Genomic DNA, 52,968 nt, shown 5'->3' on the forward strand with positions numbered 1-52,968 from the left:
CAGGTCGCCGCCCACAAATCCTCACGCCACCACCGATCCCACCGTCTACAAAATCTCACGCCACCGTCCACAAATCCTCATGCCACCACCGGTCCCCCCAACCATCGAACCCACCAACCACCGCATCATCAGCCCCAAATTGCACCGCATCATCCACCACCACACCGCAAATCCTCACGCCACCACCGAACCCAACAACCACCGTCACAACTCACAACATCCACCATTCTCATCGCACCGCCAATCGAACCCCTTGTCTTTCCTCGCTCAAGCCGATGTCGCGCCCAGCCACCACCACCTCTACCATAAGCCTAAATCGCACCACACCACACCACATCTACCTTAAGCTGACGTCACCGCTACGCCATTAGCACCCCCAATTGTAATTTTTTTTTTCCGATTTACAGGGTAGGTGATTATTTCCGATGTCGTTGCCGCATGAACTATTGGGTGCGGCAAGCCGCACCCAATAGTTTGTGAAAAAGTAATGTATGCTTTATTGATATGTATATTACCCTCAGTAAATGATTAGTAGAATCAAATTTCAATGAGTTAAAGTAAATATATCACCCTTATAAAACCTATTCCATTGTATATCTACTTGTAAATCATATATACCAGGCTTAAAGTTACCCCAAAGACAGTTAAAAGTTGTCCCAAATAGTTGAAAATTACCCTAATTTAAAATTGTTCGATGTACACTGATTTTATTGTAAATCGAGTGTATATAGTTTTTGAAAAATCAATTATGAAACTATGTGCCAAAAAATGAAATAATAATCCGAGATAAAAAAAGTACTTTGAACTAGAGGTGTCAACTCGGGTACTTGGGTCAACTTCGTTGAGGTTAGGTTGGGTCGAGTCTATTTCAAAGTTAATTGTGTCATACTGTATTGTTAAATTATTGTGCTCATGAGTCAAATCAGATCAGATTAGTCGGGACAGTTTTTGACACCTCTACTTACCAGTAACTTGAAACTTGTTACTCCGATCCAAAAAGTTGGAATAATAGATGAAGTAAGGCAAAAAAAAATCAATTTTCCAGCACTTGACAGCCTATATATACGCTTGTAACATATTTCGAAATAAAAACTTACATCAAATGGCTATAGAATTACACTTTATAATTTACAGATTGGCAAATTTTATTTGCGTGGCAAAGATTAATTGGTTTATACTTTATATTATACTTTATCCTAAAGAAAAAAAAGGACAAGAAAAACTACAAGTCTACGAAGAAGAATACCACAAGAAGTTCACATGGGTTGCATTAATTGATATTTCATGTAGATTCTCAGTAAATTCTTATGATCAATTTCAACAGCTTTTGACATTAATAATAAAACAATAGTAATGGTATCATGATAAAGATAACCAAAGACAACCCTCTTTAATTTTGTTACCAAACTTATCGTGTGATTCACTTTGTTTTGTTGCATTACTTTTACTCTGTGAACTTCACCTATTTTTGAGCGCCCCTTCTAAGAAAATAAAAGGTATGTTTGAATTATTATGTAGATAAATACTTTTAATAAAGTTAGATAATTGCTAAAGAGTATGTAAGTCAACGGCAACAAAGTACTTATCATGCAATATTTCAACCGGTGTACTTGACATCCAGATATATACTTCTTTCTTTCTTTTTTTTTTTTTTCTACTCGTAACATATTTATTTGCATGCTATGTAATCGAAGAATGAAAAAAAGCTAATAGATACGTCGTATGTATTTATTAAAAATTACTTACTAATTGCCAAGGAGGAGAGTTCAATTCACTTATAAGCCCAATGGATTTGAGGTTTCATATTATAATTAATATAATTAATGATAGTAGGAGTAACTTATTTAAGGGTCTGTTCACTGCAGCTTAATTTCTAGTCAGTTCAGTTCAGTTCAGCTCCAATCAGTTCAGTTCAGCTCAGTTCAGCTCCAATCAGTTCAGTTCACTTCAGCTCCAATTAGTTCAATTTAGTTCAGTTCAGCTCCTAATTTCCTTCTCTCATAAAATATTCATTTAAGCTCTATTCAATTCAGTGCATCTCCAATCAGTTCAATTCAGTTCAGTTCAGCTCCAATCAATTCAGTTTACAATTCAGCTCATTTCAGTAAATATGAACAGACCCTAACTTATAAGATGATATTTTTTTATTTTTTTCTCCAATGTAAAACAGTTCACCTGTGGATCGGACAACAAAGAAATTTCGTCAAAAATCAATGGCTTAGAATGTTTACTGTATAAGATTTGAAGAGTGGACTTTTGGTACACTCTCATGAGTCATGACTAGTAACTTTTAAGCTATCATATTTGCACCTTTTTTTTTTTTTTTTGTTTGAACAAATCATACTTACACTTGAATTTAAATATAAAGACATTTAAATGTAGAAAAGAAAAAAGAAAAAAGAAAAAAAAATTCCTTATGTTGTGATTATAGTTTTTGCCCTTTGCACGTGTATAACTAAGCTTGTGCACGAAAAAAGACATTCTTTCTTATTTCTTCCTACTTTTAGTCTGCAAGCATGCATGAGAGACAATACCATTGCTTTGTTAAGCTAAGGGATAAAAGAAGTGCACGAGAATTCCACTTATTTGTCAATGAGTGCCCATGATATTGGGAATTTTACCATCCAATCATTTTAGAACGAACCAATTTGTGTAAATGATTGCATAGTCTTACAAACTAACATGATCTAAGATATTGCATATATGGTTTTTGAACGTGCTTTGCTCTAAGTTTATTTTGTGAACTTGGTGATTTTCCCATGAATGATGAATGTGGTTAATTAATTATTAGTTGGTATTTTGTTTGAGGTGTTACATGCTCAATTGATGATTTGAATATTTGATGGTGCTACATACGTAATCAATACCCCGACAAATCATTAGCAATAGCCTTCTAAAACTATATAATAGTTGCCTTCTCGTTGTATTAGTAGCATTCTCATTGGTTGTTTCAATAAAAGTAGCATTCTCATTGGTTATCAATAATAACCTCATTTATGTATGATCAAGTCCACCGGTAAACCCTAATTACTGGTAATTCCGGACCATCATTTATGCATGGTTAATTAGTAACTCATATATATATGTGCTACGTCGATAGCTTCATAAAAAACGAGCACATGCATTTATTTATATATCCTCATATGATATGTCGATATATAACAAGTTAAGGAAGTTTGCATGTTATGATGTCACATGTCTTCTTTATATTCTCCTCCTCTCCATCGGGCTATTCGTCTCCTTCAATTGATTAACATCTTTCTATTCTACATGTAAATGAATTGGTTACGTTAATTATATCAGTTTTACAATTTAATTTTCTATTTTCATAATAACATACAATTTTTCCTTCAAACTTCCAAAAAATTAATAACATACAATTTTTCCTTCAAACTTCCATAAAATTAATAATATTTCAAAACAAACATATAAATATGTACAAAAGAATTACTCCATAATTATGAACAAATTAATACATTACATGATTTACATCACGTGTATTTGAAATTTAGCCAATGCATAGTACAACTAAAAATTAGTCTATCCTTAATTTGATGGTATGGCCATTTGTTTCAATGACTATATTGGCCCATGGCCCTTGATTAGAGAGGAATTTGTATTCTAAAACTTTATGAATAGTTGAGATAAGTTGAGATCTAAAGATTAAGCACGGATCGGAGTGATATAACAACACGTTAGAACAACAAACGACAATATACCTATATGAATTGAGACTAAGGGTCTGTTCACATTTACTGAACTGATTGGAACTGAACTGATTGGAGTTGAACTGAACTGAATGGAGATGAACTGATTGAATTGAACTGAATAGAGGTGAACTGAATATTTTATGAGAGAAGGAAATTATGAGCTAAACCGAACTGGACTGAATAGAGCGAAAATGAATATTTTATGAGAGAAGGAAATTAGAAGCTGAACTGAACTGGACTGATTGGAGCTGAATTGAATTGATTGGAGCTGAAATGAACTAAAATTAAGCTGGAGTGAACAAGCCCTAATTGTCCAAACTGTAGAATTGGAGAGAGAATGACCAACAATAAAAAAAATAAAATAAATAAAAAAGTTGGGTTAAACATACAATTACTCCATATCTTCTTTTTGTATTAACCTATAATTAATCAAACGAAGCACACTCTCTTCCTTAAGATATTCACCTCTCATCGAACTTCAAATTTTCCTTGTTACCTTATCAACCAAAGCCCGCTATCTTACACAATACTTCGCTTGTATTTTGTCTAAACCAGTTTCTCTATAAACGCGTGTGTGCATTGAACAAATGCTACTTTTATCTATCTAGAGTGATTGAGTGAAACTGAGAAATAACCTTGGTAACATGAAATAGCAGTAGCAGTTATTATGAACTACGTTGACTTACAGAAGTTAGTAATTGCCCCAAAGTTTTTGGTCAATTAGTACAGCATCATACAGATTTGAATTTCTACATAAACACATGTAAATTGTAAGCTTTTTTATTTTTATGTCTGCCAAGAACTAAATGTGAGCACCAATAGAAATTAATTACTACTCCATCAAAATAATACAACTTCTTCAATAGTGTTTGACTGACACACACAAATTAATTATATCAACAGGCGTCAATGCGTTGGATAATGTAGCATGCCCTTAAAATCTAAGACATCCATTATTTTTTACGTATTTAATTATATATTATTATTTTATATAGCTAGGTATGACCACTATATCATATGCACTTATTGCTATTAACCCAATTCTTAGATATATCTCCTACGAAAAAAAAAATGATAATGATAATTATTGAGATCATATCATATCTTTAGAATATTTAGTATATTTTCCATATATTTATCTATTCTATTTATGTTAACTACCTAAGATCCTAAGTTATCTTTTGATACGAGGACTAGGAAATTGTAACAATTATATATTCCCGATTATGATTAATGAAAGGCAAGCAATTATCTCTCTAATTCTTCATGGTATCCAGAGCAGGATATTTTTCTTGATTTTTTCTTTCTTTCTCTCTAAATCACCATGCCTGGTGATGATGATGTACCACCGCCACCGCCACCACCTCCGACCAAAATTGAACCAAATTCCCCTTATTATCTAGGTCCTCAAGACAGACCTGGAGATTACATTACTCCTACTCGACTCAAAGGCGACAATTTCGATGAATGGGCGGCCGATATTCAGACAGCCTTGGAAGCCCGACGCAAATTCGAGTTTCTTGATGGAACAATTACGACGCCACAACCCCCGTGCACAAAATCAGATTGGACAGCCTTGAATGCTATGCTAATTTCTTGGCTATCAAACACCATTGCTCCTGATATTAAGTCATCTCTGTCGAAATTTAGAGAAGTAAAACCGTTTTGGGATCACCTTCAACAACGCTTTGCACATAACAATGGCCCCCGAATTCAACAGCTCCGATCATCTCTTGCGAAGTGTGAACAGAGCAAAACGGTGGCTGTTTCGATTTACTATGGGAAATTGCACGCCCTTTGGCTCGAATTAGATCATCATGAGCCTATAATTTCCTGCTCGTGTTGCTCTGCTTGTACAACAGGTCGTCTCCATGAGCAGCGCCGAGATCAGTCTCGTTTACACGACTTTCTCATGGGCTTGTATCCGGATTATTACTCTTCTCTTCGTTCTTATATTTTATCACAAGACCCCTTACCTAGTCTTGACAAAGCGTATCAACTTGCTGTTCAAGAAGAACGAGTTCGAAACACTCGGAAGGAGGCTGACGCACCACCGACCGAGGCTGTTGGCTTCGCTTTACGGGCTGCTTCAGGTGGGGGTCGTGGTTCTGCCTGTTCCCATTGCAAGAAACCGGGCCATGACTTCTCCAATTGTTGGTTCAAATCCCCCTGTCCACATTGCAAAAAGAAGGGGCACGACCCAACTCGTTGTTTTGAAATTATTGGGTATCCTGCGGGTTGGACAGCAGGACCAAAGGCTAGTTCGGCTGGTCAAAGTAAGGGGGGGGGGGGGGGGGGGGGGGGCATGCCAATGTAGCAGCAGCAGACCCTCAATCCAACGCATCTCCTTCCTCGTCTCAAGTTTTCACTGCCGAACAATGGAAGGCTCTTTCCGGGTTTATTGGTAATACAAATATTCCTGAAAATCGTCTACATGGTAAGTTTGATGACTCTTGTTGGATTATTGATACAGAGCGACTCATCATGTTACCGGTAATAAATCTTGGTTATTTGACACTCGGTATATTGAATTCCCCGTTGGATTGCCGAATGGTGAATGCGTACTTGCTACTTTGGAAGGATCGGTTACATTATCCGATCAAATTACTATCACTGGAGTTCTTTATGTGCCTAATCTTAATTGCAATTTGCTTTCTGTTACTCAACTCAGTGATTAATTAAATGTTGTTGTCCAATTTAACTCATATATGTGTGCTATACAGGACCGACTGAAGCAGCTGATTGGAACGGGAATTAGGCGAGACGGACTATATTATTTATTTGGAAAACCGGATGTGGTGCAACGAGTTTCTGTGGTTGAGGCAACGTCAAATTTGGAGCTTTGGCATAGAAGAATGGGTCATCCTTCCGAAAAAGTGGTTAAGTTACTTCCGCATATTAGCAATAATAAGAGTAGTTTAGATAAAGGTTGTGAAGTATGTTTTCGTGCTAAGCATCCTAGAGAAAAATTTCCCTTGAGTGACAATAAATCTTCTAGAATTTTTGAGAAAATACAGTGTGATTTATGGGGTCCATATAGACATGTTTCGTCATGTGGGGCTCGTTATTTTTTAACTATTGTTGATGACTATTCAAGAGCTGTTTGGATTTATTTATTGATTGACAAAACCGAAGTTTTTCAGATGTTTATGGCTTTTGTTGCTATGGTTGAAAGGCAATTTAATCAAACAATTAAAATTGTTCAAAGTGATAATGGAACCGAATTTAATTGCTTGATTGATTTTTTTATTGCTACTGGCATAATTTTCCAAACCTCTTGTGTGGGAACCCCTCAACAAAATGGAAGAGTAGAACGAAAACACAAACATATTCTTAATGTTGGGAGAGCCTTGAGATTTCAAGCTAAATTGCCTATTTATTTTTGGGGTGAATGTGTTTTGGCCGCTGCACACTTAATAAACCGAACTCCAACACCTCTCCTTCAAAACAAAACCCCATTCGAAATACTCTTCCATAAACCCCCTTCTTTTGATGCTATTCGTACCTTTGGATGTTTGTGTTTTGCTCATAATCAAAAGACTAAGGGGGATAAGTTTGCTAGCCGGAGTCGAAAGTGTGTATTCTTGGGGTATCCGTTTGGGAAGAAGGGGTGGAGGTTATATGACCTTGAAACTAAAGAATTTTTTGTGTCTCGTGATGTTAAATTTGTGGAAGAAATTTTTCCGTTTGGTTGTCCGAGTGACATTAATATCGATGTGAGTATGCATGATATGTCGAAGGAAGTTCATAGCGATTTTTTGGATTTTTTTGAGGGTGACGAAGCCGATGTAGGCCACGAGGCAGCCCACTCCGCAACCCCCTTTCGGCAAAATGATGCTGGCCACAGGGGGGCTGCGGAGTCCCCTGCCCAGCACGTTGAACAGCAGCAGCGTGCCACTGCCAAGGCTGCTGCTTAGCAGCAGCAAGCTACTGCCGAGGCCACTGCCCAGCAGCAAGCTGCTACTGCCGAGGCTGCCCAGCAGCAGCATCGTGCTGTGCCACAGCAGCAGCAGCTAGCTGGGTCACCGCAGCCCACTCCAGCCACAGAGCAGCCGCACAGTGAACCACAGCAGCCCCTCACTAGTACCATACCTCCCGTAGCCCAGCGGTCTGATATGGGGCGCGGATATCGAGAAAAATATCGGTCTGTTTTGCTTCGTGATTTTGTTACTCACTCGGTTTTTGCCAATAGTCCGTCTCCATCTCCTTCTCCACCTTCCAATCAGTCTTCAGGTACTCCCTATCCTTTAGCACACTATATACATTGTGACAAATTTTCTGTAAAATATCGGAAGTTTATTTCAGCTGTTGTTCAAACTAAAGATCCGACAATTTCAAAGAAGCTATGCAACATGAAGGATGGCGTAAGTCCATGAATGAAGAAATTCAGGCTTTAGAGAACAATGGTACTTGGAGTTTGGAGCCTCTTCCCCCGGGTAAAAAGGCTCTAGGAAGTCAATGGGTCTATAAGACCAAGTTTCTTGCTAAGTTGAGCGCCTAAAATCTCGTTTGGTGGTATATGGGAACCATCAGAAAGAAGGCGTCGATTATGATGAGACATTTGCTCCAGTCGTTAAGATGACAACGGTTCGTACTGTTCTTGCTATTGCGGCCGCCAAGAATTGGGATATTCATCAAATGGATGTTCACAATGCCTTTCTTCATGGTGACTTAGATGAAGAAGTCTACATGAAATTACCACCCGGTTTCCAGAGTTCGGATCCTTCTTTGGTTTGCAGATTGAAAAAGTCACTCTATGGTTTGAAGCAAGCACCTCGATGTTGGTTTGCTAAACTTACCACGGCCTTAAAACAGTATGGTTTCAAACAATCTTACTCTGATTATTCTTTATTCACTCATACTACTTGTGATACTCAGATTACAATTTTAGTGTATGTTGATGATTTGATCATTTATGGGAACGATTCCGGTGCATTGAATGTTTTAAGGCCTATTTGTGTGACTGTTTTAAGATGAAAGATCTAGGTCCTTTGAAATATTTTTTGGGGATTGAAGTGGCTCGTAGCTCTGCAGGTTTATTCTTATGTCAGCGAAAATATACTCTGGATATTATTTCTGAGACAGGTTTATTAGGCGCGAAGCCTAGTGGTTTTCCCATGGAGCAAAATCACAAGTTGGGATTGGCAACAGGCGATTTTCTTTCTGATCCAGAGTCTTATAGACGGCTTGTTGGTCGTCTGATTTATCTTACTGTCACACGCCCTGACTTGGCGTATTCGGTTCATATTTTGTCTCAGTTTATGCAGTAACCTCGTAGTGAACATTGGGATGCCGCAATGAGGGTGGTTCGGTACTTGAAAGGAACTCCAGGACAAGGAATTTTGTTGAGCTTTGATTGTGATTTAACTCTGCAGGGTTGGTGTGATTCAGATTGAGCTGCTTGTCCTTTGACTCGTCGTTCTTTATCTGGTTGGCTTGTTTTCCTTGGAAAATCTCCTATTTCATGGAAAACTAAGAAGCAACCTACTGTTTCTTTTTCTTCTTCGGAGGCCGAGTATAGGTCCATGTCTTCGTGCTCTAAAGAGTTAAAATGGGTGAAGGCTTTGTTGTTGAGTCTTGGAGTACAACATTCAAAGGCAATTAAGTTATTCTGTGATAATGAAGCAGCTCTGCACATTGCAAAGAATCCGGTTTTTCATGAACGGACAAAGCACATTGAGATTGATTGTCACTTTGTTCGCGATGCAATTACAGAGGGGTGGATTTCTACATCGCATGTTCCGACATCTTCACAGCTTGCGGATATTTTTACAAAAGCACAGTTTGATTACCTTCTTTCCAAGTTGGGCACTTACGATCCGAGCGCTCCAATTTAAGGGGGGTATTGAGATCATATCATATCTTTAGAATATTTAGTATATTTTCCATATATTTATCTATTCTATTTATGTTAACTACCTAAGATCCTAAGTTATCTTTTGATACGAGGACTAGGAAATTGTAACAATTATATATTCCCGATTACGATTAATGAAAGGCAAGCAATTATCTCTCTAATTCTTCAATAATAATACGGAGTAGTAATAAATAAAAAAATCGTAGTCAAAATTTAATACTATAAGGACGTACGATTTATTATTTCAACGTGTTGCAAATTGATGATCCAATTGGTGAACAATAAAAGTTGACTTTAGTTAGTCATCCAATACTACGTGAACAAATCAAATTTGACGAAATTAATAATGCTTGTACGAAGAAAGAAAATAGCTTTTCAACTTAATCAATTTCGCCAAGCATATCAACTACAGAGTATTTTTTTTTTAACTTCATTTTAAAGGTTTTCAATTAATTTTGTTAAACACGCGTTAAATACAAAATAATGATGACATACAGTGCAAGCGTTTTTTTTTAAATATTTTTTTTTGATAAAGTCCTACTAAAGCTACGTCTCTCACAAATTAGCTAGTCAGAATACCTATATAGGTCAACACAAAGCATATAGCGCAATACAAATCACACTAATAATACTCGAAAAAACTAGACTCACAGTTAACGTTTTCTCGATCTGAAATAGATTTAACTATCGGACAATTAAGTTAAAGCTCCTACAATAATATGTACCAAATCTTTGCTAATGCCCCAGCCAACTTGGATATGATGGATCTTATCAACTTGTGCGTGGAAGGAGGTACTTTTATTATTATTATTATTATTATTATCTCAAAAACAAAAAGTCATACAACCTACAATAAATTAGTGGGAAGCCGAGATACAATCTGGGCCCCCACTCCTCTAGCTATAGCAAAGCCTACCCTAGTAAAAATATGAGCTGCAGCACGTGCTCCAATGTCTTGCGTCGTCGAGAACCTCTGAATTCGCTTAAGCAACGCAATAGCCTCCTTCTCTAATTCACCAAACGAAGAAAAGGAGAAGGGAATGAACCCATATCCAATCGCCTGACAACGAGCCTCATACTTATCCCGCTTCCGCTGAGCTGCATCAGCCACAACCCGTCCAGGAATAAAATCAGATAACCTTGACTGTGTCAAAGGAGAAGATCCTGTCAAATCAACACAGACATCGCGACCACGATCCCAAGAATAAAGTAACACATCAGCAGGTCTGAGGGCATCACCGTTCCCTCCAGACAACCCAATATCAACCTCTTTCCTTGCTGAAATCCCAGAACGATAGCAAACATCAACTAGGGTATCCCGAACAACATTATGTCTATGTTTAATACCCACGATACCAGCACACGACACCGCGTGATCGCCAAAAATATCCCCTGGAAAAACCCTTGAACAAGCAGAGCACGGTGTCGAGGCAGAGAACAACAGAACACCCAATCGGTAGCATAATACACATCGATAAGTCTTTGCATTCATAATCTGACCCAATCCTGAAATAGGAACGGCCCGAAGCCAAGCAGACGTGTGATCTCCCTGCTGAGATTTCCACAATGCTGATAGACGAGGGGATAATGAAAAGGTGGATTCTGCAGATTCGGTAACCTTCGTGAAATATATATCTGCCAATTTCTTCATAAGTTTTGGGGCAGCGACCTCACTAGGATTACTTAAAAAATCAGACTCCACCACGCCATTAAACAAACCCAAGGCGTCTTCAAAAGCTCGACCATGACCAACAATGTCAGCATGTCGAAGAAGCTTTGTTTGCAACCCAGTAGACTGCAACCGAGAAGCAAGAAAAGCATAATGCCGAACATCACCTGCAGAATAAACACCAAGCCCTCCAAACGCAAATGGTAAAGTGGCAAGCCGCCACTGCCAATCGCCAAACCCAGGTCCTGAAGCAGTAACAATACGCTCCAAAGAAGATCGAAGAGCCTCGTCAAAAGTGCGCTGAGCCGCCTCAAAAGTACTAGGGGGACAAGTACGCAACGCAAAGTAGAGTTTAGAAACTCCGGTACAAGCCCTAAGTAACAATAGCTCACACTGAGGATCATCCAGCGTAGCAACCTTATCCATAAGCGCAATGGTCTTGGTCACCCTATGCATCACAAGCTCACTACTAAAACCAGAATCAGAACTAGCAGGACCACCAAGCAACTTAACACCACGCGAAGGTCGAGCAATGTTAGGTGGAAAGACACCCTATTATTATTATTATTATTATTATTATTATTATTATTATTATTATTATTAATTTTTTTGTGTACCTATAAAATTCTATGAGCTTCACAATCTTTGATGGAATTAAGAAGACAGATCGAAAATGCATAACGGATTTGTCACATCCTCAATAATCAACATAATCTACCAATAAGTAAATCAAATACATCCATTCTCTGTTACATACTTCGTACTTAATAAGTTAATATAACAAGACGAGGAGGTAACATTTTCGAGAGATTGTTAAATACGCCCGGGTATACCGTACAACTATAGGTATTTTGTACTCATTTTGATGATTTGTATCATTTAATTATCAAATAAAAAGCAAAAGCTAACCTTGGATTAGTTGGGTACTTGGGTGTACAGTACAACCAGGTGTATATAACAAATTCTAAACATTTTCCAAATCACAATTTAAGAGAGAGAGAGAGAGAGAGAGAGAGAGAGAGAGAACCAGATTGTACATAACTTAGGGACTGTTCTCATACGTTGAAATTCAGTTCAATTGAATTCAGTTCTGTTCAGTTTATTTCAGCTCCTAATTTCCTTCTTTTATAAAATATTCAGTTCAGTTCAGTCAATGAGAACAGGCCCTTAGTTTTTTTCTCTTATTTCGTAGATAAATTACAATAGATGGTTATAACGGAATGTGTAAATTGTATAAAATCTAAGTAAGACAATAATTAAACAATGATGAAAATATGATCCATCAAATAAAATTCTAAATTCTAATTTAGTAGATTAGTTAAGTACAATTTGCTACGAGTATAACTCAATTCTTCTTATTATTTAATAAAAATAACTATAATCACGATTATGTTTTGAGAGAAGGTCACCCTAAATTTCTCGTATATGTATCCTTATATACTCCGTATTATATATCTCGATCACTAAGGGTTCGTTTGGCATTATTGTGATTTTCAGTTTTTTTGGTTTTTTGTATTTTAAAATTATATGATATATGTCATATAATGAATCAAAAATTAGTCAAACTTATTAAAATCATGATAATTTTGAAAACTGACAACAGATTAGTGGAAACACCTTTTTCTTGTTTCCTGTTTTTGGTTTTTTGTTTTCAAAAAAACTGAAAACTGAAAACAAAAAACAATGCCAAACAAACCCTAACTTAATGAGAAATTGATTAATTAAAGATACTCCATAACATAATAACTCTTTAGTAATAAATTTAAATGTATGGTGAATTAATAATGCCGCCATAATAATATGATGTTAAATAAAAACAATGAAAATAATAAAATGCCTAAATTAACAAATGAATCAGGAGTCTTATTATTCGCATGCACTACGATAAATAATTATCCCACAAATAACAAATGATCTGCCCTAGTTACAACAAGCTAACATTATTATGCTTGTTGATTTAGTCCTAATAATAATTAAAATCTATGTTTTAATCTAAGAAAAATTCCAAGGAATATGAAAATGAGGATACCCTTTTTAATTTTCATTGTCCTTAGAATTTTTCCAAGAATAAAAACTTTCAATAATAATAATAATAATAACAATAAAAATAATAAATTCCTCATTCAAAATCAGCTGTTTCTTGCAAGGGCATATCAATAAGGTCATGAACTTGGCTTTGTGGTCCACAATGTTGAATTGAACAATCGTCAAACAACCATTTCTCTAGCACGGACAACGTGCCTCGTCCACCATCACTCAACGGCTTGCTTTCGTGCTCGAAAAAGCTAGCCTCCGGTGACACTGTCTGAGAGAAATCGGAGTAAGGAGACTCACTCGATTCAATTGTACCAAACAAAGACTGAAAAGCCTCATTTTTCGAAAAATGATGATCATTTGTAACTTTAGGTTTTTGTTCATGACCATACTCAACCTCCATTGTGCTACTAAGAGAGTGATGATCCGTTGACACCGAGCTCGATTGCTCTTTCTTAGGGGACTTCATGTTCCACCCTTGTAGCAATCGCGCTATGTTCTCAGTACTCGAAGCATAGATAGATGATGCCGTTTGCCCTTGCTTACCACTATTATTATTATTATTATTATGGCTTGAGTTTAAGCTAATCTTTTGTGATGAGTTTATCATTGAGTCGGGCATATTCGAGGATGGTTTTTGATCCATTGTTGAAAGAGCATCACATAAGGCTTGTTTCGCCATGTGAATATCTGTTTGCAGCCTTCTTTCCCATTGACCTCGACTATTCGAATTCTGATTTTCAGGAGATGAAGGTGATGAAGTAAATCCATCTGATCTCGAGTTTTGATGATGATTATTATCTGATTGTTTCTTCCTTAGCTTCTTTTTGAGATGGGTGTTCCAATAATTTTTTATGTCGTTGTCCGTTCGTTGTGGAAGGTAGGATGCTATCGCAGCCCATCTGTAACACAAAATTCATGGTTAACATACATAAATCCATTGACCGTCTATAATTAACAGTACATATAATCACGTTGATAATGTAATTTAGATAAGAAGTTCCGTAATTTAAATAACTTGGTACTCAGTATGTGACAATTCATATTTGATGGAGTAATGTAGGAAAGGGACACTTTGTGTATAATAGTGAGAATCTTGATACTATATGAATGATCATTATTGCACAATTATATTTAAGGCTACCATATTTAATATTCACATGTGTGGTCATAAAAAAAAAATTATAATAAATAAATAAAAGAATAAAAAAAAAAAAAAAAATTTTGATGCAATTGAAAGAAACAGTACAATCATACTTGTAGTTTCATTAATTATATTGTGCCTTGGGTAAAAAGTAAAAACACTAAGCAAGTATGCTTGTTTTACTCAGGATTACTTAAAAATTTATACTCGTAAATACAGATTAACTTATATCCCATCATTTCTGTATATAATAAAAACTAATTAAACACGGAACATATAATTATACTCCGTATAAGAAAGGACAAATTCGATAAAATATTGCTTGATAGGTTTCAATGTGTAATTTAAAAACATGTAGTAACTTAAAAATTTTAAAACATTATGTTAAATGTGTTCATTAATACGTACTTAAACATATTTATGTTTAAACGTGTTCATTAAAAACTGTGTATGGGATGTAACATTGAAAATATAAAAAATTTAGAAAGATTATTAAACTAAATTATCCAAGCTGTCATGCATGTCATAATTTACCGTAATTGTGGATGGCGTGGGTGGGGCCAAATCATTTAATAGTTTGCTCTTAGGGGACCTCTACCCTAATGTATGCAAACATGCCAAGTCAAGTGCACACAGTCTTACCCTAACAAGCAAACTTTTTTTTTATTTCTTTTTTCCAATTCTACATTTAATAATATCCTTAGATCTATTAAGGAAATATTATCATAATTATTGTACTTAGATAACTGCTTAGTGATTTTTTTAAAATTTAACTTTCGACTACTTTATCCGTCACTAAAAGACTTTCTGATGAGACAATCACCGTCAAAATACAAACTTTTGGAGATACGGGAGGTAATATAATCCGAACCAACTAAAATTAAGCCCTATTAAATGTGTTATGGACTTGTAATTAACAAATTGGACAGAAGATTACATTAAGATAATTGGGAATTGGAGAATTAATGTTTACCTATTTCCAAGAAGTGCTTGAAGATGAATGATCATCTTTTCCTCTTGATCTGTAAAATTGCCTCTTTTGATTCCTGGTCTTAGATAATTTGTCCATCTCAGCCTACAACTCTTGCTACACCTAAGTAACCCTAAACATAACAAAATAAAACACACTTAATTAGTCAATAATTTATAATATATCAAACAAAAAACTAATTTTATGGTCAATGTGTTCCAGATTAATTTATTGATATTTGAACAAATCAAGCTGTATGAAAGAAATGAGATCTATTGCCCTACATCAAAAATCTAATGTATCGATACAATTAAGACATAGGAAATTAAAACTTATTTTACTCAAAATCTAATCTCCGATCTTCATTTTACTTCAAATACTCATTTCAAATTCTTGACACTATGGATAATGACACTCAAAATCTAACACATGTATACTTACAAAATAGTCAAATTTAACACTTATGTACATATACCGAGTGTCAAACACAAGTACTCACGTTTAAGTAACATAAAAGGAAAAAAGGGTTTAGGCAACAATTGATTAGATCCTAAACCCTAACCTGTAAATTAGGCTTTATCTAGATAATTAGAAGTGAAATTCATGGTTTAGCAACATCTTAGTGTACAATATACTTCTCCATACTCTATAACTTTATTTTTATCAGGACGATAACTATCTCACAAAAAAAAAAACTTTAAAATAGGAAAAACATTTAGAGACGGAGGGAGTACGATTTAAAGAAATCAAAGAAAAATGTATACCTGTATTAGTAGGAACAGCCCTCCAATTACCAGGACCATGTTCTTGAATATAAGAAACTAACAAGATATCTTCTTCAGGAGTCCAAGGTCCTTTCTTAACACCTTCTTTATCACAACATGGAGGTCTTCCCATTTCACAATTCACTCTTTAAGCTTAGCTTTATATTATGTATGTGAATATTATATATTCTAAGTTTATGATATAAGCTCTTATTTGAGTTTTATCTTGAAGTGGTGAAGCAAAGGTGTAAGTACTTTGGTTAAGCTTAAACTACATAAATAGAAAGAAGAGAAATTAGAACTTATTTTGTTTAAGTGAGGAAATGAAATAATGGTGATCCAAGAGAGAGAGAAAGAGTGAGGTATTAATATAGGAAGCAAAAGCTTTGTGGGGGGGTCCAAGAAAGAAATGTGATGAGAGTGGAGAGAGTCAAAAGATGGCAGCAAATTGCATTTACTAGTCGGCTGGATTTCAAAATAAAGCTTGAGTAGTGATAACAATAAGGGTAAAGTTATTATTGAACAACTAGGCTAATCAATAAATCAATTGTCACCTATGACCTTGTCAAATACTCCCTATAGTAGGATAAGATTGTATGTTTAGGGTTAGTTGCAAATAAGCCGATACGTTTGATTTGTGAACAACTTAGAAACAAAATTTGGTTAAAGCTTAATTAATTGTCATTTAAATTGGACAAATAAAAGACTCGTTTACTAAACAAGATTTACTTAAAATTACTCGTAACATCTAGTTTGACACATTAGGGTTTACAAAGGTCTCTTAATCATCTTCTAAGAACTCATTTATCAATTGTACGGATTGTATTATATTTTTGCCTTAACCAAAATGTGTTTGCTAATTTGAGCTTATTTAAAGCTCATCCGAGCTCATGATACACATGCGCGAGCAAGCACAAGCCAAGGATGAGAATGTATTTTAATTACCAAACGTCACGAAGCTTATATAAAATAAAATTAAAAGCAAGCTCAAGCTTGAGCATAATCAAGCGCCAATATTTCTTATCAAGCTTAGGTCAAACATGTTTAATTTGCAACCCGACCTACTCATATGTATATAAAAGCAACCTAGATGTTAAAATCTCATGTGATTTATTATGTGCTTATATATACTTGATTTTTTTTTAATAAATAAAAATATAGATATTGGTTGATTTGTTAAAGAAGGCCAGCTAGGGTAAATTAATTAGGCAACAAGGGTCAGCAATTAGCCTCCATTTCTCTTTTACCTTTCTTTTCGGCTAGACTAAAATTGAGTGATAACTAGGGCAAACTAAAGGTATTAAACAAGGAGGCTAATTAATGGTCACCTTGTGACCTCGTCAAATTCTCTCAATGTTACCATCTATTTCAACTATCTACTTGTATATACAAGTCGAATAGTTTTGGTCTCATGCAATACGCAAGTCAACTAGTTTTTTCTCGTGCAATACTTAATGTGTTTATTCTTTTTTTTATATATATATAAGAAAATATATATAATAATAGATACTTTGTTGAAAAGGGTTGTTACAGTAATTAAACCTACTTTGCACCAAAAAAAAAAAAAAAAAAAAAAAAAAAAAAAAAAAAAACAGTAATTAAACCTACAAGAGTACAAGCTTCAATTATCAACCTTTATTTTTCTAGCAAGTAGCAATAAACCAGACAAATAAAAATAAACTTTGAAATAACAAATAACCCTAATTATTTCTGCTGTTAGTTTGTTACACATATTTTATTATTATAAAGAATTCTGTTGCAAATCTTTAATAACAATGAAAGAAATCACCAATCAATTGAAAGACATACCCTTAAATATTCTATTAAATGTTGTAAGAGAAAAAATAAAGAAGAGGATTTATTTTAATTTAAAAGCTTATAAATGCTGCATTATTTTTCCAGCAAAACAATTTATATAATTGAAACAAATATAAAATGTTGTAATTTAATCCCTTCAAAAAAAAAAAAAAAAAAAAATGTTGTAATTTAATGAAATGAAGGAATCATATATTACAATTAAATCTCTATTATTACTATTTGTGTGTGCCTCAGAAAACCGCGTGGCATTCAATATGGTTTGCATTAAATAGCCCCAATGGCTGTGCTGGACTGATGATGTATTGCTGTTGCATGTTCTCATAAGAAGTATACTCCCTTCTTCACTTTTTAATCTTTACGCTTTGATCTTTTTTCTCACAAAAAGATTTCAAATGTACAAATTAAAAACAATGAAGGAAGTACTTTTAAAAATTTATGCATTGACATTTTTCTTCCACAAAGAGATTCCAAATATAAAGATTAAAAAGTTACGAGGGGTACATTTTTATTTTCTTTTCACTCTTTTTCAATTATGATATCTTTGTACTCCCTCCGTCCCAAAAAGAACGATCAATTTGGCCAAAACTTTGTCCCAAAAAGAATGACCCATTTGCATTAAAACACCCACCAATTTGCTACAATATTTGTTCAAAATTAGCTTCCCCATATAAAAATTTGATTTTCCATGTTATTTTATTACTTTATCTCTCTATTTTTTTACAAATTCCATCTAAATTTATCTTTCCAATATACTTTTACTTCTTTTTACTTAACTTCCTTAATACCCGCGTAATCAACCCAAATGGGTCGTTCTTTTTGGGACGGAGGGAGTATATTTTACATTTGCATATAAACAATAAATAAATTTTATACCATACATTTCATCATAGGAAAATCATGCTTCAACAATTGATGTTATTTTAATGTTTAATTTTATATTGTATTGTATATAAGAAGTACTAGTATACCATAAGCAAAGAAAGTTGAAAGGTACTCGTATTATACATGACAAAATCATGCATCTATCCATGTTATTAATGTTTACTCGTATTTATTTATTAAAAAAGTATGTTATTACTGTTTAATATTCTTAATATATCTATTTATTTATTTAATCTTAATGCAACCCTAAGAGTACTGTATTTATCGTTTTCCTTTCTTCACCCTTTTTATTCGATCATGAAAAATTACCTAAGTTCGCTAGAATCACTAGTTCACTATAAGTATAAATATATGATTTTCTAAAATCTATGACAAAATTAAGTATCGCATGATGCTATTAAGCGTACTGTATAATACGGAGTAATTCTTAATCTTTTCTTTTAATCTTCTTAATATGCATCCCTAGCTAAGATCGAACTAAATTGCATATACCATTTATTTTTCACCGTACCCTTTTAATTCATCAATTATGAAATTAAATAAGAATACCTAAGCTAGGTACTTTAATTAGTGTACTAGATAAGTATATACTAGTATGATGAATGTGTGTAGTAAAAAAAGAGAACAGATAATGATGTGGTACCAACTACGAAGTAGTAAGCTAGCATTGAAAGCTTGTTGTGTTTTGCCGTGATTAACAAGTCCAAAACATTTCATCAATTGTTGATGGGTGTACACTGCATTTAGGGAGATTGCCAGTACTGTACGAAATTGTAATGGTGCTCAATGTCAACCCTGAAACATGGCATTCATTTTAACAAAAGTAAACTTATAATTAAGTTCCCGGTTTACCTACCCAATCCAAGGCTTGAGATTTTACATCCATGCATGCATATCCCGACTTTATTAGACTTTGACTAATCTAAACTCAAACTAGTCTAGTATCTCCAAGGGACAAAAATCCTAGCTACCTATCTAATTTTTTTATTTTATTTTTTGGTGTTTAAAGAGCTACAAGGGCAGGTGAGAGAATCGATCCCAAGATCTCTTAAATTAGGAGAAGAGCTAGCTCTAACCACTTGAGTTATCCCTCACTCTCAATTACCAATCTATGTCTCTTATTAAGTTGTAACGACTCCCTTATCAGATTACTCGTTCGTTTGCTCCAATATATTAGTTGACGTGTTGTAATTGAACAGTGCCACACTTTGAATTTCATTAAGAAAAACTTCATTTTGGTAGGGGTCTTGTACTCTTGTGAAGTAATTCTGTCAGCACTCAGCAATACTAATCAATGTTATCCATAATGGTAGAGGAGCTCTAATAGTAAATTGACTTTCACTAGTCACTACTATAGATAAAAAAAAAAAAAAAAAAAATGTTCAAATTTTGTGGAAGTGCTTACCGACAGTGTATAGAACCTTACTGTTTTTTTTAAATATTTTTCCAATAAATTTACCTTGTATTTAGTGCATCTCTAAATAAATTATTCAGAAAGCAACCCATCACATAATACTCGTACTCCCTTATTTTTCTTAGAGATTGTTATATGCACCCCGAATGTACTGTGCACCTAACTAATTTAATGTTAGTTTTACTCTTCAATTGATGATTAAATGAAAAACAATAAATCATCAAAATGAGAACAAAATACTTATGGAGTTATGGGTAGGTGCATCATGCACCATGGTGTGTATAACAATATCTCCTCTTTTTTCTTTTATTATTCCTTTATTTGTTACGGAGTATATTTAGACTTTTACAGTTTCTGATGCACATTTTTACGAATATGTATAATTATATATGAGTAATTAATACTTCCTCCGTTTTCTTTTACTTGCAACACACCTTTTAAGCACGCAGTTTTAGGAGATGATTAGTGAGGGTAAACGAGAGATTTTATCAATATAATTTTTACACGAAAATTAGAATAGGGTTAAGTATCATTTGTAAAACTTGTAATGAAAAATTTGTCCGTTTATATTACATAAATCCGACCTCAAAACACGTGCCACAAGGCTGTGTTGGCGTGTTGCAAGTAAAAGAAAACGGAGGAATTATAAAATTTGATATTTTAGAAGCAGATTTCAAGTCAAATCTAAAAGGTAATTGCATGACATGTTTTGATGTTTATAAAAATAATAATTAAAAAAAATTATAGTCAAAGTTGATCATAAAAGGCAATATGTTATATGTAACAACCAAAAAAAAAAAAAAAAAAAAACAAAAAACAATGGGAGTAGTTTTTTTTACTGAAATAATCCCGAAAAAAATACAAAAAGTTGAGAATGAAAAAGAATTAAGCCCCGTTCACTTCACCTTATTTTTGCTGAACAGAAATTATTTTTACTCAACAGAAATTATCTTTGCTGAACTTAAATTATCTTTACTGTATTGAAATTAATTTTACTGAACTTAAATTATTTTTGCTAAACTGAAATTATTTTTACTAACTTTATGTTATATTTCTTCTTTAAAGTTACTGATTTTTACCGAATTGAAATTTTTTTTATTGAACTAAACTTATTTTTGCTGAATAAAAATTATTTTTACTAAACTAAAATTATTTTACTAAATATTTTTTTTAAGGTGAAGTGAACAGGGCCTTAAGGATGAATTAGACATGCTAAGGAAACACCCCTAATATCATCACCTACAATCTCGTTTTACTAGAACTAGTTCTAAAACCTAAAGTATATTTGACTGATCTAGAAAAGCTCATATTCGCAAGCCAATTCTTCGCTCAATTGTCTTCATTACAGACATGTATGATTATTCAAAAGTAGCTATATGAGAATATTTTGTGTATATTCTCCACCATCGGTAAAATCTTGATATAGATCCATACCTAAAGTTATTACACTAATTTAATTTTGGACTATTTGGAAATCCAGTATGATAGCAATCAAGAGCTTTCAAGTCTTGAAGATATCTAACGAATGCCATTGTAGAATGCATCTCTTTAGACTTCCCAAAAGCTGGTTCTTCACCAGTCACCACCTATCCAAGCAATGTATTGTGGTCACCCCTCGATAATTCTATAGTTATTGCAAGAACAGTTATTCTAGTACATAAAACTATCCTTGTAGCATATTCAAGTTCATAAACTAACCTTATATATATAAGAAGTTATAATTGTGATATTATTAGAATTGTTTCAAAATGAAGTATGTTGGAGAAAAGTATTGGAACAACATTAGCACTTAACACTAGGCTACTTGACACGAGCACGAGAAATTAGGCCTAATAACAGTAATGATAACTATTCCTTCTTATCTTTTCAAATGAATTTTCTGCTTCATTGAAAATGCAAAGTTTTCTGCTTCCTATTTTTTCCTTTTTATTGTTATCTGAAATATATCTCCATAAAACCAGTGACTTTAAATCGTTAGTGCTTTGTTTCAAAAAAACAAAAAAAAGGTCGTTAGTGCTAAACGCTTTTAAAGATAAGATCCTTTGTATCCCAAAAACGTATTCAAAACCTTGATAGCACAGAGGGGCAAATAACGTTTTTAGAAAAGTGTTCTTCTTACACGCCTAGATCTATCCAAATAATAATAGTAATTTATACAGTTTATAATTATTATTGTTATGCAGCTAATAGTGTGGTTGAAAAGATGGCAACAACTTTTGAGGAAACCACACCACTCAGGCCCCGTTCTTTAGAGTTGTTATGCTCTGTTGTGCTTAAAAATAATACTTATAAAAAATAATACTAAATAATAATAATTAATTTTAATAATAATAATAATGAATAATGATTATTTAAAAATAATATTATTAAAAGTTAATATTTAATAATAATAATTAAAAATGGTTTCAAAAAAATAATTAAAAATTAATATTTAAAAATAATAATAGTAAATAAAAGTAATTATAATAATGATAATAACAGTAATAATAATACTTATAATAATAATAACAATAATAATAATAATAATAATTTATTTTTTTTAATAAAAATTATTATTTGAAGATAAGAACTAATATTTAAAGATAATACTCATTATTAATTTTTATTAATAATAATAAAAATAATATTTATTAATTTTTTATAATAATAAAAAATTATATTTAAATAATACTAATAATAATAATTATAATTAATATAATAATAATTAATATTTTATAATAAAATTTAACGATTGTAATAATAATGCGATAATATTAATAATAGTAATAATAGTAGCAGTAGTAGTAAATAATAATAATGTTATAATAATAATGATTAATATTTAATAATAAAAAAATGATTACTATTATTATAGTATTAGTAGTAATATTAATAATAATGAAATATGTTCTACTCTGCTCGATTTTGCTATGCCCAAAAGCTCAATAGAACAGGGCCTTAGCCCACTTATACAAAACCACACTTAGGCAGCCCATCTCATAACTCATATTCAAATGTTTACAATATAAACAAACTCCCATCTTTCTTATTCTTTCCATGTAGGACAAACCACATAAATAACATTAATGTTGGAAGTACTTCAAACATAGTATCCAATCAAGTTTTCATAATTTACATTTGTACGTAATTAAAGTTATAATTGGTTAAACATGAATATTGGTGATCACACAAAATGCAAGTAAACTAAGTAAAATTAAAAAAGACATATCGGAGAGAGTACTTAATATTAATCATTGATAGAAATTAACATTAGATAATTAATATACATTGATTGTTTTGTTTGTGCACATGTTTAAATTAGCATGAACACTAGATATCTAATATACATTGTTTGTGTGCATATGTTTAATTTAGCATGAATATAATAAGTAGCTTTAACTTGTAGGGTGTAGTGTACTTCCGATTTAACTTTTAGGACAACTTGACTATCAATTTTTGCTATTGTATAAAATAAGATAAGATATTAATAAGATGTTGAATTTATTTTAATAAATATCATTACATAACTAAAAAATATTTATACTTGTAGCTTAACTTATACTCCATTCCTTCGTATTAGTTGCAGCACTTTCTATTTTCAGTTGTTTCATATTAGTTGAAACACTACTCCACTATATTTGAAAAGGACCTATTATTATTTTGTAATTTTTCTCTCCTACTAACCCCACTTTCACAAATATTTTATTATTTCTCTTTCCTACCAACCCCACCCTTATTATTTCTATCTCTTACTAACAATATTTTAAATTATAAGCCTATAAACCTCGTCTATAATTTTCTTAAATTATGTGTCAAGCCTAATGTTGCAACTAATACGAAACCGAGGAAGTAATAAAAGTCAAATTGTGTGGGTTAAAGGAAGTACATATGTATGTGGTGAATAATAATCATAGCAGACTTGAAACGATCCGGCTCAAAATTGAACTAACCCATACTCGACCCGAATGACCTCTTGCCAGGTCTAGTTTGGTGTATGGTGTATCATAGTTGGCTAATATTAAGGACGAAATGAATTTTATATACCCGTTACAATCAGCAAAGCCCACAAGGTATCACCCAAGTTCAAAATGACGGATTATTACAAAATGAATAGTAGTTTTGGTTGTCCACATTAGTAGCTTAATGGGCCTGTTTTATCTCCAATGCTTCAATAATATTTAGTTTTTGGGAGACCAAATGCTAATTTATGGATGGGCTCTATTAATTTCTTGCACACATTAGTAGCTTAATCAGCACTATTGTGAGGAGAAGGCCCACTAAGGCTGCAGCTCTTTTTCTAATTCTATTTTTTTTTTTTTTTTTTTTTTTTGGAGAGTGACAAGACGGGTGATGGAAATCAATCCCAAGATCACTTAAGACTCGGAGGAAAGCTCTAACTATCCTAGTTATCCCTCACTCTCAAAAACCATAACTAGGTATAGTAGTATTTGAGTCCTAGAGCAGACAACTTAGGTATTCATGTTTGATCATGTCAAATTTTGGGTTATTTCTAGAGGTGATCAACAATGGATCGACAGGCTAGCTTGGCTTAATTGGCCCGAAAATAGGGCGTGTTTTGGTAAGCCAAGAAATACTTTTCTAGTTTTAAACCCGAACTTGGCCTGAAAGCAGACAAACTCAGTACATTTTGCAGGTTTGGGCATGACATATGATGTTAAGACCCAGATTAACTCGATTTTTTTTTTATTTATTTTTTATTTTTTTATCACCTCTAGTTATTTCAAGCCAATACAATCTTTTTCTCGTTTAGATCATGTTTATTTCATTTTTAAGTTCGAGAAATGTTGAATTAGGTTTTGAACAAGTTTATGGATGAAAGATTCTAGTTTAGGTCAAGTTTTGGTTGGATATACATTGGATTAGATCGAATTCAACCTAAACGAGGCTTACTTAACAATGACCTAGAACGACTGATCCGAAACCAATTCCAACAATGGGATTGCCACATCTTATTAATCACCACTATTATATAACATCTTACTCACCACATCTTTTAAAATATGGTTATACCCACTTTACAAGATACGTCACTTAAATCGCTATTAGGATAATAATCAAGCAATAAACTAACTATCACAGCCATTTTAGAAGTACAAAATAACAAAAATGCTGTTGCAGCATCCCTACGCTTATAGACTTTATATAGGTGCTTATATAACTAAATAATTATCCAAACTTTTACTTCCTCCGTTTTATTAGTTGACACCGTTTGACTTTTACATTATTCACACTTTGCTTTTGTGATTTATGGATACGATAAAATATAATTATGTGGGATCTTATTTAAATAGTCCATACTCCATACGTATATTTTAGTAATATTCACTTTTTATAATTTTACAATGTTGATAATTAAAATTATTAAACGTTAAAAACATGCATTGACAAATCTAATCTAATATATATGTATAAAGGGGTGTTTTTTCCCGAGTTTTTAGAGAGCCACGTAGGATCTAATTTTCTTAGCGCGCCATGTAGGATTATAAATCTTAGTAATAGCCAATTAAATAAGAGATTATTAATTTCTTTTAGAATTAAATAATTCAAATGCCACGTGAGCAAAATTGGCGAATGAGATTTTTAAGTTTAAAATAATTTAATATTCAATATTATCTTTTAATATTAGGAATTTTATCTAAATATATAACAAATTTTAGCTCATAGATACAAAAAAAAAAAAAAAAAATAAAATAAAATAAAATAAAATAAAATAAAATAAAAATTAAACAAACCGTGCATCGCACGGGCTTCATCTAGTGTGTTAATAAAAATGTGTCAACAAATAAAAACGAAGTAAGTTGTAGTGTTTTATGGCAATTTTAAAAGGCTGTCTTATATCTTTCGTTGTCTCCAAAGGCTGCTTTATTGGCCCAAGTGGCGCATTAGCAAATTTTCAACCCTATATTTCGTAGTTGCTGTTTACAATTTCTTTGATTTATATGATAAATTTATTAATTAAGGTACTAAGCTAATTATTTATTTTGAATATTTAGGCTATAATTTTGAAACCATAGGTTTGGTAAGTTAAATTATTTTTATATATTTGAATATATTGCGCGTTGCTTTGGCATGCCATACAAATATACAATGATACAATATAGTGCAACTGTGCAATTCATGGTGGGATTAGTGTCTTCTAACAATAATTTTATTAACAATTTTTCTTATTGTTTGTGGGTTGTGTTACATCACCATAGTCGGCTGGGATTACACGTTAGTTAGCACCTATATTCATGGAACATCAATGAGCAATAAAAATAAAATATTTAAATCCAAATCAAAAGGTGACATAATTTTGGTAAATGATAGTGTGATTGGAACCATTGTAATTTGGAGCTACAACAAAGGAAAATTAAATCTGTAGCAATTACATCCATGTCACGAAGGTCCCAACATACGGTGTGTTTTATTTACCTAAACTTATTAGTAGAATTAGAACTTGACTAACGAACTCTTATTTCACCTTTTGTTTTCACCTGATTAGACTTGGTTAACTCCATTTGTTCTTTCTTTTTTTTTTTTTTTTTTTTTTTTTTTTTGAATAGCCATCTGTTCTAATTAGCCTTGATAATTTTTTGATTTTATTTTATTTTTGATTTTATTTTATTTTTGATTTTATTTATTTATTTTTTTTTTTTTTTTTTGTTGACAAACTTGAGAATTATTTTAAAGTGAAGGGAACACAACTTTAATTAACAAAGCCATGCTCACCTAGCTATTATTTGTCTTGTTGACCAATAAGAGAGCTGGCCTGGGAAGTCAACGTAGTAATGTAGTATGGCTATTTGGCCTTGGAGTATATGAAATTCTGATGCAATAGGAAGGTAGTACGTGGTTCAAAGTTGTTCTTATATTACTATAATTGTTGTACTTTATTGTAGAGGTAAGAGTCCTTAAAAATCAGATAATTAAAAGTGCAGTTGACTAAAATAAACGTTCTTAATATTAGCACTAAATGATAGTAGACTTTAGATGAATGAAAAGTTGAAATTATTGCACTACTTTCTCTTCATAACCTAATGTTTTGCAAACAAAGGATAGATAATTTATTGCATAAAAATAAAAAATCTTAGATGATCTTCCTAGGTTAAATTTCTATAAGCTTTGAATTATATTAGTCATGAAGATTTGAAATTTAATTATGCAAATTTTATGCAAAAGCATAAAAAAAAAGAAAGAATTGAAATATGATAGTCTGATAGTACGGTAGATGATGATGAATGAGAGCTTAAAAGAAATGATAGAGGAATTATGTCATTTATATGGACTATAGTAAATATTTAAGGCGGTTTTTAGTAACACCCTTACTAAATTAAACACCCTTTTATGCTCTAAGAATAACAATATGAAATAATTCTTGACTTCTTACAAGGTGACAAATTTTTGAAGGTTGAGTCATCTGTCCTTTCTCTTTCATTAGCTAAGCTACAAAGTCATAACACATTTAAATTTCTTTATGCAACATCAAATTAAAAATTCCTGTTGGGGTAAGGCAAACTTAAATTAGGAGTGGTTCACTTAAAGGATTTAAAAAACTTGATAATGGAGTGCTTTAACAAGGCAAATAAGCTCTCTACATTATCGATCCGTTGTTGAGACAAAGATTTTTTTATTTATTTATAATACGAGTAGTATTTTTGGTTTATCACTAATTCACTATATACCCTTGAGTTTTTTTGTTTATTCACCATATACCTTTGAACTTTTTTAAATTCATTATATACTCCCGAGATTTCAAAAAAATACATCATATACTCTTGATAACTAATGATTGTTAACTTCGTCAGTCACTAGGGTTAATTATGACTCGAAACCACCCTAAATACATTCCCTTGCCCCCGAAACCATCCACATACCTTTTTCCCACCCCTCAAACCACCCAAAATTCCTTTTCTCATCCTCAAATCAATTATACGGATATAATTATGGAGATTTTGAGTGGTTTCGAGGGTTGGAGAAAGGAGGGGAGTGGTTTCAACTCTTTCAAGTATGGATTGGGGGGGGGGGGAGAATATATATAAGCTTGTTTCGATGCACAATATATATATATATATATATATATATATATATAAGCTTGTTTCGATGCACAATTAACCAAATTCCACTTATTTTGTTGTCATTAGGAGTACATGGTGAATTTTTGTAACAACTCAGAAGTATATAGACATATAGTGAATTTGAAAATTTTTAAGGGTATATGTGAATAAACAAAAAACTCTGGGGTATTTGGTGAAAAAACCGTAGTATTTTATTCTTACTAGAGGCATATACGTGATTATTAAATTGGTGGGATATTTTTAATTGTTACTACGTACTTTATCAACTTTAATCGAATCGGCGTGTTAAAATCACCCGGTCTATCGTGTGCTCCTAAATAAAAGGCGAATTGGTTTCAATGGCGGTGGCGGTGGTGGTGTATCATCGCCAGCCATGACAGATTTTTATGAGGAAAAACAATAACCTTGCTCTTATACCATGCTAAATTCAATCAAACACAAGGCTTAATTCTCATTAATGTTCTCCCAAGCATACATAGTACAAGCAAACCCTATAGTCATGAGATTAGGAAACTACCAAAAAGATAAATATCAAAAGATATCCTAGCACAAAATATGCTAAGTAAATATATTCTAAGATTTCCTAAAATATATCCTCAATACTCAGTTCATTTTACACTACATCTGTTACATATTAGTTACAACTTTGAAATATTTTATGTCTCACAAATAATACTTTAAAGTTGTAACTAATATGTAACGAAGGTAGTAACTTTTGTTTTTATGCATCTACACTTCTACCAAATTCTGTTTTTTGTAAAGGGTTTGCTATTAGCCGTATAATTTGGTGGAAAAATTTGTCAATTACTACTGTGTATTAATGAGAGCCCTTTCCCTAAATAATGTTGGGAAAACACACAATTCCCAAAATACAGCCAATCTTTTTTTAATTCCCACCGTACCGTCCACGTAAGCTAATGAGAACAAACCGGTTTTTTTTTTCGGTCCAGCAACAAACCGCTACTTGAAGTAGCGGTGTTCTGAGAAAAACCGCTACTTCAAGTAGCGGTTTTAATTGCATAAACCGCTACTTGAAGTGGCGGTTTTCATCACAACACCGCTACTTCAAGTAGCGGTTTACAGATTATACACCGCTACTTGAAGTAGCGGTTTATATAACAGACACCGCAACTTCAAGTAGCGGTTTTTGCTGTAAATTTTTTTTTAAAACAAAATATTAGTAAATCAACCAAAAAAAAAAACCTGCAAGTGTACCTGTAAAACCTTAAAACCTACTATTTTCAGCCTGCAAAGTCCGTATACCATATCTTCTACACAACCACCATAAATAACAACTTACTTAAACATTCTAATCCATGGAAGTCAAAATTGTATTAAGGTAATCTAAGAGCAAAGTCAAATACTTATCAAATATTAATTATAAACAAAGTCTGAAATACTAATCATTTGCAAAATAGCATATGTCAATGGTACCAAAATATACACCTAGCTCGTACGTTGCTTCTTCCCATGAAGTGATGATGAAGGTGATGTAGGTGTCTCGTCCTCTGGAATATCATGTAGGCCAACTCCAACTCCAAGCTGAGACTTACTATTTCCACGCCATCGAACTCTTTGATACCGGTGTTGCACTAGTGGAGGAGATGTGATGATGGTATGTTGAGGAGAAACAAGTAGAGTTTGAGGAGGAGGAGAGGGTGGGGGAGGTGGAAAAAGTGGAGCAGAAGTGACAACTGGCGGATGTCGAACTGTAGGAGAGGGAGAAGGACCATGTAAGGGAGAGGGGGAAGGAGCATGCAAGGGAGAGTGAATGGGAGTCGGTGGACGAAAAGCACGTGATGAATGACCACCACGACGGGATGGTGGTCTAATCGGCCGAGTGTGCACAATAGAAGCAGAAGAAGATAACGAGGTGGACACTCGAGGCTGGTCAATAAGGTGTGAATGCCCCACCCTAGACAAGGTCTGCCCACAAAATGATGTCAGACTCTGTATCATTTGAATGGCAAATGGTAGAGCCTTGTCTGGTGGCAAGTCAGAGATGGTCTCAGTAGCTCCCGATAGCTTCGCGTGCAAATCAGCAACTGCATGTGCCTGCATTGAAGTTAGTTTTAATGCTAGTACAATGAATTCAAAAACGAAATAACTACTTTATAATTGAATTGAAATGAAGTTCATACAAGTACTAGGTCAGAGCTAGATGGCTGGTAATGACTTGGGGGGCGTGGCTGCGAAGGTGGAGTAATGATCAACCTCGTGATGCGATGGTACCAAGCCATGTACTCTGTCATGAGTAGTGAAGAAGTCCCAGTGAACGGGTTACCCTGGACTACTAATGCCTCTCGTCGACCCCAGTCATGTACATGGTCTGAATGTCGAATCTCCCAGTTACGCTGTCCCCTTCGATCCTTCTTGTGTAGAGCAACGTCCGTGTCTACTCCCTCTGGGATCGGCTGCTCTAACCCGAACTGACGCATGACTCGATCTGGGAGGTGGAACTCAACGACGTCAAAGCAAATAAGAGGGGCGCGTGTACGCCAAATGTGAATGTCAGAACGACAAATCTCTGGAAGTCGCTCCATAACCGCCTCGGTATATGGCTGCCAAATCATCTAATTCCCAAAATATGTATATTATTTGTATAAGTTAATATAACTATTAAAATGAACAAATGCCAATGCATAACAAAGTAACGATTATACCTGGTCCTCTTGCTGATGGTCAAACGCATCTCGATAGTATGAGAGTCCAGAAGCAGTATGCGCACACGAAAGATGTACACGTAGCCAACTGTAAAAATAGTTAATAATAATTCTTAGTTCTCATCAGGGACAACAATGTAAGAACTAAAACTGTAAGCAATACACTACCTGCACGCCAAGGAGTCAACACCTCGCTCATGCTGAGTCCCTAAAATATCATCCTCCTCCTGAAGGTCCTCTTGCGGCTGATCTCGAGGCTTCCTTACATAGGGTCGACCAATACAAATGTGCTCCCATGACCACAACTGCACTAGAATAAGTGGGCCTCCAATCTGACACGCTCCTCTCTGACATGCTCGACAGAGCTGACGGTACAAAAAACCAAGAGTCGCACTCCCCCAACTATAGGTCGAAGCTGTCTCCCAATCTCTAAGTAACGGCAAGTAGTAGAGTGACACAGCATCGCCACTCTTGTCAGCGAAGAGAATAGATCCCATGAGAGTAAGAATGTAAGCACGACTATGTCGCTGAACAGTAACCTCATCAGCTCCCTCTGGAATCTGTGAGAAGTGTCGTCTGAGCCATGTCAACTTCAAAGAAGATCCCTCTAGAAATGGCTTATCCTTATCATCAACGCCAGGTCGAACTCCAAGCAACTCCTCAACAAGGTCATGCCATCCCTCGAACGGAGGACCAATGACAGGTGGGCCATGAACTCTCAAACCTAACAAAACGGCGACATCCTGTAAAGTAATGGTGGCCTCTCCCACCACAAGATGGAAAGTATGTGTCTCCTGCCTCCACCTCTCAACCAACGCAGTGAGAAGAGAACGGTCAAGCAAAAACCCTCCACCTGCTATTCTATGCACACCGTAAAACCCAATGCGCTTCACATAGTCTAGTACTCTACCCTCTACTCTCCATTCACGTCCCAAACTGACCACATGCTCCCTAACTGACAAAACTCTATCAGCCACACCACTCCAAACATCATGACTCCTATGGGAAGTTTGCAACCGTAGAACAGATGAATCAATTGGGCCTGGTCGAATCACCGGATCCATGGGACCTGCATGATAAGAGGAAATTTAATTAATTTCAAGCATGCATAAGGAAAAAAATAATAATAAATAAGATTTCAATTTTTTAGAACACAATTTAAGCATTTTAGCAATATCTAATGGTCGTTACCCAGATGATCCAACACCACCACTAATTATAGGACATGTCTTCTTGTTATGCCCAGGTCGTCGACAAACACTGCATGCCTTCTTGACACGATATGGACGCTCATCCATTTCATTTCTGATTCTAGTAGATCGTCGGCCTGAGCCTCTTTTTAGATCTGGGTTGGCTACAACATTAGGCCCATTGTAAGTGGACCAATGGCAAGGATCAGGAACTGGTGTGAAACACTTCGAGTAAGAATGTCCGTATTCGACGGTCCTAAAAAAAGAATCCACAAAATCTGAGTGTGATAGGCTTCGATGCCGACAAACTGCTAGGACATGAGAGCATGGTAACTTGTATATTTTCAACTTCTCACAAGTACATGTCTTTCTCATCAAATTCACAGTGTGGGAGTTACCACCTTTACCAGCTTTTCTCCTTCCACGACCTGTCCTAACTTGATACAACCCTATGGCATCATAGTCAAAAGCAACAACCTCATGGTGCATGGCTTTCTCCATGTTGGCCTCTATTGTCTTTGTAGCCTTTTTTGATAACTCATGGCCCTCTTCAAGTCTTCTTTTACTCCAACTTCGTCTAGTTGCAAAATAGGAGTTCACTCGAAAAAAGGTCATTTGCACTAAGGCAGTTATCGGGAGACAACGAGCCCCTTTTAAGACTCCATTGAAAACTTCTGACATATTTGTAGTCTTCACACCAAACCTTAAACCACCATCATGGTGGATGGACCACTTATAGTATGGAATCTCCATCAAGTACCGACGAGCCTCTACATTCAAGTGACCAATTTTGTTCATGTAGTGATCAAACTTCTTCTTCTGCCTTGCATCAGCTGCTTTGCCAAAAAGGTTCTTTATGACGACACTTTTAAATTTTGAATTCACATTAGAAGCCAAGTGACGTGTGCAATACTTGTGATAGGCATTGGGCTACTCCCAACCACTTCCAACCTCATCCATTGCTGCTAAAATGCCAGCATGTCTATCAGATATCACACATAGACCTTTTCTATCTGTTACCCGAGCTCTAATACAAGCCATGAACCAAGACCAACTATCATTGTTTTCTCCTTCAACAACCGCAAACGCAAGGGGGAATAATTGAAAATTAGCATCGGTTCCCATAGCAATAAGTAGAGTCCCTTTGTATTTTCCATATAAATGAGTTCCATCAATAGTGATAAGGGGCCTACAATGACGGAATCCATCAATACATGGCTTGAATGCCCAAAAAACTCGTTGGAAAACATAAGTTCCAGGTACCGTACTCTGTAACAACCTCCACTCAACAACAGTTCCAGCATTTGATTCCTTCAACGCTTGCATGTACTTAGGCAACTCTTGAAATGAACCCTCCCAATCCCCATAAATGAGTTTTATTGCCTTTTGTTTCGCTAACCATGCTCTCTTGTAGGTTATTGAGAACTGAAACTTCTCTTTCACAAGTTGCACTATTGTCTTGATTTTCAATGAAGGGTCAACGCGAAGGACATCTAAAAGAGCATTGCAAACAAACTCAGAAGTGAGTAGCTTATGATCCACGGAGTCGATGTCACCAACACAATTACTTGCATGAGGGCCGTTGTACCGAACAATTTTAAAAGTAGATAGTGTTGGATCTTTCACTCCTCTAAGCCTCCACGAACAACTACATTGTTCTTTCCTCTTGCACTCAACAACATATTTCTCTGGCTCTGCCTCCACAACTCGAATGGTTTGATTTCTAACTATGGAGTAAGACTTCACAGCATCTTTCAGTTGTTGCAATGAATCAAACTGTTGTCCAACCTCAAATTCCCCACCCGTGTTATATGTCTCATTTCCTAACCAAATCATCCATGAGTTATTCAAATGTGGATCAACTTGCGGCACTTCATTGAAGTCTGTAGTAGGAGCGCTATCTTTAATTGCCTTATCACGAGCTTCAATTACATATTCATCATCATCTTCATCAGTATCATTCATCTCGACATCCCCAAAAACATCAACATTGTTTGGGTCAAGAGAATCGAGAATGGCTTGTGGTTGTTTGCTTGTTGAGGTTTCAACATTAGGCAATGAGGTCGGAGACCTAATCTCTGAAAGATGTTCATTGACATATTCGGGATCAACAAGCATTCTTGTGAATGAGCCTATCCCCACACTTTGATTAGTAAGGGAAATTGGTTGCTCCTTACTACAAAAATAATCCGTTTCCGGAAAGGAACCAGTATCAGTTTGCACAACTGGCTCCTTTGAAACCTGTTCAATGTACAATTGCATTGCGATAGAAGAAGTCTGAGTCACAGCAATCCACATAGCCCTAAGAGCATTGTCGTCATTCAATGGAATTGCGACATATGCCCCATTCATAGGATACCGCATAACCACCTTCAACTCCACAAATCTAGGATCAATACTCAATTCTTCATATAGCTTGTTGAGAACGTGTGAATATGTCATCCCATGATTTACAAAAACAAATTTTTGATTTCCACCCCTATACGTTACATCACCATCTTTGTGATTAATTTCCCCACCCCAATAGCAATATAGAGGGTAGTTTGGTACCTCCATGTTTCATTCTAAAAACACCATGATTAATTTAAGAAATTAGTTTTGCAAAATTTTAATAAGACGAGCACGAATATAAATTTATTTAGAAACCCCTTGCACACATGTAATGGTGGTTAATCATCAGCAAACTTAATAACAAGACTAATAATTAAACTAGTTATAATAATCCTAAAGTTCCACTATGCATTCATTGGCATTCCATATTTTATACTATATGAAGCATGCAAACACCTCTATATAATTAAAACAAATAAGCTGTTAATGGGTCCTAGTAAAAATATATGATACAATCAAAGCCAATGGTCCCAGCAAAATGATAAGATACTAAGAAAGAGACAACTAACAATTTAATATTTCATGTATGCATATGGTCCCATGTAATTGCTTAATGTTGATGGTATACTCTAACATCATTAATCTATAAATAAGATACTAAGAAAGAGAAAGCTAACAACTGTTTTTCATTTTTTTTTTATGAAACCAAGAGATTGAACTCTACAAGTCTACAGTAAGCATACTACAATAATATTCAATTAGTCCTAACATCAACACTAAAACTACACACTTAAGCACAAATTGTCAAACACATGAATTTAGCATAGAATTTATTTGATTTTTTTTTTTTAATGAAGATGCTTACGGGGTCAACAAAGAAAAAGCAACAAACTATATTTTACAGCAAACAAAAAGCAACGAAAGCTAAATACAAACAAGAACAAACTAAGAAAGCTATTAATTCATAAAAAGCAAATCAATTAATTTGATAATTGAATTAAAAAAATAATTAGGGCACAAACAACGAGCAACTTACCAGTAATTTAGCAAACCCAACAACAATTTCACTAATTCTTTGCCATAGTGTCGGTAAACAACCGTGAGCAAGTCGGTGACGGCGGCGATTACAACTTCCGGCGCGGGGATTGATGATGGTGAGGACTGAGGAGTGTCGACTTTTTTTTTTTTTTGGGGATGATCAGTTGATTTATTTTACAAGGGAAAAGGGAAGTGATTTTGTTAAAAAAATACTTAGTAAATACAAACCGCTACTTGAAGTGGCGGTTTCTCGTAAATAAACCGCTATTTCAAGTAGCGGTTTTCAATCGTATACCGCTACTTCAAGTAGCGGTTTTTTAATAAACCGGTTTTAAAAAAATTCCCACTGAACCGCTGACGTGGACGGTACGGTGGGAATTAAAAAAAGATTAGCGGTAATTTGGGAATTAGATAATTTCCCAACATTATTTAGGGAATTAGATAATTTCCCAACATAAAAAAAACATTAATGATGTCATTTTGAAATTAAAATTACTACCGCAAATTAAAAAACTTGTGAATTACTACCGTAAAAATTTCAATAAATTTAATTTTACTACTAGACTCAATTTTAAACCATTTATGACGTCACATCTATATCTATATCTATACTTATATATTAAAAAGCGTTCATAAAACAGAATATGTTCCACGTGTCACCTTTTTCAAGTTCAACATGTCAGCAACATGCGCCACATCTCATTATAAACATGACATGTCACTTTCACACGTATTAGGTTTGCATAAAAAAAAATGCTTTTAACAAGACTTGAACTCAAGACCAACAAGTCTTAAGTTAAGAGTCTTACCATCTTAGCCATTTATTAATTGTGTTTTTTTATCCAATAAAATTATAGTTAACTTAGATAAGTTAGTTTGTGTCTTATTATACTATTTATTTCCATTATGTAATGATTGTGTTTGACAACTAAAAAAATGTTTATAGCAAGAATTAAACTAGAAACCAACAAGTCTTACTACTTAAATAGTCAAAATTTGATTAGCAAATTAAACAAGTACAAACTAGCAATTCGGGTATCGCCCGGGCCACACACTAGTTACCTCTTAAACCACGTTTAACCTTTGATTAACTATTTAAACGACCAAAAAAAAATGAAAAAATAAAATCTTCCTAAATTATGGTTACTCTACCTAATTAATTTTCATCCTTCACCATTTCTAAATACCGTCCCAGCTTCTTGCTCTAAATTCACACTAATTCTTCCCATTTATCCTACAATTGCTCCAAGAGAACATGTGATTCATCTCTAATAAATTCTTCTGTATGGATTTTTCAATTTTAGGGTTTTCGAATTTTAGGGTTAATGGTCTATGATTTTGGTTGATTAACATAGAGTTTTTGTGTTTTTCTTTGAATTAAGCTATCAATTGTGCATAATATGTGATTTTTCTTTGAATTATAGTATATATCAAAGAATTATAGCGTGGAATTGTAAATTGTTTCTTTTTGTTCCTCCTCCTATGATCCCTCCCTTTTCCATCATTGCTCGAATTTCTTGTCAACTTTGCAAAGAAAATGATTCATTGCAGATTAGAAGATTTGTGACGCCAATTTATAGTGTTCTTCAATAATGGAGGTTGAAGGCTAGTGGTTTAAAGTGAAATTGTGTGAGAGAGAAATAAAGGAAATGGGTGTTAGTTTAATTTGATAGGGTAACCAGGCCATGGGTTAAGGGAATTTATTTATTTATTTATTTATTTTGCTTAAATGCTTAATTAATGCTTAAACATGGTTTAAGGGGAAATATGACGTCATAAATGGCCTAAAGTGGAGTCTGGTAGTAAAATCAAAATTTTTAAAATTTTTACGGTAGTTATTCACAAGTTTTTTTAATTTGCAGTAGTAATTTTCAAAACGACATTAATACGTGATAGTAATTGATAAATTTTCCAATTTGGTGACTTGCTTGTGAGGGATGGGGTGCATGCATGGCTTTGGGTTTATTTTGGAGCCCAGGCCAAAACTAAGGACAACATCATATTGGATGATTAACAATTTAGGTCCTTTCAAAGGAAATGGAGTGATTACTAGGCCGAGTAAATCTTTAGATCTTTGGGTTTTCTAGGTTTTAAAGATGAAATAAACAATTATACCTTCATTAATCTTTCACTAATTCTTTCAAAAAAAAAAACAAAAAAAAAAACTTTTCACTAATTCACATTGTATCTAAAATGCAAATGCTACTTATTTCAAAAAAAAAAAAAAAAAAAAAAAAGTGCAAATGCTACTGTTTAAGATTGAGAATTAATGTTTCTTAAAAAAAAAAAAAGATAGAGAATTAATGACTACATAAGTATCAATTGATGTTTTTTTCATATACATATACATATACACGAACTATACATTGAATTCTTACAAGTATCCTTATATCCATGATCATATGTATAATGCATAATAAACATTATTGGTCAAGATTATGCACATGAATAATGCAAAAGTCAAATAGTGCACTTAAAATTAAACCACGGAATAGTATTATGATTGAGAGAATTCATGATGACAAATTAAATCGTGTATTAATCTTGGTTATTAATTAATGACTTAATGCTTTATAATTCTAATCATCCTTTTTAAATCTTAGTAAAGATTGTAAATAATAATTAATCTTTGTGCGGTTAACTCAAAATAAGTCAATCTTTTGATTTAAATAACTCAAAATAATCCAAGCTATTAAGAGTATCTTTCCAAAAAGAGTCGTGACCTATTGGTTTTGAGGGTGTAACCGATTGTTCGAGTTAATTATGTCATGTATCATAATATCATTGGTTGGTTCTTTTTAAATATTTTAAATAAAAGTAATTATTAGGGTTCGTTTGGCATTGTTGTGGTTTTCTGTTTTTTGGTTTTTTGTTTTTTAAAAGTATATTATATATGTCACGTGATGAATAAAAAATTATTTAGAATTATTAAAATCATGATAATTTTGAAAATTGACAACAGAAAAGTAGAAACACTTTTTTTTTTGTTTTCTGTTTTTGGTTTTTAGTTTTAAAAAAAAAAAAAACAAAAACTGAAAACCAAAAAATGATGCCAAACAAGCCCTTAATTAATTATTAAAAAGAACTTTAAATTCCCCTCCCCCAACTGTAGACTAGCCCCCCCCTACCGGCCGACTGACCACAAACCAAGCCCCTCGCTAGCTAGCAAACCGTAGACAACACTGCGGACCACTTTTTCTCTCTTTCCTGCCACCGTCCCTCATACATTTCTCTCTCTTCCATCGTAGCCGCCGACCAATCCCTCATACAAGTCTCTCTCTATTTGATCCCTTTTTTTTTTTGCTTATCTCTCCCATCCTGATTGACCAACAAATTATTAGTATAAATGATTGAGATTCCTTCATAAGGTAGTGGTATGAGTGAGATCTGATTTTGGGACCTAGGATTATTACAAATACCAACAACGAAGTTAGGGTATGTTCTCATTGACTGAATTCAGCTGAGCTGAACTGAACTAAATTGAATTTTTTATAAGAGAAGGAAATTAGGAGCTGAACTGAACTGAACTGAACTAAATTTCAACGTAATAAGAGAACATATCCTTAATTGACATCTAATATTTGGATTACTATTGCTCAATATTAGGTGAACTCTATTTCTACTATATGCATGCTTAAATTATTATGGATTTTAAAAAATATTTTGATGTCCAAATAGAATCTCAAATTAAATTATCTAATTCGAATTATTGGATATCATTATATAGATCAACTTCACCCTCCAATTATAGTATACTTTCTTAAGACCCCAATATAATACTACTTCGTATGAAATTATAATATTGAAAAAAAAAAAAAGGGAATAAAACCATTTGAAGAAATACACTCATACACACGTACACATTTATCAAAACCTCCAAACTCTTCATACGTCAACCGACCGGGGCCAATCAATCAATATAAAACAAGTAAAATGTTGTTATTATATATTTTTATTTAGTTATTTAACATTTTTACTCGAGAATTCAAACCTACAAATTATTTTATACAATCTCATATCTTTTTTATTTGGAATCTTGACATTATTATAAATTGAGGTAACCTTTAAAATTATCCTCAATACTCCGTGTATAAAACATAACATACTCGATCCGTAGTTATATTAAATCAACTCCGTATTAATTTTTCTCAATTAATAGTTTATTACTCGTAATATTTAACTATTACTCATATTTATTATTTTACATACATGCAAGTTATGCAACTATAAATATTTACTCCGTATAATTTTAAAATAATAATTTGACAAATATACACATTAAGGGCTTGTTTTGATTTACTGTACTGAACTGAACTGATTGGAGCTGAATTAAACTGAACTGAATAGAGCTGAAATGAATTGTTTATGAGAGAAGAAAATTAGGAATTGAACTAATCCGAATGGAGCTAAAGTAAACTAAATTGAATTAAAATTAAGCTGAAGAGAAGAGACCTTAAAATTACTACGTACTCCCTCTGTTTTTAAATACTTGCTCTATTTCTCCATGCGCGGAGTTTTAGGAGAAATTGGAGAAAGTACTACCTCCGTTACATGTTATGTGCAACGATTAGACATTTTCCCTCTCAGCTTTATGTCAAATTGTTGCACATAACCTGTAACGAATGTAGTAATAAAATATGGAGGTAGTGGGGTTGGTGGAAGAATAATAAAATGTAAAAGGCAAAAGTAGTGGAGAGAATTGGAGGAGAGAGAATATATGTTGGATCCACTACGTGTGAGAAATTAATTAAATATTGTAAAAATTTTCCAAATAAAAAAATGGAGCAAATATTTAAAAACGGCCGCAAATGAAAAATGGAACAACTATTTAAAAACGAAAGGAGTGATATCGAAGGGAGTACACGCCTTCGGTGTTTGGCACCAAAAACCTCGTCGGCAATGAGTATAAATGAGAATCACAAAAAACTCCTTGTATTTTGTGTAGTTGGCTACTCAGCTTCAGAAGACTGCTTCTTCTACTCCTTCCTAACTCTTACTCACAGAAAATGGACCCTTCAACAACAATACCTTTCTTCATTCTTCCTTCAAACTAACAAACAAACAAATTATCCCTTATTTTCCTCTTAAACCCTTTCATACTGCAGAATACCTTCTCTTCTCTCAGTTTGCTGACAAGTTCTTTTCTTCCCCCTTTTTTCTCTCTTTTTATTAGGTCAAATTTCTGCTTCTTCAACCCCTTTAAATTTCCTTGTTTTTCTCACCAAAATTAATACCCTTTATTCACCAAAGTCAAAATCTTTTTTGGGTATAAAGAATAACTCAAAGGAACAATTGTAAAAACTTCCCCTGTTTTTTCCTCTGTTTTTTCCCCTGTTTTTTTAGATTGAATTTTGTAATGATGGGTGTTCAAAAGTTGTTTTTACATAAATCCCAATTCATTTTTCTATTCAGAAAAATGATTTTATTAATTAGGATTTTATGGGTGTCTTTCTTTACTCTATTTGGTATGACAAGGAAATGTATTTTTAGGTAATTTTCCTGTGTTTTGTTTTATGCAATTCATTACAATTTTAATTGTTTCATGATTTAAATTTTATTAATTTTTTTTTGTTGCAGATTAATAAATCAGCAAAAGGATTCGAATTTTAAGTTGATTCAACCACAAGAAGAACATAGAACTAATGATAAAATTGAGGTTGAAAGGAAAATTGAGGAGGAATCAGAGCCAGTTCTCAGGTTTCGTTTTCCAACTTTTGAAGAATTTCTTCAAAATAATGATATTAATAATAATGATGTTCAATCTACTAGCTATTCAAAGATATGTGAAAATTCAAATGAAAATGTTGCTCATCATGTTGAGTCTAAGGATGATTGTGTGGAATCTGAAATCGATACGACTGCGAAAGCTTCTCATGAATTCTTACATGTTGAAGAGATTTCTAAGCGTGAAATTAGTTCAGAATGTGAGGTTTTTGGTAGTGAGAAAAATGGGATTATATTTGATGAATTTCTTCATGTTGAAAATGTTATGGGGAAAAATATAAATGAAATGAAAATTGAAAATGGGGAAGAATTGTGTGAAATGGTGAATGATTCGACGAATAAGGTGAATGTTGCGAAAAATGTCAGTGAAGTTCCTAGTGATGCTAAGTCCTTGGTGAATGATTCGACGAATGATGAAGATATCATGAGAAATGGTAGTGAGGTTCCTAGTAAGTCCTTGGTGAATAATTCGACAAATGATGAAGATATCATGAGAAATGGTAGTGAGGTTCCTAGTGATGCTAAGTCCTTGGTGAATGATTCGACGAATGATGAAGATATCATTAGAAATGGTAGTGAGATTCCTAGTGATGCTAAGTCCTTGGTGAATGGTTCGACGAATGATGAAGATATCATGAGAAATGGGAGTCATCTTCCTAGTGATGATGAGTCTCTAGTATCTGATGTGAGCAGTGAGTCTAGCTTTAGGAGTTCGTTTATTGATTCTTTTAGTGATGGATTTTTGTCTGATATTGATTTCGAGAGGGCATTTGAGGTTGATACTTCGACTGAATTTGGTTGGAATGAGGTTAATTTAACTAAGGAAGCCTTAGAAAAAGAAGATTTAGAGTTTCAAAATTTGAGCAAAGGGTATGAAGCTGATGATTTGGATGATGAGGATGATGATATAATATACGAGCTCAAGAAATTAGAATCCAATTTAGAAGGTGATGACTATGGTACTTCCAACAAAGAGAATAAAGCAAACTTGGAAACTGAACACGAAAACAAACAAGAGGAAGAAAAACAAAGTTCAGGAGAACAATTATCTTCAGATTCTGATGAGCAAAATGGGCTCGAAACACAATGGGAGCATCAAGATTTAGTAGAACAGTTAAAAATGGAGATTAAGAAAGTTCGAGCTATAGGTCTTCCAACTATCTTAGAAGAGTCTGAGTCTCCGAAAATTATGGATGATTTGAAACCGTGGAAGATTGAAGGGAAGTATAAACAAGGCGGTACATTGGATGAATTAAACAAGTTTTACAAGAGCTACAAAGAAAGGATGAGGAAATTGGATATCCTCAACTACCAAAAGATGTATGCAATTGGTAAGTTAATATATTATTTGTTAATGAATAAGAATATTATCTGTTATTTAATAAGTATTACTTGTTAAATACCACTTTCAATTTTTTATATACTTTCATCAACACAAGCATGAATTTAAGCATTTTTAAGGTTGCCCCTTCGCGTACTCAGCTCTTCTTAGTGGCTCTATTTTGGCCTTTCTCAAACTTGCAGACAAAAAATAGAGTTATCTAAGAAGGAAACTTTCTAGATATCATTTTCTTAGTGTTTGTGAAACATTACCATATGTGATCTAGAAACTGATTGAATGTCACACTTTACCTTATTTAATATTACTTAAATTTGAAGTTTTTGTTGATTAAGCAAGTTGAATTGTCCTACTGAGTGTGCAATACATCTGAGATGTTACGCGGTATTTGAATGTGAAGAATATCTGGGTGATGTGGAAAAGTTATATTATCCGTCTATGAAAGTCTACCAACTTATTGCTGTCATCTCATTTCTTGCTTGAGTTGAATTTTGCTAGAAAAGTGATGCTTATGTATATCTTTCATGGTTTATATCATATTCGGAAATAATTGTATTAGCTGTGTATCTCTGTATAGATGCTTGATTTCGACATGAAACCTACTGCATATGAATTTAACTCGATTGAGAAAATCTATCTGGTAGATGAGTTTAGTAAGTGCTAAGCCATATAATATACTTGTACTTCGTTCGTATATAACTTACTTTATCTTATCAACTTTTGGGAAAAGTTTGATAAAAGTACATGATCATAATTCCAATTATAGCTTCCTTTTTAAACAACAATTGAATGATTAATAAAGTCCCTTGGACCACATATTTTTTTTTAATGTTCATATGATTAATTATCTTAATGGAAAACATCAGGATTTCTTCGGCTGAAAGACCCACTTAAATCAATTTCGAAGAACAGAATTTCAACCCCGGCATTGGTAACAATTGTATCCCTTGACTGCTGGCCTTGTAAGCCGAAACTATCAACAGAAATTAACCAGCCAGTTATGAAGAAATTCAGCAGAGAGCTAGAGAGCGACTTGGAGATGGTGTATGTAGGACAAATGTGCCTGTCATGGGAGTTCCTACGATGGCAGTATGGTAAGGCATTGGATTTATGGGAAACTGATCCACATGGTATACACCGGTACAATGAAGTTGCTGATAAATTTCAGACATTCCAAGTTCTCCTGACAAGATTTTTAGAGGATGAGCGTTTTCAAGGTCCAAGGGTGCAAAATTATGTCAAGAATCGATGTGTTCAACGAAATCTTCTCCAAGTTCCTCTCATTCGAGGTCAGACCACTGAGAACAGCCTCTTTCTTGTGTGTAGCTCATAAAGCAACAGTACTAAAACCAATTTCTAATCGAAAACAAGTTAATAAACATGTCTAACAGGATATAAAACAAGACTAATTCCAACTTTAAAATGACTAAATTGCAACTTTGTTTTATATTGACTAGTTGATGTACTAAAATGAATTCTGCATTTGGCTGTTTGCAGATGATAATGCAAGTAGAAAGAAAGAAAAAAAGTTCGTCAGCAGCAAAGATGCCATTACAAGTTTACAGCTTGTAGAGGTCATTGAGGATTCAATTCGTGTATTATGGCGGTTTATCAAATCTGATAAAGACACGACCTACATAGGTCTGTTAAAATGTCGAAAGAACTCCAATGTTGAACTTCAAAACCCAGCAGATGCCAGTCTCTTAGATGAAATTCAATCCAGTCTACAAAAGGTTGTCGACTTTTTATTAGCTGTAACTTATTTGATCACTTAACACTGTCTAGTAGCCTGTTCTAAATGTTTGTCGTTGAACTTGAACTATATTTGCAGAAAGAAAAGAAGCTGAAAGATCTAGTAAGGAGCGGGAAGTGTGTACTGAAAAAGATCCAAAAGCATCAACAGGAAGAAGGTTCAGACCATGTTTTATATTTCTTTTCACAGGTTGATTTGAGACTCGTTTCAAGGGTATTAAACATGCCAAGAATAACTACAGAGCAATTAGTTTGGTGCAGCGATAAGCTTAACAACATTCGCTTGGTTGACAGAAAATTGCACGTAGATACCTCAGTAGTTTTGCTGTTTCCTTGTTAATAGTGATAAAAATAAGGATGTTGCTGAGTTTTAGATATATAGTGATTCTTGTATAGTTAGAATGTGAATAAAAAAAAAGGTTTTTTTTTGTATACCTTTGGAATACAGAATATAAATAAAAAAGTTGTTGATAGGAAATTACGTAAAAGATGTTGCATCTTTGCATGCAGAAATTTTGGAATGATAGGGTGTATAAGACTTGATAATGTACATCAAATTCCAAATACTACTGCTCTTGCTGATCATGTAACTGTACAAAATCTATCTTACACCGGGTGCACCCAATGGTGTTTCAAGGTTCATTTGATCAATTTTACTCGATTTAAATTGTACTTTGTAAATTTGAAACAAAATTGATCAATTGAACAAAAAATAAAATAGTATAGATTAAAAAATAAACACCATCTGGTGCAACTGGCTGTGGGTACACTTAGTTGTAAGATGGATGTTCTTGCAAAAAAGGGGTCTGGAGTTACTGTTTAAAGCATTTTTTAATTGCAAAATCGATTGTGTAAGTTTTTAATACCAAATATACGTAATGGGGAAGCTCAGCTATCCTGTCCAGATATTCAAAATCCTCATTCAGCATATTGGACATTATTTTGTGTAACAAGGAATAATCTGCAAGCCCCTTTGTATTCCCTGCAGGTTTCCATATGGAAATTGAGTCCCTGCAGGTTTTCCGAGCAGGAAAATTCTCCGAGTATTAATGGCCAAAATATGCCTTGGTGTATATTACCCTGCCATGTGCTCTTTCCAACACATGATATCTAAAATTTTCTACATAACATCTGAAAGATAGGGATGAAGGATGGTCCATCTTCTGTTAAACTTATACGTTGTATACACAACTGTCACTTTGTTAGATCAGCAACAGAGGATATGCAGTGGTCTTCCATCAACATGACGGTTGTAAAATATTTTCCATCCATTCCCATTTGGACTTTCACTTGGCAGAGGGAGTCTAGATAATACTGTGTTGCTGCAGAGGTGATTCTGCTCTAGAAAGAGAGGATTTTATCACTCCACATAGTCTACTTAATATGAATATTTCTTCGTTAACATGTATAGAGACTGCAAGTTCTTTGCCAGAATGTAGAAAATAATGTATTATATTTAAAAAAGAGAGAAAGATGTTGCAGTAGTGGCCAGGATAAAACAAAAGGAGCTAATGAAACTAAAGAGCCACCTCCACAGCCATTCCCTAGGATGAGAAAATAGCTGAGAAATAAACTTTTGAGCTTGTGTTATATTGTTCCTAACTCACTAAAGAATGTTTATAATTCTTGAAAGCATATACCGTATCTTTCCTCTTGGAACAGTACTAGGCAGTAAGAGACCTATTGCTATGCGGTGCTGGTTGAACCAGGATAGTGTCTCTTGCTTACAGCAATTACTGTGAAGTTGCTTTCATAGGAGGGTAAAAAAACATTTTGTATAGAGGGCTTTTTATTAGTAATAATATGGTTCTGTAAGCAATCAGAAATTCAGAGACAGCGAACCATATACTAGTAACTGCAAAATGAGTTGATGTATGATCTCAAATCAGAGATAGCAAACCATATACTGGTAACTGCAAAGTGCAAATGTTGCTTCAGAAATTCAGAACTTTATATACTTTACCTTATATTTTTGTTGCAAGAGACTGTCAAGAATTACTCAGTTTACTCCTGTTCTAGATTTCTGACAATAAGTGTCAATAACACAGTTTTGATTGCAGCATGTTGTAAACAGAATTTGATTACAGCATAATATAAGAGGAATGACTGAATGATAGCTGATACCACATCTTTTAGACAGCCAATTTTGTTCATCTTTAACCATAACAGCGCAAGTTTTTATAATTTTACTACTAAGTATGAACACCATACTATGTTATGACACTAAAAAGTAATTTTTGTCCGATGATGAAGGAAAAGAACCATCATGATAATTCAGGAGAGTGTTGAAGTAATAACAAACATTATGTAAAGGATTTAACCTGTTTATTAAAATCTTCAAGCTCTTACAATAAGTTTTGATTAGTGTTAAGGATTCTGACATGGTAGAATGTATTTTATAGGTCATGCCTATTCAATATTCAAGAGGTTTTACACATTAACACCAACATCGATCAACAGAAACTTCTGTCATTTCCCTTTCTGGGCACAAATTTTACAGCTCAAAATTGAGACTCGAGAGACTCATAGAAAACTGGTGACAAGAAAGGTAGAGCTTTTGCATATGAATAAACAACAAAAAATTTAACTTTGAACTAAAAAACTAAACTGCACTCTAAAAACTACTTCCTCCTACAGCTGATCTAACTTAAGCACCTAGAAGACGCTATAAAAAAAACACTAACTAACTAGATCTCCTACATTCAAATCCATCTCTAATCTACCTATAGCATTTGTTAGAGGAATAACTTGTTGACAACTCACTAGGACAAGGAGCTGAGTCCCATGATAAAGTACCGGAGTTTGAGACAGGAGACGGCAAACTGAAAGGAAAACCAATTGATCTGATGCCATTCCACTGCTGATTTTGACTCTTCCTGAACCCTAACTGATCTTCTGCTTCAATAATATTCTGTGATAAACCCATTGGAAGACCATTAAAAAGCTGCTGTGACCCACCAAAGTCTATTATATCAGTGATTTTACCAACTTCTGAGGTGAAAGCAGGGGTGAGATTCAGGAACATGGCAGAAACTTCACCTGATGGAAAGATCAAGTTATTTGGGAGGTCTGCGAATGAGGTTGGGATCACGGACACTTTAGAGACCGTTGGATTAGTAATCGGCTTGTATTGATCTAGGGTGGAGAAACTGACAGGGGAAGAAGTAGTATTCTGCAGGTTATTGTTGTTGTTGCAGGCTTGAATGGATGAATTCGCTCCTTCGGTTGTGCATGATATATTATCTGGACTAAAGTGAGATCCTATGAGATTCGAAGCTTGATTGAACATATCACATGCTGCAGTAGTTTCTGTTATTGGAGATACCCAAGAGTGTGTAATAGCTCTTTGTGCCATGGTGTTTGTCTTCTTGAATATTCGACAAATTGCCCATGCATCCTGCAAGTCACAGAAAATATTACAAACTTTAGGGTCACCGTTCATGATATATTATAACTTGTGTTAGGATGGGTGACCTCCTGGGAAGTCCTCATGTTGGTTCATGTAGCCGACCCCACTTATGGGATTAAGGCGTTGAAGTAGAAGAAGAAAAAGAAGACTAACCAAGTCTTGTTCATCATGCAAAAAGCAATACATGAAAGAAAAGACAGGAGGCTTACATTAGCAGGAAAACTTCTGTCGAAAAGCTTCTTAGGCGGGGCAGAGTCATGCAGAGAAGGTAACCGGAACTCATGCATCATCCAATCAGTCTTCATCCCTTTAGCAGCTCTACCTCTGTAGAACACAAGAGACTTCTTCAAGCCTATGCACTTAGCACCATCAGAGGAATATATCGGCCTGTCAGTCCCAGTCGCCTTCCAAAAACCAGCACAGGTTACCCTATTAGGCCTCGAGCTGTTTCTGTATTTCCGGTCTCTTGGACAATAGAAATACCACTCTTTTTCTCCAGTAGACGCCAACTCTGGTAAGACAAACAATCATATATTTATACACATACATGGTTAGTCTGTGAAAATAGAAAAACAAGCTAAAATCATAATAAAGCTTAAGATAGTTGGGTTTTTTACTTACTAGGAAGATCCCAAGGATCGTATTTGTAGATGTCAACTTGCTTAATAAGCTCAATAGGTAAAGATTGCTGAAGTATCTTCCTTTTGAGGTAGAACCCAACAAGCTCTTCATCAGTTGGGTGAAACCGAAAACCCGGCAAAATAACATCATCAACCTTATCAACCTCATGTTTCTCCTCCATTTTCTCTGCTCTGCTGTGCTTAGTTATAAGAAATATGATCAGAAACTCAAAGACAGAAAAGTGATTTTAACCAGAAATAGCATTGTTTGGAAGAGCTAAAGTGAAGCCATAAGTAGAAATTATTACAAAAAAAGTGTTCAACTCTTAGAAGTGCACAACTTTGTGGAAAGATTAGTGTGTCGTACGATTTACACACCATTCAAAGGCATTGAAATGGTTGCTTGAAGGGGGCTCTGAATGCGAAGCCCTCGGCCGCGGTTTGTGGTTAAGTCTTCACTGAAAACTGTGTTTATGTGTTACTTACGACAACGCGCAAGGAAGAGAGTTTAGTTACACTCAACTCAAGTGAAATAGAGTTTAAATAAGCTAGCTCTTTGATGCAGGAACACTATTTTCTTCAGTTTGCTGGTTTCTGTTATCAGCAATTATTTATATTTTCAGGGGTAAATATTTAAAATTACCCAAATCAAATGAATTGAACCCGAATATGTTTGGACCCGAAAGTTATACGTATTATTTTGTATAGACTAGACTTTTTAAAAACTGAGAAGGGGGTGAATGTTACTTTTCAATCGGAAAATCTAATATAAATAATCATTTAGAGATAACAGAATGACCTTTGACAAGTCATGTCTCGTTATATTAACTAGACACAACCATCAAGCAAGAAAAAGGGGTAAATTCTTCATTTGTTACATTCATGATGACAAAATGAAAAAGAAATAATGCTGGATCAAGCAAAAAATAATTGACTAAAGTCCTGATAATCATCAATAATCAGCAAATTGATTTTTAAGTCAAACTAATATCGGTAGACCCAGATAATTATATATGACCGATTAAAATAATTCAGGATCGAACAAGATGCTCGCCAACTAGACTAAAATAGGATTACGGGAGCAAGTATTGAACTTTTCAATTCAAATTGCTTTGACATCTCTTTTTCTAGCCTCATAAGAAACATAAAACCAATATTTTTTTTGTTAAATTTTTTGTTATTGGGAAACAAGCTTGAATTAATTACAATTAATTGTTTATTACATGAATGCAAAGGATTCAGTGCAAATTCCATAAAGACCCTTTTCCTTTGAAAAGAGTAAGTAATGATATAAAAATAGTATCATAGGCTTAGGGATTCCTTGATCCAAAATTTCTATTCCATTCTTTAGAATTAGAAAGCTTCTATTCCTCTTTCATTCCTTCTTCCCAGATAGTTTTTAAGTTTGACTTGTCAGAGAAAAACAACTTGCTTAATACGGGGACTTCTATCTAATTTCTTATTGGATTTGTTAAATTATTGGTGCCATTGATTATTATATTAGAACCACTTAATAATTAATTTCCTACCTCTATTTCAGGGCTTTCCAAAATTTGGTAGTGTTGTTGTCCTTTATTGCCTTAAAAATATAGGTGCTCATTTTTTCCCCTTGTGTACAAGGACTTGTTAAGGCAATATCATTATTCATATACTCCGCACTAGATTTGATTTTATGTCTTCACAGTCTAAAGTTTTAACCAAGAATGTGGTTTATATATGTGGGGTGATGCTCAAGGCATGCACCACAATTCCGTTGAACTCACTGCTTTTAAGATATCCCATATTTATTAAGAGTAAATTATAAGGTCTAAAGTAATAAGTTCATATAAGTACAGGTAAGGTAACAAAAATTCAGATAATTGACAGTAAGGTAAATTGATTACACCTCAAATTTAGAATTTCAAACGTAGAAAAGTACTCGTATGTCGTAGGTATTTCAATTGATGAAGTAAATTTAGGGCCTGTTCACATTTACGGAACTGAGCTGAACTGAACTGATTGGAGCTGAGCTGAACTGAACTGAACTGATTGGAACTGAACTGAACTGAATATTTTATGAGAGAGGGAAATTAAGAGCTGAACTGAACTGAACTGAACTGATTGGAGCTGAAATGAACTGAAATTAAGTAAATGTGAACAGGCCCTTAGTGAGAAAATGTTCAAGCATGGACCTTGATCGATTTCCTAATACATTTCCAAAACTTTTTTTTTTTTTTTTTTTTTTTTTTTTTTTTTTTTTTTTTGGAAGGGAATACATTTTCAAAACTTAATTTAGTTACAAAATTATTTGAAGTTTAAAAGTTGGTTAGAGTACCAAATCTAATTGTCTTGTGTAGATTGAAAGTTAAATGGGATTAAAATATATAATTTGCATGATGAAAGAGATTGGTGATTTCAGAATTCGAAATTCATGTTTTTAGTAAGAAGAGCAGTTGAACTAATTAGTTGACTGCTTGACTATTGATGTACGGTTACTTCAGATGTTTCAACCAATATACTACCTCCGTTTTCAGTTGACACAAATCTATTATCACGCTTGTTAGTGTATTATTTTAATATTGTTTATGATGTTTGTACTAAGGGCATGTCCATTTACACAAAATGATGGCGGGTTTGATCAGATTTTATGGCGGTATTTAACACCCCCCAGATTAGAAAGAATAAAGCTAGCAATCAAAAATTGGCCTAACTCGAACTCGAGAAAGAGTGTCGCAACCAATTTAGCTTGACCCAAAATTAACCCAACACTCAAGCTGATATGGATTCAAACAAAACTAATATGCATTCTAACTAATCATGACTTGACCTAGATATGGTGCAATCTAATGTAAATTCAAACCTATAACTATATATAAATGTATATTTCGCACGGTTTCAAAACACCATATTAAATAGTGAATATTAAAAAGAAAATTATAAAGTTCTTCATTTTTAATTTAGATTAGTTAACTATATGGAGATATTTTCTTTTTATTTCTTAAAATAATTTGATTGATAAAGAATCTTTTAATTGTTATTACGTGTTCATGTTCGCACGTTAAAAAAATAACATGACTTTTCTTTCAAAATTATACAGAATTTGATATGTCACCCTTTTATAAATTGCAAAGTGAATCCAATATTTTTGCCTAAAAGATAGGAGAAACATTTGATTAAAACCGCCTTACCATCATAAGACCACTTTTGTAAATCATTGTAGACATGTGGCCCTATATATCCCATTTTCTTTCTTTCCAACCACTTAGAAGTTAGAAGGTAGTCTTATGATGGTAAAACGATCTTATTTATAAATTTAAATAAACATAAATTATTTCTGTATATATGTGTTCCATAAACAAATTTCACACGTATGGCTCTCATAGGATCCTTTGGAGACCCTTACTTATTTCCTCTTTTGAGGCTTAAAATAAAAACCTCCAATGACATTAGTGGTTCTAAATGAAAAGCTATTGGTAGTCCCAAAGTATAATGAAAACCACAAAACCATATAAATTGTTTTTATTTAATTATTTTTTAACATACATACATACGCAATAGCCTGCTTCTAACTATAAATTTTATAACCATCCCCGCTAATGAGTATTGTAATATCTTCATCAGTTTTAATAGTTTAATTGTGTTAACGATCTTACATACAATAAAACTTCTTATACCGGTAATAGTTTTAAAACCGATGAAAAATTGAGATATATACTTGGTAGTTTTAGTACTACTATTATTACACACAATACATCATACAAGGACATTGCTTAAGCTAGCAACTAATGTTTGCTACATAGTTGACAAAATGAAACCATAAAACTAATAATATAGGATGATCTTGGAGTCAGAGAAACTGAAAACAAACAAAAATAGTGTGGTAAAACTTCAAAATATTGCAGAAATTAAAGCTCCTCGTTTTAACACAAATTTTGTCAATATGCAATCCTTGACCTTTGGATTAGCACCAAATCGTGCATAACCTCAGTCAATATCTTCAAACTAAAGTTTAATCTTCCTTCTTTCAGTGTATTAATTGCGATTAATTTAGTAAATTACTAACTCCAATGTGTAGCAAATCCACATTAAAGTCATTAATCCAACTTACTCTCTCTAATCCACATTCCACATTGGTGTCACTAGCTAAATTAATTGATATTTTAATATTATTCATGTCCCAAAGACTTGGTTCATTTGAATTTTATTTCTACAAATTATGCTGTCAACGATGTGAACTTAATTAGTGGAACTGGAGTAGTAATTTGGTAGATGTATATTGTGATGATAATTTGGGTATTAAAAACTTTGAACTTTTATAATTTATGTTTATAACTTGTATAATTCATGGACTCTTATGTATTTGATTTATTATTGGCGTATCCAAGATTTACATATAGGGTGTGCACAATTATATTTAGTAGACAATCATGTTGTAGTCAGCAAAAATAATGGTTGGGAAAAGTGTGTAACAATGAATTCAAACACTAGACTAGAGTGACAATTCAAGAAAGCTTAAGAGGCACTAAAATAACTAGCAAGCTACACTTAATTAATTGATATAAGGCTGCTTCAAATTTATTGTATTGAACATGCAGTTTATGCCT

General features: G+C 33.7%; 5 protein-coding genes across 5 annotated transcripts; 2 read left to right on the forward strand and 3 right to left on the reverse strand.

Annotated features, from left to right (window-relative positions):
* The first annotated feature begins 5,034 nt into the window (after positions 1-5,034).
* Positions 5,035-7,627, forward strand: LOC145594320 (uncharacterized). The gene is made up of 4 exons (XM_081650651.1): positions 5,035-5,986; positions 6,184-6,263; positions 6,434-6,646; positions 7,250-7,627. Exons 1-4 carry the CDS (start codon positions 5,035-5,037, stop codon positions 7,625-7,627), a joined length of 1,623 nt encoding a protein of 540 aa, XP_081506777.1.
* A 5,430-nt stretch (positions 7,628-13,057) lies between these two features.
* LOC145595389 (myb-related protein 306-like) lies at positions 13,058-16,468 on the reverse strand. The gene is made up of 3 exons (XM_081651789.1): positions 16,149-16,468; positions 15,388-15,517; positions 13,058-14,172 (listed from the first exon to the last, which is right to left on the reverse strand). The coding sequence occupies exons 1-3, from the start codon at positions 16,279-16,281 to the stop codon at positions 13,356-13,358; spliced, it is 1,080 nt and encodes a 359-aa protein (XP_081507915.1). The 5' UTR covers positions 16,282-16,468; the 3' UTR covers positions 13,058-13,355.
* A 15,701-nt stretch (positions 16,469-32,169) lies between these two features.
* On the reverse strand, positions 32,170-34,728 carry LOC145594321 (uncharacterized). Its single transcript, XM_081650653.1, has 2 exons — positions 33,124-34,728; positions 32,170-33,024 (listed from the first exon to the last, which is right to left on the reverse strand). The coding sequence occupies exons 1-2, from the start codon at positions 34,726-34,728 to the stop codon at positions 32,170-32,172; spliced, it is 2,460 nt and encodes an 819-aa protein (XP_081506779.1).
* Positions 34,729-40,509: 5,781 nt separating this feature from the next.
* Positions 40,510-44,791, forward strand: LOC145595390 (uncharacterized). The gene is made up of 5 exons (XM_081651790.1): positions 40,510-41,031; positions 41,119-42,596; positions 43,471-43,893; positions 44,102-44,337; positions 44,436-44,791. The coding sequence occupies exons 1-5, from the start codon at positions 40,898-40,900 to the stop codon at positions 44,694-44,696; spliced, it is 2,532 nt and encodes an 843-aa protein (XP_081507916.1). The 5' UTR covers positions 40,510-40,897; the 3' UTR covers positions 44,697-44,791.
* A 2,284-nt stretch (positions 44,792-47,075) lies between these two features.
* Positions 47,076-48,574, reverse strand: LOC145595925 (protein FEZ-like). Its single transcript, XM_081652356.1, has 3 exons — positions 48,387-48,574; positions 47,975-48,276; positions 47,076-47,753 (listed from the first exon to the last, which is right to left on the reverse strand). The coding sequence occupies exons 1-3, from the start codon at positions 48,565-48,567 to the stop codon at positions 47,076-47,078; spliced, it is 1,161 nt and encodes a 386-aa protein (XP_081508482.1). The 5' UTR covers positions 48,568-48,574.
* Positions 48,575-52,968: the final 4,394 nt, after the last annotated feature.

The sequence above is a fragment of the Chenopodium album genome, chromosome 19, assembly GCF_948465745.1.
Source record: "Chenopodium album chromosome 19, dcCheAlbu1.1, whole genome shotgun sequence".
NCBI lineage: Eukaryota > Viridiplantae > Streptophyta > Magnoliopsida > Caryophyllales > Amaranthaceae > Chenopodium > Chenopodium album.

Coding starts and splice junctions, on each gene's coding strand:
- LOC145595389 (XM_081651789.1), bottom strand. CDS start 16,281: ATGGGAAGACCTCCATGTTGTGATAAAGAAGGTGTTAAGAAAGGACCT. Junction 15,518..16,148: donor GGCTGTTCCTACTAATACAG/GTATACATTTTT, acceptor TGTTATGTTTAG/GGTTACTTAGGTGTAGCAAG. Junction 14,173..15,387: donor CAAGCACTTCTTGGAAATAG/GTAAACATTAAT, acceptor TTTGTGTTACAG/ATGGGCTGCGATAGCATCCT.
- LOC145594321 (XM_081650653.1), bottom strand. CDS start 34,728: ATGGAGGTACCAAACTACCCTCTATATTGCTATTGGGGTGGGGAAATT. Junction 33,025..33,123: donor TTTTAGCAGCAATGGATGAG/GTTGGAAGTGGT, acceptor GTCGTCATAAAG/AACCTTTTTGGCAAAGCAGC.
- LOC145595390 (XM_081651790.1), top strand. CDS start 40,898: ATGATGGGTGTTCAAAAGTTGTTTTTACATAAATCCCAATTCATTTTT. Junction 42,597..43,470: donor CCAAAAGATGTATGCAATTG/GTAAGTTAATAT, acceptor GGAAAACATCAG/GATTTCTTCGGCTGAAAGAC. Junction 44,338..44,435: donor TTCAATCCAGTCTACAAAAG/GTTGTCGACTTT, acceptor CTATATTTGCAG/AAAGAAAAGAAGCTGAAAGA.
- LOC145594320 (XM_081650651.1), top strand. CDS start 5,035: ATGCCTGGTGATGATGATGTACCACCGCCACCGCCACCACCTCCGACC. Junction 5,987..6,183: donor GGCTAGTTCGGCTGGTCAAA/GTAAGGGGGGGG, acceptor TTATTGATACAG/AGCGACTCATCATGTTACCG. Junction 6,264..6,433: donor CCCCGTTGGATTGCCGAATG/GTGAATGCGTAC, acceptor TGTGCTATACAG/GACCGACTGAAGCAGCTGAT.
- LOC145595925 (XM_081652356.1), bottom strand. CDS start 48,567: ATGGAGGAGAAACATGAGGTTGATAAGGTTGATGATGTTATTTTGCCG. Junction 48,277..48,386: donor CGATCCTTGGGATCTTCCTA/GTAAGTAAAAAA, acceptor TTGTCTTACCAG/AGTTGGCGTCTACTGGAGAA. Junction 47,754..47,974: donor ACAGAAGTTTTCCTGCTAAT/GTAAGCCTCCTG, acceptor TGTGACTTGCAG/GATGCATGGGCAATTTGTCG.